This window comes from Malus sylvestris, chromosome 15 (assembly GCF_916048215.2).
Source record: "Malus sylvestris chromosome 15, drMalSylv7.2, whole genome shotgun sequence".
Lineage (NCBI taxonomy): Eukaryota > Viridiplantae > Streptophyta > Magnoliopsida > Rosales > Rosaceae > Malus > Malus sylvestris.
In genome coordinates, this window is record NC_062274.1 from 35760641 (window position 1) to 35832729 (window position 72089).

General features: G+C 39.8%; 4 protein-coding genes, 1 long non-coding RNA gene and 1 other non-coding gene across 6 annotated transcripts; 3 read left to right on the plus strand and 3 right to left on the minus strand.

Moving 5' to 3' along the window:
• The first annotated feature begins 22010 nt into the window (after nt 1-22010).
• Nucleotides 22011-23447, plus strand: LOC126603204 (uncharacterized). The gene is made up of 3 exons (XR_007616194.1): nt 22011-22243; nt 22960-23023; nt 23313-23447. It is a non-coding gene; the product is annotated as an uncharacterized LOC126603204 (long non-coding RNA).
• A 1842-nt stretch (nt 23448-25289) lies between these two features.
• Nucleotides 25290-27899, minus strand: LOC126603202 (F-box/kelch-repeat protein SKIP6). The gene is made up of 2 exons (XM_050269966.1): nt 26609-27899; nt 25290-25769 (listed from the first exon to the last, which is right to left on the minus strand). The coding sequence occupies exon 1, from the start codon at nt 27762-27764 to the stop codon at nt 26661-26663; it is 1104 nt and encodes a 367-aa protein (XP_050125923.1). The 5' UTR covers nt 27765-27899; the 3' UTR covers nt 25290-25769; nt 26609-26660.
• Nucleotides 27900-27907: 8 nt separating this feature from the next.
• Nucleotides 27908-27988, plus strand: TRNAL-AAG (transfer RNA leucine (anticodon AAG)). The gene has a single exon. It is a non-coding gene; the product is annotated as a tRNA-Leu (tRNA).
• Nucleotides 27989-28128: 140 nt separating this feature from the next.
• LOC126603203 (uncharacterized) lies at nt 28129-31556 on the plus strand. Its single transcript, XM_050269967.1, has 10 exons — nt 28129-28385; nt 28691-28786; nt 28991-29065; nt 29263-29331; nt 29907-29983; nt 30124-30212; nt 30310-30439; nt 30749-30839; nt 30939-31004; nt 31103-31556. The coding sequence occupies exons 1-10, from the start codon at nt 28209-28211 to the stop codon at nt 31220-31222; spliced, it is 990 nt and encodes a 329-aa protein (XP_050125924.1). The 5' UTR covers nt 28129-28208; the 3' UTR covers nt 31223-31556.
• Nucleotides 31557-31826: 270 nt separating this feature from the next.
• LOC126603201 (4-alpha-glucanotransferase, chloroplastic/amyloplastic-like) lies at nt 31827-36871 on the minus strand. The gene is made up of 15 exons (XM_050269965.1): nt 36242-36871; nt 35888-35976; nt 35748-35808; nt 34946-35024; nt 34308-34444; nt 34035-34193; nt 33869-33945; nt 33633-33772; nt 33509-33540; nt 33345-33419; nt 33148-33220; nt 32941-33029; nt 32804-32848; nt 32528-32680; nt 31827-32153 (listed from the first exon to the last, which is right to left on the minus strand). Exons 1-15 carry the CDS (start codon nt 36701-36703, stop codon nt 32049-32051), a joined length of 1776 nt encoding a protein of 591 aa, XP_050125922.1. The 5' UTR covers nt 36704-36871; the 3' UTR covers nt 31827-32048.
• Nucleotides 36872-40630: 3759 nt separating this feature from the next.
• LOC126605779 (stress enhanced protein 2, chloroplastic) lies at nt 40631-41601 on the minus strand. Its single transcript, XM_050273213.1, has one exon. The coding sequence runs from the start codon at nt 41433-41435 to the stop codon at nt 40878-40880; it is 558 nt and encodes a 185-aa protein (XP_050129170.1). The 5' UTR covers nt 41436-41601; the 3' UTR covers nt 40631-40877.
• Between the last annotated feature and the right edge of the window lie 30488 nt (nt 41602-72089).

Consider the following 72089-nt stretch of genomic DNA (forward strand, 5'->3'; position numbering starts at 1 on the left):
GAACCTCTAAGTCTCTTCACCAAGGAGAGATTGGAGAAGAAATGAGTGACCTTGGAGTAGTGGGATTGCAAGATGCACCCCCCAAGGTGGCCGGCCTCTTTAGAGAGAAATGGAGAGACAAGTTCTCACCAATTTTCTCCAAAAGAAAACCCTAATGAATTTTGGCTATAAAGTCATATTTATACCTTTATTCATTTGAGTGGCAAACTTGTAAATAAGTCCAAGTTCACTACCCTAAACAATATGGCCGGCCATTAGGATATTTTGGACTAATTGGGCCTTTGTGAATCATTATTCATTAAGTTGTCATACAACTTAAGTTAATGGGCTTGACGTTCGAAGCCCATTGGGCCTTAAGGTCCAAAACTATCCCGAGGTCTTTAACGAACTTATTTGTTTGATTAATTAACATATTAATTAATCCTTGTCATAAATAAATGATTAAACCATTTAATCATTCTTACTCATCTCCATGGTTTCTTCAATCTCCTCCTTACACAGTGTGCGATCCATTAGGTTCCTTTTAGCGAGGCAGTGGGCGATTAAAACCATTTTACATCGATTGTGAATTGAAACTTACTTTCAATTCTCCCTTTAGTGATTACACACGTTTAGGGCTTCCACAAACCATGAGTGACACCTTGCAGCATATCATGGTTACCCAAGCTAATCAGAAGAGGTAGAGAAAACCTATTCACTCTGGGATTACAAATGCAATACGGTCTTTCTCTAATCTAATACTCCTGACCACATTGTTTGGTTTGATAGTTTATTTATTCATGTCTACTATCCAATGTGATTCATGTGCTTATATGATTTCCTTGAATGTGATTCGGAACCCATTCCCAAATCTCATTCATACTCTGGCTAGAGATTCTAATCATATCATAGAGTATTCTCCCTCAAACAGTTTGAAGGTTAGAGATCCCTTGTTGCGCATTCACTTGCCTCCATGGCTAAGTGGCTTAACCCCAACGATGCCGTGGACACTCCAATGGAATGACGTTTGACATAATCAAAGATCAAGGACTTAACCACAAGACAACTGTGATGCCTCAGGTCAAAGGACTACTTTGCATTATCCCAACCATGAGTTCTCATGTGACATGAGTATGAGAACTCTTCGTTGATCGCGTTCAGTGAACTCATTCTCTACTGAGCACCTACGTACTTGTCTTGATGTCACACACACCAATGACTCGAGACTAGTCATTCTCCCTGAGAGAAGACATAGCACGTACCGATCTTGACTGACTATCAATGCTCAATTGACAATCCTATGATCAGGAACATTTAGGATGTGTCTACGAAAGAATGGTCTCATGAATCTAACTTCATTAGATTGCATTCTCCCAATCACATATTCCTTGGACTTTATCGTTTAAGCATATAACATTTATATGAGACGGCTCAAACAATAATATTTTCCCTTTATATTTAAACTAGATTAGTTTAACATGTGAAATGTCCGTAAAGTATCATCATATGATTGGCTTTAGGGCACATTTCCAACAATCTCCCACTTGCACTAGAGCCAATCAGCTTGATCATCTGTGATGATACCTCTTCTGTAGTCATTTCATAAATGGCTGAATAGTAGGCCTAGACAATGGATATCTATATGTTATCCATAGAAGCAAGCTTGAGAATAACGACGTCACCATTATACATGATTCTCAATCATGTGGTTCAATCTCTCATATGAGTTCGGACCTTGATGAGACCTTGATTCCTTGGCTTGAGCTATCGCCCCATTAGTGTCATACACTTTCTGGTTGGAACCGAATAGAGAGTTCATAAATGAACTTTCCCATCCAAACAACATTGTTGTAAGCTTCTTTATGGCAATATAATTTTGCATTCATAATGGAACACACTAAAGTCATTACTTTAATGTTTCCATCCAAATATCTCTTTAGTCATAATAAAGAGATATCCGTTTATCTCTTCATTCATAATGAAGAAACATCCAATGATGGATTAGATTCATAATCTAATACATTTACGCTTCCTTTACGTTACTCTAATTCTTCCTCATTCTTTGAGGAATCTATCCTTTAGTATTTCTTAAATACTTAAGGACTCACTTGACAGTTGCCATGGTTCTGATCCTGGGCTTGCACTGATATCGTCTTGTACCGTTCTAGGTACAACTCATATCAATGTTTTTTCATACAATATGAAATACATAAATCACCTTTGTGCGTATGCATGAAGGATTCTATTTACGCATTATTTCTTTGGGAGTCAAAAGGGCACGTTCCCTTTGAGAAGGGCAACTTGCTAGTCACACTAGAGTCATCCTTCTATTTGAAGTTTATCATCATATGAGAAACTTCCTAGCATCTTTTGTCTATTATTAGGAATTGATATAATCCAATTATATCCTAAAAATCTATCATTATAGATTTCTATCCCATGTATATAGACTATGTCTCCCATATACATTCTATCGTCATAGAATGTTTAAAGTCATAACTTTAACGAAGAAGTATTCTTTTCATTTCCAAAATTAATATATCATATATACATTCATATATATCACATATATATTTATATATATATATATATATATATATATATATATATATATACAAATTTAGGAATATGATTAACTCCCACTAATCTTTTGTAAACCTAGTAAACAAAAGATTCATTTACATCTTTATGAGAAATCAAACGATTTGACCTTTCTCTCATAAGACGCTTATAGCTCCCACTAGCTTGCTAAGATCCATGATGGATGGATCTCTACAACTTACATGTCTTGTGATTCATAGTTTTAGACATATATTATTAAGACTATCTTAATAATGGTTTCGGAAACCCATATTATGTCCAAACATTGAATCACCATTTAGTTGTAGCTAGCTATCTTCGAATTAATTGAAACCAAGACTACGTCAAAATGGTTTCTTCAAAGTCAACCATCCTTTTGATTGTAGTTACCTTAAGCTACCAATTAGCTTATGAAGGTTTCATTATTTCGGGTCAAATGGTACTTTACCATTTCCTTGAGTATATATCATATATACACTCAATGTAGTCATAAGGATTTTCATTCTTATTTCTTTCGAATTAAGAGGTGCAACTCTATGACATAGTCATAAAGTTCAAACCATTCAACTGAGACGGTTTATAAATCCTTATCGACTACCTTGAAGCTTTTGGTATAGGAACTAGGTTGTTTATATTTGTTGATTACTTTCTTGTCTCTCAAAGAACCCATTCTTTGAGTTCTATCTCTCGTTTATTTGCTTTTAGGCAAATCACATTGTATGATTACAATGAACTACCCAACAAAACAACATTTGTTAATTGGTTTATAGAAGCGATATCCAAAAGTTAATTTAAGGATATCCCACAAGATTGTTATCAAACAAATATTGCTTATTAGCACACAACCCCAAATCTTAACATGTTTTAAGATTTGTCTTTCTTTCCAACTACATCTTATGGAGTCATGAAAATATTGGAAGATCTTCTAATTTACAATCATATTGTTTTAGAAGTATATATCCTATATATGGGTAATAGATAACATCTAACGAACTAAATCTTATTCGAGTTCGTTCTTCTCCTAAAGGAGAAATTCATTATCTTATGATGCTATTTTCCTTGATATCTTTCAAGGAAACTCATCTAAAGTGTTACTTTTCCTTGGATCAAATCTAAGGGGGTAAATACTTTAGATGTCTTACTCATCAACTTACATTTCTTGAATTCTTTGAAACTTTTTGCAAAGTATTCGGACTTGTGTTTATTCAAAATAAACTATAGTCCAACCGAGAGTGATATTCGGTGAATGTCATCCAACATGAGTAGTATTATGTTGTGGATAAGTGCCACTAACATCTAAGTGAATTAACCTCAACAACTTTGTGATTCTTTCTTCTTTCCAAAAGAATAAAGATTCGAACATTTCGTCTCTATACAATTTTAACAAGAAGGTATTGGATCCGGATCTAACAATCCAAAGCATCCATCTTTCACCAACTCATAACTTATGTTTTTAGAGGAATCACAACTTAGTTGGGATTAGTCACTACCTTGCAACCTTTTTGGGTTTTAAGCATCATTATATTCTAAACAGTTAACACTACCATATTATCTCTACTATAGAGATAATTGATTAGATTACAATAATCTAATCATTCATTAATAAAGAACAATGTTTTGTCAAACAAAACATTTATCCATTTCACATAGTGACGGAATTTAGTTCCTTAAAATTGGAATATAAGGACAATCTATGTTTTTCCAATTTCTTTGGTAGTTCATATGAGGAAGTAAGTACTATCTGCTTTCGCAGAGATCTTTATTTTATTCACGTTCCGAATGTGAAGCACCTTTTTCTCTCTCTCATATATCTTCTACTTCTTATTAGTCACACTTTTACAACGATTTGTAAAACATAGTTACTAATACGGAATCAAGCATTCAAGTAGAAGAACCAACTGTTTTGAACTATTCAAGAACATTTTACAACACCTTCGAAAGGCGTGTTCTTGACACTTGCAAGACATTTCTTGCAAATACCCCTTCCAATGTCCATCCTTTCATAAAGAAAGTTTGTTCCCTTGGAGTTAATTCTTATCTTCTTCATTTGACTTTCACCTTTGACTACATTAGTCATGGTCCCTAAACTCCCACTATCTCTCTTGAAACTTATTTCAATTGTGTTGTACACATCAAACATTTTGGAGAGCATGTGGTTATTGTTCACTACATAGTTTACAATAAACTTAGTGAACCATTAGTGTAGGGAAACAAAGGTGAAGTCCTTGCCTAGTTTCCGTCTCGCTAAGTGGTTTATCACTTCAACACTCAATGATTCAAAATCATCATAAGTCCATGTTAATGGACTATTTTTGTCAACCAACCATTATGTTCTAAACATAATTACAAACTTTCAAGAGTTGTACAAGGCAACTCTCATTTCTTCATACAACAATTTGTAAGTGAAGAATCATGGCACATAAAGTGTCCATGCTTTTGTGCTTTCTTCTCAAGTTCCTTGTTCATGTAACAAAGAAACAAGCACTAAGTGTTTGCATTGACTAAGAGTTGTTCAAAGCAACTCCTATTTCTTCATACAACAATTTGTAATTGAAGAATTATGACATTTAAAATTGTTGTCCTCTTTATGATAGACTTTTCTAACATATTCTTCTAATGATACATTATCAATAGGAAGATTGTGAGGATGAGACTACTTAGGTACATTTACAAGCCATTAAAGACAATCTATGGTTTTGTAGTACTAAGTCCGGAAACTAAACTTTCGGCTTTTATTTGTCAAGTGTTGGATAGCGTTTGCAAATATATTGGTAAACAAATACATAACGAATATAAATTGATTGATTTTAAGCCATTTGATTCGGGTCTTTAAATCAAATAGCACCACCCACTATTTTTGGCAAATTCCATATCCCTCATTGGAATTCGAGAGTTTTGGATGAAACTCCTAGTAGGTTATTGGAGGCTCACTATTACCAAGCCCACCTCACAATGATATGATGTTGGCTAGCATTAATAATAATGAGAGAGTACGCTTACTCATTTGCAACTAATGCAAGTACCCATCTTATTTGGCCTCTAGAGAATGTAACCTCACAATGATATGATGTTGGCTCCATTGCACTTAGTTAAGTCATTCCCACCATGCTTAGTTCGTGAAGGGGTTCAAGAATAGCCTCATGATGATACGATGTTGGCCATCCTCGTTGCCTACACTCACCTCATCATATGTATATGGATTCCTCCTGAGTATAAGCATGCACTTTGTACTCCCCCATGATAGGGTGAAGCCGGTGTACAAGTCATAAACGATTGGATCCCACCACGGTGGAAGGCCTACGAAAGAGTGTTCTAAGCACTCTCACGCTTATCAACTTAATAATGGTTTGGTTGAGGGTTTTAGGTCTCATCACATATAAACATACATTTTAATCTATATTAAAACAATTTTGGTCCTATTACAACTATTGGTCCATTTGATTGTTTTTAGTTGTATATAATACTCCCACTATGCTTATAAAACGGTTTTTAAAGCAAGAGTATATGATACTACTAACATAAACTTTGCATTCATTTGATGGACTATATAGTTGCCTTAGGGCCTTAGGATGACTATGAACCTTTGTTTAGATTCAACACGAGCCTTGTGTTGAATCTTGGTCTAGGGATGGTGATTGATTTTAGTTACGCGTTTAATCACATTAAGGCGTGTTGTCTTAGGGGCGTTGGACCCAACTACTTCATTTTCATGCATATCATATAAAGCAAGAAAGAAGTACTTCAAAGTAAAGGTGAGCTTATGCTCATTACAACATTTGCATAAAACAAATTAGTTTAAAGTAAAGAAGAGCTTAAGCCCTTTTACAACATTTGATCAAATCAAATTACAACCAAAATCTAATCTACACATTCCCATGGTTCAAACAAATTTGAAATGGCCTTTCACATAGCTCAATTATATTAGGCTTAGGTTCATAATCACCCTTTAATTAATTAACATTTTAACTAATTAAATTGAATGCAACATTTTCATTTGGTTTTTGTATCCATAAAATTGATTTAAATGGAGCTAAACAAAATGAAAATCCAATTCTCATTTAAAGAGACAAAACAATTTTGTTCTCTACTTAATTTGGGCCAATATGCAATAACCACAACTTTTGGGCCATAAAGCAATTAACCTCAACTTTTGGGCTATATTGCAAAACTTTTGGGGTCACTTTGTAAAGACACAAAAGTCCACTACTTCATGTAATTACACTAGAACCCAAAATTTAATCAATGCAAAAACTTCATTAAAGGAGCAAAACAATTTGTCCTTTAGCGTTTTTGGACCTAAACGTAAAAACGTAAACTTTTGGGCCAAAGTGCAAATACACAAAAGTATCAAAACTTTATGTAATTGCATAAAAGGCCCCAAAAGTACCCCCACTAGGGGGTGGCCGGTTTTGGAAGAGGATAGAGTGATGTGTGTGTTGATTTGTGAGTTTTAGACATAAAGCAACAAGTGGTGCAAGTGGTGTGTGTGAAATGGAATTAATCCTTACACACCCATCACCATTTCCATCACCATTCAAATAAATATCTTATGCAATAAATCATTTGAAAAACATAAAACATAAACTTTATGAAATAAATCAAAACACAAACCTTTTTGTTCTTGGCTAAAATGTCAAGAACAATGAAGAACACTCATGAAAAACCCAAAATTTTTCCATGAACATTTTTCACCCAAAAACATTCCAAAACCATTCAAACTTTAGGGAAATAACATCTAACCAAACTAGGGTACATAGGGGTTCCAAAAGTCACCTTAAAACACTTTTAACAAGTCAAACAAGAACCCAAAAATCCACCCTTTGGATTTGGCCGAAAATCCCCAAAGTCATGGCACCAAATTTTAGCTCCAATATTCATGCTCATATGAACTACATCTACAACATTTGAGATGGCAAATTTTCTAACAAAATTTACATTCAAAGAAACAAGAATAAAGCTTGTAACATATTACAACTTTTAAATCACAAACTATGAACTACACAACACAAAAGGATTCACCAACTACTAGACCTAGGCTCTGATACCACTTGAAGAACTATTTTGTGAAAACATGTTCATTTAAGCAACATCAATAAGCATGCAATTAACAATTAAAGGCGGAATCATGCTTGCATGCACTTAAAAACAAAACATTAACCATGAAATTCAAAGCCTAGTAGATTGGTGAACCAAAACTCAACTCAAAACATAGTGAGTTGAAATTTATACCTTTGTAGATTCCTCTTTGCATAAGCAAAGGCTAATCACCCAAAGAGAGGGCCTTCATTCCTTGCATCTTAAATCTATGGATTTGGATGGAAGAATAGGTTTCTCCAAGTTCCCAAAATTGAGAACCTCTAAGTCTCTTCACCAAGGAGAGATTGGAGAAGAAATGAGTGACCTTGGAGTAGTGGGATTGCAAGATGCACCCCCCAAGGTGGCCGGCCTCTTTAGAGAGAAATGGAGAGACAAGTTCTCACCAATTTTCTCCAAAAGAAAACCCTAATGAATTTTGGCTATAAAGTCATATTTATACCTTTATTCATTTGAGTGGCAAACTTGTAAATAAGTCCAAGTTCACTACCCTAAACAATATGGCCGGCCATTAGGATATTTTGGACTAATTGGGCCTTTGTGAATCATTATTCATTAAGTTGTCATACAACTTAAGTTAATGGGCTTGACGTTCGAAGCCCATTGGGACTTAAGGTCCAAAACTATCCCGAGGTCTTTAACGAACTTATTTGTTTGATTAATTAACATATTAATTAATCATTGCCATAAATAAATGATTAAACCATTTAATCATTCTTACTCATCTCCATGGTTTCTTCAATCTCCTCCTTACACGGTGTGCGATCCATTAGGTTCCTTTTAGCGAGGCAGTGGGCGATTAAAATCATTTTACATCGATTGTGAATTGAAACTTACTTTCAATTCTCCCTTTAGTGATTACACACGTTTAGGGCTTCCACAAACCATGAGTGACACCTTGCAGCATATCATGGTTACCCAAGCTAATCAGAAGAGGTAGAGAAAAACTATTCACTCTGGGATTACAAATGCAATACGGTATTTCTCTAATCTAATACTTCTGACCACATTGTTTGGTTTGATAGTTTATTTATTCATGTCTACTATCCAATGTGATTCATGTGCTTATATGATTTCCTTGAATGTGATTCGGAACCCATTCCCAAATCTCATTCATACTCTGGCCAGAGATTCTAATCATATCATAGAGTATTCTCCCTCAAACAGTTTGAAGGTTAGAGATCCCTTGTTGCGCATTCACTTGCCTCCATGGCTAAGTGGCTTAACCCCAACGATGTCGTGGACACTCCAATGGAATGACGTTTGACATAATCAAAGATCAAGGACTTAACCACAAGACAACTGTGATGCCTCAGGTCAAAGGACTACTTTGCATTATCCCAACCATGAGTTCTCATGTGACATGAGTATGAGAACTCTTCTTTGATCGCGTTCAGTGAACTCATTCTCTACTGAGCACCTACGTACTTGTCTTGATGTCACACACACCAATGACTCGAGACTAGTCACTCTCCCTGAGAGAAGACATAGCACGTACCGATCTTGACGGACTGTCAATGCCCAATTGACAATCCTATGATCAGGAACATTTAGGATGTGTCTACGAAAGAATGGTCTCATGAATCTAACTTCATTAGATTGCATTCTCCCAATCACATATTCCTTGGACTTTATCGTTTAAGCATATAACATTTATATGAGACGGCTCAAACAATAATATTTGCCCTTTATATTTAAACTAGATTAGTTTAACATGTGAAATGTCCGTAAAGTATCATCATATGATTGGCTTTAGGGCACATTTCCAACACGGGAAACCACTCATATTGTATATCGCCGCTCAGGAAAGTTCAATTGGACCACTCTTGGCGCAAGAGAATGAATCCCAGAAAGAAGGAGCGCTCTACTACCTCAGCCGAACTCTCACTAGCGCCAAGTTGAACTACTCCTCAATAGAAAAGATGTGTCTTGCTTTAGTGTTCGCCATCCAAAAGCTCAGGCATTACATGCATGCTTACACTATCCACTTGGTTGCTAAAGCTGACCTGGTCAAATACGTCATGTCCAAACCAGTCTTAACTGGGCGACTCGCTAAATGGGCGTTGCTTCTTAATCAGTATGAGATCATCTACGTCCCAGCTAAAGTTGTCAAGGGGCAAGCGCTAGCAGACTTTCTTACCGATCACCCAATCCCAGTTGATTGGAAAATCTCAGACGACTTGCTTGATGAGGACGTGTTTTACATCGACATCCTCCCGACATGGACAATGTTCTTCGACGGATTTGCACAAGAGGGCAGAGCGGGGGCAAGAGTAATATTCATGTCGCCACAAAGGTAAATACTACCTTATTCCTTCTAACTAAGCGAATTATGCTCCAACAACATAGCTGAGTACGAAGCACTGATCATCGGGCTCCAAATGGCGATCAACATGGAAATCACAACCCTTGAGGTATATGGCAACTCCAAGCTCATAATCAATCAACTCTTAATTGAATATGAGGTGAGGAAAGATGATCTCGTCCCGTACTTCCCACTGGCAACTCAGCTGCTACAAAAGTTCAAAACCGTGACACTAGAACATGTGCCAAGAAAAGAAAATCAAATGGCAAATGCTCTCGCCAACCTAGCCTCGAGTATGACACTAGGAGAAGATGAAGCTACAGAAGTGCCAGTTTGCCAAAGATGGGTGATCCCGCTTGTTTCTGAAATGATACTAGATGATACAAACGTCATCTCAGTACTTCCAGTCGATGCAGAAGAGTGGAGACAGCCATTGATCGACTACTTGGAGCACGGAAAGCTCCCAGATGATCCTAAACATCACTTTGAAATACTTCGACGAGCACCCCGCTTCCTCTACTATAAAGAAACACTCTACCGACGCTCTTTTGAATAAGTACTTTTGAGGTGCCTAGGCGAGGAAGAAGCCAATCAAGCCATGGAAGAAGCACACTCAGGTGTATGCGGGGCGCATCAGTCTAGACCAAAGCTACATTTCCAGCTTAAAAGGATGAGTTACTATTGGCCAAGCATGGTGAAAGATTGCCTGGAACATGCCAAAAGGTGCCAAGCCTGCCAATTCCACGCCAACTTCATACATTAACCGCCTGAACCATTACACCCTACAACTGCTTCATAGCCATTCGATGCATGAGGATTGGATGTTGTAGGACCGATCGCACCAAAGTCATCTGCATGAGAAGCTTACATCTTAGCTGCAATAGATTACTTCTCCAAGTGGGCTGAAGCCGTACCCCTAAGGGAAGTCAAGAAGGAAACTGTTGTCCGTTTCACCAAGGAGCATATCATCCACCGGTATGGTGTGCCACGCTACATTATCACTGACAATGGAAAACAGTTCTCCAACCTACTTGTGGATGAGCTCTATGAGAAATACAAGTTTAAGCAGCACAGGTCTTCCATGTATCATGCCCCGGCCAACGGTTTTGCAGAAGCATTCAACAAAACATTGTGCAACCTCCTGAAGAAGGTGATTAGGCGAACAAAGAGAGACTGACACGAAAGAATAAGCGAAGCACTTTGGGCATATAGGACGACACACAGGACTCCTACCCAAGCTACACTCTATTCTCTTGTATATGGCGTAAAAGTTGTTCTACCATTCGAAAGTCAAATCCCTTCACTAAAAATGGCTATACAAGAAGGCTTGACTGATGAAGAGAATGCAAAGTTGCACCTTCAAAAGTTGGAAGCACTCGACAAAAGAAGGCTCGAAGCTCAACAACACTTGGAATGCTACCAAGCACGACTATCCAAGACATTCAACAAGAAGGTTCGCCCAAGGTTTTTCCAAATTAGATCTCGTCCTCACATTGCGTAGGTCTATCATCACAACTCACAAGACAAAAAGAAAGTTCACATCAAAGTGGGATGGACCATACGTAATACAAGAGGTTTACACCAACGGCGCCTACTTAATCATGGTAGAAGACGGCTTGAAGATCGGCCCCATCAATGGCAGATTCTTGAAGCGCTACTACCCCTAAAAGGCGATAACCAATGCTCCTGGCCCGCAAGAGCATAAAATGTGTACGGCAAAATCATCATCAAAATCACCATTGCATTAAAAAAAATCCATCATTCATTTAAACTACGTTATGACTTGATCCCTCCTTAACAGAGGGTACATAGGCAACTTGAAACGTCAAAACTTCAAGTACAGTTACACCATCTAAAAAAAAAAAAAAGAAAAAAAAAACCCCTTTGAAGAATGAAGAGCAAATTCAAGAATGTAAATACTTTATTTCTTTGAAAGAATGAGTCGGCTCCAAAGCCTTATTACAAGAAAAAAACAGAAGATACTACTGGAAAACTATGTCCCTAAAACTACAAAGGCGATCTTCGAGCAAGCCTTCCAAAGTCTTCAAAGTCTCTACCTCGGTGGGAGACAAGATGGGCAACTCCATAGTCATGTCTTTCTCTCGTTCTAGGCGCGAAATCTCATCTTGGTACTGAGAAAGTGTAGTTCCCTGCTCCGTGAGAACACTTTCAAGTTGCGATGCTTCGATTACCAACTGTTCTTGCTCTCGCACCAATGCATCTAAATGTACATGGACAGAAGTTAAATAAGTCTCTGTGACTTGATAATCTCCCGAAGCAGCTTGCTGAGAAGACCGGACTTGAGCCAGGGACAAGTTTATTGTTACTAGCTGATGAGCTCTAACATCTGGACTCAACTTCTCCAGGGAAATAGGTCGCAAGGAAGAATACTTAGTCAAAGCGACCATAAGTTCGACAATCTTGATCTTTAAGGATAAAGAATCAACGTTAAGGTTGTCAATCACAGAAACAAGCTTCGATAAATCCTCCTTAAGCAACGTAAGGTCTTTCAATGGACACTTAGAAATCATCTCCTCAATATGGCTCTTGATCTCCATTGCCGCACCAAGACTAATGCGATGGATGAGTCGCTCAGTACCGCTAAGGTTCGGCCCTCTCAAAGAGATCTCAGAGCTAGCTGGCTAAGGTGTTGGACGCTTGACAGGTTCTTGCATACCTCCACCTACACATGGCAAACTCGGGAAGTTCGACGGATTTGAAACAAGCTCTGCACCAGGCGGATCCCCGATCTCCCTGTCTGTAGGTAGGTCGCCTGCAAATAGCATCTCCGTATAGGAATAAACATTTGCAGTTGCCAAATCAAAAGGACAAGAAGACCCAACCTAAAAAAGACAAAGAAAGATGTTAGAAACGAAAGCCAAAATGATGAGAGCAGAAGAAATCAAGAGAGAAAATGAAGTATATACATCTCTCTCAAATGCCACACGACCATTAAATTGAGGAGGTCTAAACACTTCTTTCTTCTTATGACGAAAATTGACATCGCTGTCAACCTGAGCATCCTCAAGTGGTCGCTTGTTTGAAACTTGTTGACGCTGCTGCAAAATAAATCCATCTTCGTGCGAATTAACTTTATCTCCCGCCTCTTCAGAAGCGTCCGGATGTTGAGGAGACAAGCATGGGCGTTGAGGGGCTAAAGCTACAAGTTTATCTTGCAAGGGAACCGCACTGGTGCAATTAAGAGCTACCACTTACATAGGAACCACAGGACAACCCTCTCTCAACATATCATTGCCTGAGTAAGAAGAATTGGTACCACTTGCCATCCTCAAGTTTTTATAATATACCTTTGACCACCAACGAGCATAAACACGGGTCACTGGATTACTCTTGAACTCGTCCTTGGCTGGCAGCGTGATAACAACATTTGTACATGCACGGGTACAAGACTCCCAATGCATATACACGGCTTGCAAGGATACTGATTGGTTCTTTTCCTTCAGCTTGCTTGGCACGTTTTGGACAAAACCAAATTGCCTGCTGAAACAGTGGGGACTATATGGCTGAGCAATGCATCGATCTTCTTGCCGCAAAGAAACAAACCCCGAGCGAAGACTTATAAGATAAGACAAGTCTGAGCAGCGGATATGCGAATTGTCTACGATGCCTGGCCGCACCGAGCCAACTCTCGCTAAGGGGTACATTCTCAAATCTTCACAACTTTCAAATAGCGCTCGTGCCTGCAAATCATCAAGGCTCTTCGCGGAAAGCACGCCAGAATACTTCGTCATCAAAGGCGCTAGCTTGGCTGCAGTTGATGAAGAAGACCTTGACTTGTCTAGAGTGGACAAAGAAAAATGAGTGCCAAAATATTCACCAAACCAACCATACACATAATGGTAAGGAAGCACCACAGCACGATCTTCAGTGCTTGCCGAGTTCGAAACAATGTTCAAGCCATCGTAAATGTTGGCTAAGACTGGAATAACAAGGCTAAAAGACTCACCTGCAGCCATCTTGCTAGCAACTTTGAAAACTCCAGGACGAACTAAGTTGACGTCGCCTGTCGGGAAAACAAACTTACAAAGCCAGCAAGTTAAGTAAGCAGCTAGGTAAGACTCATCCACATGCTCTGATACTATGCCAAGATCCTCAAACGCTCTTAACTCGTCAGAAGAACGGCGCCTGATTGAGCCAATAACACCGGACAGGTCTGAGTCTCCCTTTGGCCTAGTGGTTTTGTTACGACCACTTTTCTTCAAAAACTTTTTATACCTCATGGCCTCCTAGTACCAAAATCAGATCCATGAGGAAATCCTCACGCCTGATTTGCCTTGAGCATCCTGGAAAAGCTTGTGATACGCCCAAAACAAACAGTGGCAACTCGCATGCAATCCTCGGCTATTGCAAAGAGAAAGTTCTTCCGCGCTAGGAACAACCTCGTCATAAAATACCATGGATCGGCAAGCCTCCTATCCTGTGAAGATCCCAAAGTGAAATTGACATCTCCCCTTGCGCTGTATTAAGTGTATTGGTCGCTGAACACCAATGCTCAAAGAACGAGCGAAAGATGGAAGGATGACGATCGTAACTAAACAAAGATGCGTACACAGCGTGGTAAAGACCCACGTTAGTAAGAACATCTTTAGATCGGCTTAGGACATCTTCAACCCAATCCGAATAAAACTCATCAAAGACGGCTTCCCCAATAGTCGATAGGGTACCATTCCAAGCCATGGCTCCGCTGCGGATGTGATCACCAAGAAGTTTAAACGAGGCCGGATGATGGTCAAGAGCATGGTGCGAAGGATTCAAAATAAGAACCCTCGATGTGCACGCCTTTTTCTTCGTATTTGGTTTAACAAAGTCTACAACCTCCCAAGATACTTCAGAAGACCACGACTTAATATGCATGGAGTTGTCTTTCGCAAGAAGAGCAAACGCCTTAAGACCAGTCAGTGGCGCGTAAAGCTTCAACGTTGTTCCCTCATCTTACGAATCGCCTTCCTTCACAAGAATGGTGATGGTGTTATTCTTAAAACATTTGAAAAATACCATAACTTCAAAAAAAAAAAAATCAGCCACAAAACTTGAGCAGCACGACAAAAAGGGCAGTTATAGAGTAGTCCTTCAAGGCACGCTACAGTGACAAAGGAAACCAAAATGCTACGCAATCGCACTACGCAAGCAATTTCTTGCACTGCAAGGCGACGTCACCACCAAGGGGAGAATTGTGACCAAAAGGCATTACGCAACGGTGCCTTGCTGAAGGCTCTTGCACAGCACCACACGGCAGCGCACCACCAAAGAAAAACTGTGATCAAAAGGCACTACACAGCAAAACCCCATTGCAGTCTCTGGCACAAGCACTAGGCAGCTTGCTCACTCTGCCACCAACTACCACATCTCTGGAAGCTTCGTGAGGTCCTAGCACCATGCTCTGTCTTCTTAAAATTAAAGATTCCTGGCATTACAGCAAAGAAATCCATCAGCAGGGAGCACATAAATTGTGCATAAAAATAGACGCATCATATTTTATATGTAATACATGCACACGGTATTGGGATGGTTCAATCAATGTCCTTATATATACATATATATATATATATATATATATATATGTGTGTGTGTGTACATGTCAGAACATTCAATCAATTCCACACACACACACACACATATATATGAATACACACAACCCCAGGATATCAAAGTCAACAGACGGGACAAATATATATATATATATACACATATATGCATGGCTCAAAAAGATGGAAATGGTATGCATGGCGTCCTCAAGCTTGAAACAGACAGGACAGTTACTTTCCACACACACACACATATATATATATGTATGTATGGCTCAAAAGATGGAAATCGTGCTGAGAACAGATAGGCTCACAAAGACTGCAAACTTCAGCATCTCCTACGCGCACCACAAGCCACGAGCCAACTCGCTGAATTGGACATGTCTTTAAGAGTTCTGTTAGAAATATTGAGACTGCAAAAGGCAATGGAGGCGAATGAGGCCTTGCTTCTGGCGAGGAAAATCCACGACAAACAAGACGGGTTAGATAAAAAGATGTCGAATTTGCTCAAAGTGCAACAAGAGGCAGGTTTGACAGCGCAACATGAAACGACTATGGGGGAGCTTCCAGCGAGTAACACACGGACGATTGTGTAGTGACGGTGCAAGGCAGCGGCTGTGCGATGGTTATACGGTGGCTGTCTAATGAGTGTACAAGCAACGGTGCAATCCCATATATATATAACGGTCCCCGGAGAAACAAATGAAATGTGGTGACTATTCAAATGCAGGTCCGTAATTGTGCAAATGACAATGACTGTGCAAACGACCACCCGTGCCTAGGAAAGAAAACCAAAATGAGAGGTGATGGGATGGTGCACTGAAAAAATATAATTATGTACACATACAAAAAGAAAATGCAAGATACTGTTAGCAAGTCAAGAAAGAAAAAAGGAAAATGGTGGTAGAGACATAATGATTGAAATGAAGAAAGTAAGGGAAGGATGACGAATTTCCGTCTAAAAATAAATAAAAGGAAGTAACACATCTTAGTGAGATACACGTTTTGTTTGTATTTAACACAACATACTCAATAAAATAAAGCATGTCCATTGATATCTCTAAGAAATTACAAGTGCGTAAAAAAAAAAAGCAAAAGAAAAAAGGGGGAAGATTCACAAATGTCACTTATGTGAAGCCTCAGTACTTGAAGCCTTAGTACTCGGCGGAACCTTAAAAGAGGGAGGCACTGAAGATAGATTATTCAGAGCCTCAATACTTGGTCGAACTTCAGATGACGAAGGCAGAAAATGCCTCTGGAATACATCCACAAACTTCCGATGGTCACTTTGAATCCGACCTTCGGAGTCCAGTAGCTGATCAAGCTTCCTCTTCATGCCCATCGAATAACTATTTGCAAGCACATGCAACTCTCTATTCTCGCACCTGAGCTGTTTGATCTCTTGACTAAGAGCTGCCACCTCGGTTGTCAATGATTCAACTTGGCGAGCCCGAGTAAGTAAGTGATGGCCCATGTTGGAAACAGAGTTCGCACACTGGACACTGAGAGCCTGGGAATCTTGAACAGCTAGCTCATCGGACCGTCATGAAAGTATCACATTATCTCTAGGAGTGATGAGGTTCCTAGCTACAACCGTAGCCGTTGTTGCATCCCTCATCATAGAGTCTTCAACTGTAAGAGGGCCATTAGAAGAAAAAAAGGACAGGCGCCATATATAACCCTGACGCGGCGCACTTGTATCACTCCCGATACTCAAATCTAAGCAAATGTTAGACAGGTTAGCCATTTTCAAGAATATTAAAAGAAAAAAAAGGTTGGATAGAGTAAAAGCTCAGAAATACGCCGGAGATGATTTTCACGAGCAGGCAATCTTCAAAATGTGCATGTTGACACCTCTTTAAAAGAAGAGGTAACACAACCACTTGTTCAAAAAATCGAAGAGACACCACTCTTCGAATTTCAAAACTCGGATTTTCCTGCGTAAAGTTCGTCAACACTTTTCAGACGTAATATCAGCTTTCGGCTATCACGAGCAACTTTGTCAAAGATCACTGACAAAGTTGAAAACGTGCGAAGTCCATTATTCCAACCACCACACTTTTGTCGACAAGCATGGGGGACAAGGCCATATCCACACTACTATTTGCTATTGGGAAATCACTATATAGTTTAACCTCCATCCTCTATGGCAATACACACATCTAAAACGTTCTCCTTCCTCTTCAAATGCATCTGCAACTAAACCCTTCAACATACTCAGTTTTCTTCATCCCTAGAAACACCTCTTCAACCAATTCACACCAGAGCAAAGGTATCTCATATCACTAGGGTTGAGAGTAAGAGTATCTCATAGCATACTTTCTCCCTATCTTTTTCTTTGTCATCCCTCTTCACTACAGGGCAAGGAGAAAGAGAGCAATCAACCAGCACTTGGAATCAACCTTTCAATTTGGAACCGACGGCCTGGAACCCCTTCCCTGATTGCTCACCTAGCACTGCTCTTAAAGTACCCATTATTTCAACATCTTATGCTTCCAGAGAAGATACCACACCTGCCTGGAAAGCAGAAGAGGCAAGTGAAAATGATGCATCGAAGCATGTGGAGACAAGCACAACAAATACATGTGTTGATCATCCACTACTTCTTCAAAATCAAAAGTATCTCATATCATCAGGGTCGAAAGAAAAGGTATCTCATATCATGCTTTTCCCCTATCATTTCCTTTGCCCTTGCTCTTGCCTGCAAAACAAGGAGAAAGGAAGCAATCAGTCGGAACCTGAAATTAAATGTCCGATCAGAAACTGATTGCCTGGAACCTTTGCCTGGTTGCTTACCTAGTATTGCTCTCGAGTGCTCATCTTCAACTGTCGACGGGTCTCGAATTTCCTTAGTGAATACTTCAGGACAGTTGATGTGATGTTGGCTCTTTACACTGAAGCTGCCAAGCATGGATGAGTCGTTGAGAAGTTATGCTCCGAATGACCATTGAAAGGCAAAAGGTTATGCACAATTTCTGCTAGGCGAAAGAAACAAGCAGAGAAGAATGCAGCACGATGAGCTGGAACAAATCATTATAGCAGGACACCTTTCTCGACAGAACTGCATAATCCAGACGAATGAGTCTAAGTCAAATCCAAGCCCGCCATCGTTGTTATAATCAAAGAGCTCGAGAAGCTCCAACAACCTTCCGCTGGCACTGTCGTCGAAGAGCAAAGTCTTAACAACCCTTGAAGATCATACCGTTCACCAAACTGCTCAGGGTTCATATGAAAATGCTGCTAACTTCCTTGATCTTTCAAAGTAATTTTTTTTTGCAGCATTTGACCTTATCCCTTCACCTTCTTCAATATGAATGGGAAAGATTGACAAGCTAATCGAAACAGGCCATCACCTCCGCCTCGTGCTTGCCTGCGAAGTGTTCAAACCCTGAAAACTACTCAAGATCAAGCCCCAACGACCCTTGAAGAAATCACAAGCCCGATTCAAGATCAAGTATCCACCACCCTTGAATCAAATCCAATTCAAGATTGAGTCTGTGGAAAGTCCTTTGGAGGAAACCAAAAAAACCCTCCAACCTAATTCAAGATCAAAACTGTGGAAAGTCAACAAGCGCAACAAAATACTTGCCGATTCATCCATTACCAAAGCCAAAGATCATTTACCATATGAAGCTCCTTGTGGTCCAAATTTCATCCAAGATCAAGCCTCGACGGCCCTTGAAGAAACTTCCACTAATTCAAGAACAAGCCTCAACGGCATTTGAAGAAACTCCTAGTCCAACTCAAGATTAAGCATCAACGGCCCTTGGATCGACATCTACATTAAGGGACTTCAAAACACATCTTCTACACGTGATAAGCACATGTATACGACGCACTTTGAAGTGGGGGCATTTGTAGACATTGAAATTTCGGTGAAATAAGTATTGACAATTGTATTAAAATTACAACCTCCATTTATTTCACCTACAACACACACTCATCCCACCTACAAAATCCACTTACTTCACCAAACAAATGGATGGTGGTGATTCATTCTCAAAGCCTATAAATAGGCTTCTCCATCAAGCAATAAGGAGGAAATGGACATACACTTTCTCTACTCCCAAATTGGAAGAGAATTCACACCACACCAAAGCCTTGAAACTTCAAAACTCTAAAGCTCTCAAGCAAATCCCGAAGAATCAAGAAAGCCCTCTTCGTTCTTCGTCAAAATCCTCCTTCAAGACCAAGCCCCAACGACCCTTGAAGAAACTTCCACTAATTCAAGATCAAGCCCCGACGGCCCTTGAAGAAAGTGTTCATCATTCATCATCTGTTCATCCTAAAGATCAAGCCCCGATGACCCTTTGGATCAACAACATCAACAAATCTACCCATTACAAAGATAGAATCAGACGCTAAATTTGTAGAAGAGATTGTAACCCCTAAATCATTAATACAAATATTATTTTGCACACGTGTTCTTGTCTCGTTCATTGCAGGAAATCTCGTGTTTACAACTACATCCAAAAAATAAAATAAAAAAATGAAAAAAATAAAAAAATAAAAAATTTGGAGCCTTCTACGATCGCACCTCTTGCCTGGCTCATGAATTGACCCTCGGATGTGATATGGTATGGTAGCGAGTATTAGATGGATAATCTACCAAAGTATAAAGACAAAATGAAATAGAAGAAAGCCCCATATTCTTGTCTAGCAACTTAAAACAATAAGCATAATAAATAATAGGGTGAAGTATCGATTTAGTCCCTAAACTATCACCTCAGTGAAAATTAGATCCATTAATTATTTTTTCAGTAAAATAAGTCCCTAAATTCATTAAAAATTTCTAATTTCATCCCTACTATTATATTTAAAGCTAATTTATTCAATTTTTCGTCAACTTAAGTCACGTGACATACTTTAGAGTGTAATACCGTTCTTTTCTTGCCAATAAGCCCTTAACATTTCATATAAGTTGCGAATCTAATGTCTAATTTACCCTCTAATGTTAACTCGATACACTATTTCTTTATGTAAAAGTATCATCTACCCTCCAACGTGTATCACTTGCAAGTAATGTTACAAATTGACGGAAAATTGAATATAGTAACTTCGAATATAATATTAGGGATGTACTTAGTAGATTTTTATAATTTAAGGATTGGTTTTTTTGAAAAAAAAAACAGTTTAGAAACCTAATTTTCACTTAGGTGATAATTCAAGAACTAAATTGGCAGTTTACCCTAAATAAGATAATCAAAAGTAAAGGTTTTGCAAATGCTAAATGCTAGGATGCTATCAAGCTCTTGCCACATCATGTGCCACATCACATCCCACATCATCATTTGTGAAATTGTTTTATTGGTCTATGTGTAATATTTGTTAGGAAGTTAGTTTGATCTTTAGCTTGCAACAGTTTATTTAATGTGCCCTTGTGTCGGGCAAAGTATGTTGAAGATATTGATTGTATTCTGGTTCTTGAGTAATAGTAATTATTCTTGTGTATACGAGTCAAGGTTCGAACGGAGTCTAACAATAAATGATTTAGGACACACATTCACAATGTGGATTTCGATCTGCTTCTTCATTTGGAAGCAAAAAATTCTAGATGCAGGCCTCAAATCGTCATGCCTTCTAGTGCCGGCAGTAAAGCGAGGGCAAGAAATGTGCCGAGTTTTAGATAAATGACACTAATTGAACGATTTCTCAAAGAAAAAACAGCAACCAAAACAAAGACTTGAGAACAGTTCTGCGCAAGTATCAAGAGCATAAGAAATATCATGATGTGAAACCAACTTACGTATGTCCTCGAAAGCTAGCTCGTACAACTTCAAATTCATTGCTTCCTTCCATACAAGAATCGCCGTCTAACATATGCATTCGCACAAACAATCGAAAAAGTGAAGTCCACCGACATGACATAGCACTAAGAAGTTGACTAAGTAACCATCATTGACCAATGAGTTTGCTGATGCATATTGTGTATTAGAAAGCAGCACATATGCTGAAGAATTATGTGGATCTAACTCAATGAGTTTCTCAGCCGCGCGTTGTCCCCTTTACGTATCTCCATGTAATCTACAAGTAGCAAGTATTGTGGCCCAAATTATAACATTTCGTTCAACTGCCTTCCTTGCAGTAAGGATGCTACACGCAGTGAGGATGCCAAGGAATGTGACATCGTCAGGCATAACATGAGATTGCCTCCTGTCATTAAAGATCTTTTGTGAAACCCCATCCTTGATTTATTGTATTTTGTACTATCGAATTTATGAAATCACCATTGTACCCTTGAGTTGAATTTCATTGACAGTCTCGTCGAAACGCGTAGTCTTAAGTTAATTAATTTATTTGTATTGTACTCGTCATCACAAACGGGTAAGGCGCGAATGGATTCGAAATCGGATGTATAACGAAGATTCTACGTTCAAACTGTTGAACATTTTCGGATATTTGTGTTTCGTTTTATAAATTCTTAAAGTGCGAACCAAGGGGGGGACCCACTTGGGATTCTTGTCCCCTTCCTTCAACCCAATCCAGATTCCCCCTTCCTTTTTGAGATATTTTCTTATCTCTCTCTCTCCCTTCCCTTTTAACTCTCCCCGTGCCCTTTCTCTGCGATCTCCCTCTCCTTTCTCTTTGAGTTCACTTTCACAACAACAACAATGCCAAGACTTAAGGCTTGGACGTTGGATCTCGAAACCCCATGCCAAACTCGATACTTCAACTGTGACAGTCATGATGCACCCTTCCCTGACGAACTCCAACGACTTTCATGACTTTTCTGACGTGGGTAAGTTCCTAGAAACCTTTGGGATGTGTTTTAAGGTTAGATCGAGGCTTGTTGTAAGTTGTTTAAGCTTGTTAAACATAGAAATAGCTCGGAGTGAGTTTTCCCCAGTTTTCTGACGAGCACCACCACTTTAGAGGTGTTTTTTCGGCCAATCCACAGTGAGTTAGCCATCGTGCAAGGTACCATTATGTTCATCTCGTTGAGAACTACAACTTTTGTTTTTGTATCACTTGATTTGGTTGAGTATTGAAGAAGTTATAAGCGTTTGAAGGTTTGCCCAGAAACCAGCCATTCCATGGCTTAAAACCGGGTCGACCTGACCTGATAACCCTAAAACCCAAATCCAAACCCAACTGCTACCCAGCCCAACACAGAGACCTAGCCCACTAAGCCAAGCCCAAACCAAAACCCTTGGCCCAAGCCCAGAAACCAAGCCTAACCCAGATTCCAGTCAGCGTGTAAGCCTGTGCGTGGGCTCTTGTCTTGGCCAACACGTGGAGCACACGCGCCTCCACCGGAGGTACTATGCTCTGCCGTCGTCCATGGCGGCACCGACAACTTTTCCGGCCAACTTTCTGGCGACTTAACTCCGCATGTGGGGGTACCCGAGGTTCCCCCTTAGGTTTTTCGACATCATGAATCTGTTTATGACGTCTGTTTCCCAAAATTCAATCGTTTTAGTATAGTTTTATTAATTGGTCCCTTTATGTGCCTAGGTACGTTTGGTAGTGGCGTTTTCGTCATCCCTAGCTCGCACAACTCTTGAATTATGGAGTATCTGTGAGTGGACCCCTTCTAAAATGCACAATTTTACTATTAGAAATGCATACATGAAAATCATGATTTTATGGATACGTTTTATGAAATGATTATGAGAAAATTGAATTCATGCTTTATGAAATATCATGCTTCACTGGATTTATGCTTATTGAGATATTCACGAATAATGATTTAAGATATGATGTTTGAGCTATTGAGTTCCGTTGAGATATTTACATATATTTTAGAAATATTATGTTCATGTTTTTATTGTGCTTATTCAATGGTTTCTCATACTATGTGCCTACAGGTGAATGATATATATATGGCTTCGGTCGGGTGCAATAGGGGCCTACGGACGAATGAAGATATGTATATAGATATAGATAGATAGATAGATAGATAGATATATATATATATATATATATATGGCTTTGATCGGGTGATGTAGGGGCCTACGGGCTAATGAAGGCCTTCGAGCGATTCTGATACCACTATTAAGCACACTATATATGATATATGTTTTATGAAGTTTTATGGCATGTTAGGGTTTTCGGAAAAAACCTATTACCCATTATACTATTGAGTTTTCATTAACTTTGGGGGTTAGTACATTGATGAATAATTGTTTTAATATTACTTATATATCAACTTAGTTCACTCATGTTTTGTTTTGCACCCCCTCATGACCTAGGAACCAGGCATATGATCTGAGCTACGAGGCATTCCCATACTAGTGACTTTGTGTCCCTTCCGCTTGGACATTCTTGTAATAGCACTTTCTGTTACACCTTCCGCTTGTATTCTAAATTAGTAGTTTGCTCTGAACATGTCATGTACTATCTCTATTATTTTGTTGGTAGTTGAACTTATTATATTATTTTGTTAAGGTTGTATTTGAATATTACATTGCGTAGTTATGCACGAAATTTATATGCATGTTTCACATATTCTCGGCATATGCATTCATAAAATGGCTTGCGTCACCTCGGGTGTCGGCTAGCACGTGGCCATCTCGTTGTCCTTCGGACATCGGGATCAGGACGTGTCATCTTCAAAGTTGAGATTAACTGGTACAAATACAGTAAGAATTAACTAGTAAAACTAACCAAATGCATCTGAAATTTGGAATAAGACACGAGCATATATTAACTAGTAAAAATTACAACTTTAAAGATGTCTAGAAATCATGATATCATCATCCAAGTTGAGCTTGCAGCCTTTGAAAGCACTGAGAAAGTGAAAAAAAATCTATGCCACATTGATGGAAAAAATAGGTGTAAGACAGTTTCCAAAAAAAAAAAAAAAAAAGGTGTAAGACCTTACAGGGACAAGTGAGTAGAAAATTTCACAAGTTGAGGCTAGACTAATTAGTAAAATTTTAAGGTGATACATTTTTCTCTCTCGCATTTGTAGGCATCATCCACTATGTATTGATTTGTGTCATCCGAACAAAGAATGCGAGTATGAAAGAAGAAAATAAATCAGGAAGAAGATGAGTAGTAAGTGGCAAGTGCAGGTAGTAAGGGAGTAAAACTAGCAATATCTGTCTGGTTCTTTTCACCCAGTGGCGTAACACTCTTCCAGGAGCAGAAATCCTCGAGGACCTCGACGCATTGTCTTCAAATGCTCGTCTTTTATCTAAACTTTCCAAATACCACCAGTGTAATTTGCATTCCACACTTGCCTCTGATACCTCTCTAGTCTTACTTTAAGCTCTGTGCTAAACAAACAAACCTTTTGCAAGTTTCCTGGCATAGCCGCAGAGCAATAGCATTATGCATGCACTCTCCACCACCTTTTATGTGCAAACATCACTGGCAAAGTCCTGCATATATAAAATCTACGTGCATTCCAGTCGCAGTCATAGTCACAGAAGCAAAGCCATACCCAGATAATGGTACATAGAGGATCGAGGCGAATTTCAACACTTTTATCACATACTCACTCATTGCCTTGCCAGAAATGTTTTAAGTTCATGTGTTTTGGAATCCTGTGCCACCGTGTAATGCCCTGGGTGACATGTGAGGCAAATACTAATTTCGATATGAGGTCTATGTTGTGCACCTAGTGCCTATGTATTGCTTACTTATTGCCTATGTAATGCCTTTTTCAGGAGTTCATCCTCAATGTTGAGGAGCGAAGCTCTGTCCTCAGTAAAGTACACAACAGTTGAAAGATCGATTACGACACACAAGTCATCGAGATGTCGTCTCTATACAATAGAGAAGTCATCGAGATTTTTTAAATTTTCCTTGCAATGCATCAACCAAACTACTATTATGGCTTTGTATAAAATAAAAAGAAATTAGATGATTTATGAACTGAACAATTGATTACATATGACATAAAAGGTACTTGAGTCTCTAAAAAGCTACAAAGAAATCATAACTTAACATCAATTGCATGGTTGTCTAGCAATTCAACATCATCTTCTCAACGGGTAAAAATGCTTTTCTTGTCCTTAAGTAGAACCACTTGAGTAGAACCACTTGCCTATGTATTGCTTATTTATTCAACATAATGCCATATACAAACCAAAATGAATTACACGGGTAGCGCATACAAGGAGATATATTAAAACTTAATCATTACCAATCACTGAAGCAGTTGAGTGTGTCACCTGACCTAAATCAAAGGTTCTTTTATTAGGACCTTTGCAGTTTGCAGTAGTCATCCCCAATACATAAAAGCTGTCTGCGAGAAGAATGGGTATCAATTTGAAGTTTCCTTTGGTGCTCCCTTGCTGATAAAGAACTTTGGCAACCTACATGTGAGGAGGAGGGGAAACAGACCTGCATTATGTAGCTACAAAACATCGCAGTATGGCAACCAATTATAGGAAAAGTACAACAATAAACTTGAACAGAGGGCCTCTACCACAACAACCTATTGGTTTTCTTCTCCACTTGTAAGTAGAGGTTCCAGGTTTGACTCTCATGGACGGCGAGTTCAAAACTTACTTATGACTAGCTTATTGTGTGATATAACCCGAATCCCCTCCCCAAAATCATTGCTTGATTTTTTTTGGGAACTGTTATTAGCACTCCAAAAATCTCATTCTACACTCCTCACAAGTGTATTTTTCTTTCTAATTATAGAAAGTTTGGAGTGCCAATTGTGATTTTTGGAGTGCTAATAACAATTCTCTTTTTTCTTATTTATAAAAATAATGAAATTGAGGGCGGGAACAAACAAGGACAGAAATCAGTAGAGTTGGGGGAGGCTGTCAAAATCCTATGCTGGATTTCTTGGGGAAGATTGTGAGATAATACCCCAAGCAGTAAAACCGTTGGTTCTAAGTTCTATTTCTGTGTCCAACACCAGTTCACTTATTTCTAGCTGCAATGAACCTAGCATGTGCATAATATGCTTCTCTGCTCAGTGAACTATGAAATTGCAATATAGGAATAGCACTCCGCTCGCATAAATATACAAGGCATTTAGATATATTATACACCCCTATATCAAATTTTCCAGTTGGCTTAAAGTTCGATGAGTTGACATTCATAATCTCATTGTCATTTACAAATGCAAACTTAAATGATCAACTTTTCTGGCATAAAATAAAAAATCATTGATCATAATATGCAGAAGAAAGCTTACCAGTAAAGCTTACAATCATATTATACAATGCAATGGAACGAACGAGCAAACATCACAAGGAAACTGCCAAGCAGTTGACGATGGAAGAGCCTTTCGGAACTGAAAGAAGCTTATGGGACCAATCAATGTTTCCCCACAGCTCCCCATCATCTCCCTTTTCCTCCACCTCAATTTCAGCACACCAAATCTCAATTTCTTTGCCATTTCCCTTCCCTTCCCACAACACAACCAATTTCTCTCCCACATTCGCCATCGTAGCACCGCACAAGAACTTGGGCAGCCCCTTCTCCACACCCTTGAGCTCTTTCCAAGCCCTCTTCTTCACATCAAACCCTCTGATTTTCCCCAAATAGTCATAGCAGTACAGAATCCCATGGACCACACAAGCCCTCCCTCTCCACCCCAAATCAAGCCTTTTCTCAACTCCTTCCCAAACCCCAGTTTTTGGATCGAAAACTACCCCGCCCCGGTCCGCCATGGCATACACGCGGCCGCCGATCATGGCGCTAGCGTGCATCCACTTTCCACGTACCTCAAGTGCAGAACTCGGCACCGCCTCCCAGCGGCCCTTCTCTGGGTCTAGAACCTCCGCCCAGTGCTCGGTCCGGGCCCACGAGTCCACAAGGCAGCCGCCGATGACGTAGACCCTTCCGTCCACAACACCCGCGGCGGCGAACTCGCGCGCCACCCGCATTGGGGGACCCGGTTGCCAGGTGTGAAAGCGGCAGTCGAGGAGCCACACGTGGGATGAGGGGACGTCGTTGACTGAGCCGCCGAGGACGTAGATAGTGGAGCCCAGCACGGCGTAGGCGGCGCCGAGTGATGGGGCGGGGATGGGTGGAACGGGGATGAGAAGGGGAGGGAGGTCGGTGGGGGTGGGGTTGGGGTTGGGGTTTTGGTAGAGTGTGAACCAGGCGGAGGGGTTATGGTGTGAGCGGAGGGTGAGGTAGAGGAAATGTTGGGTCGAATTGAGGAGGGAGCGGGTGGTGAAGAAGAGTGGGGATGAGAGGAGGGAGCGGATGGGTCTCGACACTATCGACAGAGTCGGGTGGTACCAGCGGGGGACTCGGGCTATGCAGTTCAAAGCGACGTCGTCTGGGAGGGATGGGATCAGTTGTGCCGTTGCGGCGGTGGCGGTGGAGGTGGAGGTGGACATGGCTGTGCTTTGTCTCAGCTGATGGTTTATTTGATTAGATTTGGACTTTGGATGATGATATCAGACCATCCCCAACCCAAAATTCTCTACTATTTTTCTTCTCCGATACGCAAGTTTCACCTTCTGATAAAATTAAGTGTTAGGTTGATATGGCCGAGTTGGTCTAAGGCGCCAGATTAAGGTTCTGGTCCGAAAGGGCGTGGGTTCAAATCCCACTGTCAACAAAAATCCTTTTTATTTTTTTCTCTATTTTCCATGTAATACGTAAGCTGACGTGGAGCTTCGCCACGGGCTGTTGCAGAGAAAATAAGGGAACCGTGTCCGCAGCAGATTGCAACTGAAAGGCACTGCTGCTAACTCAACTCCTGGCGCCAAACCTTATCCGCTCAAAGTAAACAAGAGAGAGAGAGAGAGAGAGAGAGAGAGAGAGAGCGAGAGGGAGGCATGGCGAGGTGCCGCTTGGACATGGCTGCAAAGGCTGCTTCTGCTTCCAGTTTATTGGTAGCCTGCTCCTCTTCCTCCTCCGACTTTCATCGTCCCCGCCAATTGCGAATCGGAGCTTCTTCCTCTGCTGTTCCTTCTGGTGTCGACCTCAACACCCTCCAATCCGCCATTGCAAAGGTTCTCCTTCTTATTCTTCTTCCATTTCGTTTTTCATTTTGCAATGCTGTTAGTAATTTCTCTTAAAAATTGCACCATTAGACGCGGTTAACCATTGCTAAAATCACTCATTGAATTTGTGTAGGCTTAAGTAATTAATTAATGTGCATGGAAGGTATATCGTCAATTGGTTTAAAGTTGGATGCTTATTTTTCTCGAAGAAAAATCAACGAGTTGAATATATGCCCCGTATAATTAGTATTCGAATTAAAGTAGGAAGAATATGATTGACAAGCATGTAATGTATCTGCATTTTCTTGCTGCAGAAAGATAGCAGTGCGGTTAAACAGGCACTTGATCAGCTAAGTGACATTGGTTGGGCCAAGAAATGGAGTTCTCAGCCATATGTCTCGCGGCGTACGGTCAGTCTCCATCACAAGTGTCAAGTTCAAGTCCTCTACAAACCCATGCATACATGTACCATACTTGAATTGATGACGATCATCTTTTCAAAGTGTATTCAATCATGAATCTTAATTACTACACTATTTATTTACCTAATTGTTTCGAGTTCGATTCCTAATTTCAAGTGGATTCAACGTTTATGAATGCGTTGGACCGTGCAGACATCGCTTAGGGAGCTGACAACTCTTGGCATTAAAAATGCAGAAACTCTTGCAGTTCCCAGTGTCAGAAATGATGTAAGTATTACTTGTTTGGGTTGCGATACTTGCATCCTTCATCATAGCTTCTTATCCTTATGGTCTTTTGTGCAAACATTGTCTTCTTCTCTGTCACTGTCTCTCTCTGAATCTAAAATTTATGAATTGTATGAAATATGGGATTTGTATCAGACTAGTTTTCTGTGGGTTGTCAATATTGTTCATGATACGTACAGGCGGCCTTTCTATTCACCGTGGTAGGGACAACAGGATTCTTAGGTCTTCTTGCTGGCCAACTTCCTGGGGTAAATTTGATTCTATCTCCTTTTCTCTGTAAGTCCACATATAAATTATACATCAACTATCTAAACAATAGGAATAATTAGGAGACGTTTTCGTATTCCTACATACATACTTATGCAATGATTCTTTTAGGGAATTCTGTAGCATTCTATATTTGAGATGAAAGCATGGATTTTGCTACTTGAACATTAATAGAGGAAAGTTGTCTTTGCAAACCTCCCTCTTTGATCTCGTGATGGTTTTTGAACTTAACGGTCGCATTGTAATGCCCCTTGCATCAGAATATTACTTGTCTCTATAGTGTAGCTTGTTCTGTAAAAGTGGAAGGCAAAATCTCAGTTCCTTTGGTTGTGAATTGATCACGTATTATGCATGTATTGAATAGATGATCAGGTTATATAGCTGCTCGACATTTTCGCTAAACAAAGAAATTAACTTCCGTATGCACACAACTTAAATTTTAATAGAAGATTCAGACTGAATACATGGATTTTGTTTCACCATTGCCGTGTATTTATCAACTGCTTTTTACTGGCATCCATCTTTGTTTCTCTTGCACAATCTGTTGTTGTTGTAGGATTGGGGGTTTTTCGTACCATACTTGCTCGGGAGCATCTCTTTAATAGTTTTGGGTGTGGGAAGCACTGCCCCTGGGTAAGAGCAAGACTAAGATTTTTTGTGTGGAAATGAATTTTAATGCGTCGATGACTTAGTTATGTTTGGCAGTATTTATGAGTTATTACCAAGATTGAATTTTCTTCCATAAAAATTTATCTGTATCTACTGCACTTTAGGCTTCTTCAAGCTGCGATATCTGGCTTTTCATCATTTTTCCCAGACTATCAGGAGAGAATTGCTAGGCATGAAGCTGCTCATTTCTTAGGTACTTCATTAACACCAGATATTATAAACTTCATAAGTTTTTGTTAGTTGCTTTCTTGGCAATTTTCTTACTGATTACGAAATCTCTCTCTGAATAGTTGCATATTTGCTGGGCCTTCCTATTCTGGGATACTCTCTAGATATTGGGAAAGAGCATGTCAACCTTATTGATGAAAGGCTCGAGAAGCTGATATACAGCGGGCAGCTCGATGCAAAGGAACTAGACAGGTAGGGGCATAGCTACTGGAAGTCTGGAACTTAGCATTTTCCTTGAGTAATATTCCACTTGTGAAACTGCAACAAATGCGCTCCTGGTTCGTTTGAGAATAGTACAGCTTTCCTCTGTAAATCCGTTAAACGAATCGTTCCCTATAAACTGATTCGTTTTCATGCACAAACAGTCCATTTGCATTAAGGTTTACCTGTTACAATGTCTTCACTTCACATAAACTTTATCAAAACAAATCCAATACAGAATTGCAGTCCAATTCTGTCAAAGATGTCATGTGAAATCCATAAATTTTGATGGTACTTTAGGTTGGCGGTGGTAGCAATGGCTGGACTTGCAGCAGAAGGTCTGAAATATGACAAAGTGATCGGTCAATCTGCTGATCTTTTCACTCTACAGGTTAACCACCATTTCCCCAAGACTAATTGTTTTCTTTCAAGATAATATGTTTATGTGACCTTAGTTTCCGAGACTTGCCTGTTTATGTCTTGTGTTCAGAGATTTATCAACAGAAGCAAGCCGCAGCTCAGCAAAGATCAGCAGCAAAATCTTACTAGATGGGCTGTAAGTTCATAATTATAAAACCTCCTGCATACAATAAATTACGCTTTGCTAGTAGTAAATAGTAGTGATGATGCTGGTAACTGTATTATGTATTGCAGGTTTTGTTTGCCGGATCGCTCTTAAAAAATGATAAGGTGATTCATGAAGCCTTAATAACAGCAATGTCAAACAAGGCAACTATCCTGGAATGCATTGAAGCAATTGAGAAAGCTGCTTGATTCATTCTGCTCTGCTGCTGCTGTCGCGAAATCCAACATGTGTCTACTGCTTGATCTTTTTCATACTCTCGTCGTTCTAATTTTGCAGCTATGAAATTTGTGAGTTATCTTTTCGTGCTGGATCACAAGATATATTCATTCAATCCGTATCAAGTAAACCCTAAGGCTACAAAGATTATTATTGTATCCTTTGTATTCCTGCATCTCCATTTACCCGGGACTTATTTGTCTAAGGCCCGGGTGATCAGAAAATATTGTGTATAATGTGGTAATTTGAAATTGCTCGGGCCTTGTAACTCAGTTGATTTAGATTTAGAGAAATGCGTCTTCTCTTTCCTGCTGTGATACAGCTTGTTAATGTTTAAATTGCTGATTCTTTTCTAATAAAGTCGAATCTTCCGAAAAAGAAAGACCCAAAAAAGAGAGGTCCCAAGCACGGATTTCCCTCCTTCGTTTTGAGTATAAGTGGTATTCTACACTAATTTACACTAAGAAAGTTTGAGCCTGGGATGTAGTGGTTTGAAGAGGAAGTTCTAACTATCAGGGCAATCCACCACTTGCATGATCTTCCTCCTCAATGACCTAAAAGACAAGAACAAGGAAATAAACAAAAATCGAGATGGCACTTTATTTTGGTGGAAAAAACACCTACTATGCCATTTTATTCAACTGCAATTTATACGACTCGAACGTTTTTATTCAAGTTACATAATTTGTTTCATGATTAACATCTGTATATAGATTATTCTGATATAACAAAGTCGACTCATTCATCTGACTTTAGTTCATAACCGAGTGAATGAGAGATAAAATGAGCATCCATAATCTACAGCCGCCCATACATCGACAACATATTCCTCAGTTGCAAAGCTTCTGACTCCAAGTTATCAAAGCTCGTGGAACTAGGTATCCTCCAACCCCAGTTTCCAAACTGCGCATAGAAAGAAAGACCATTGACATGCTTAAACTTTCTGCTCGAAAGAAAAGATTCGTAATATTCTAACTGTTATGTGTGGTAAAAATTAAAATGGTGAAAATTAAAATGGTGGGGGGAAAGTGTATAGATAGAAGTAAATGAAAAGCCTAAGTGTTTTCATCTTGTCTCCGACCCCCTGAGTCCCAGTAACACAAATTGGGCTTCCGACAATAAAACAGCAAAGGCTAGGATGGGAGCACTCCAAGCATGACGATAATCTGATTTGGTCTGCACTCACCTGCACTGATCTCTATCCCCTAACCATTCTACCAACCAGGCACCCGTTACAAATTTATGTGCATCTATGTCTAAACTTTTACTTTATTTACCTGAGTAGCAGGAATGTTCATCCTCGCAGAATTTCCCAACCTAAGAATATCTTGCATAGGTATGATTGCTGTTCGTGCCACAGAAGATAATGCAGCCTTTATGAGTTCCCATGTGATATCATCTTCTTCAGTGATTGAAAGATACTTCAGGACCTGTGATAACAAATAAAACTTTATAGGCACAAGAAAAAGAAGCTAAATCTTGTTCAACATGTAATGCATAGTTCCGTATGCCAGGGAGAAGTTTCAACAACAAAAAGGAAAAGAAAACCCCACATTGGACTTCTCTCCTTGCTTCAAAACATCCCACCAACCTCGAATCTGTAATACAATAACATAAACTATTAGAAGGGGAAAAGAATAATCAGATGTCAGAATCATATGGGATCGGAAAAACCACTACAGTATTTTACCGTGTCATTGTCATGAGTTCCGGTGTAAACAACTTGATTGGGCTCATGATTATGCGGTAAATGAGGGTTAGCAGCATCACTTCCAAAACCTACATAGGTCATTTGCAGAGGAGGAGGTTATGACAACAAATCATCTAAGCTTAAAGTTGTTTCTCAAAGCTAATTATAAAATACAATAGTGTAATCAACTGGAAAAGAATTCATTACCAAACTGGAGGACGGCCATTCCAGGCGCCCCGATGGATTTCCTTAGCTGAATTACATCCTCAGTGATAACTCCCTGTCATGCATTTTGGATATGACATCACAACTTCGCAGAATCCAAGTTTTTGCATTGATAGTTCTACGTTTTCTTTTTTTTTTGCATTTTGGATGACTTTTGTATACAATCAGCTAAAACATACCAAGTCTTCAGCTATTATGTTAACCTTCCCAACTGCTCTGGATATGGCGTCAAAAAAGGATTTTCCAGGTCCTGCCTACAGTCATTCAAATAATAAAGGTTTCAGATTGAACGTGATAATAAATAACAGAGTTTTAACTAGATAAAAATATATGGGAACCTGACCTTCCATCGTCCAACTGTTGCAACTTTTGCTTCTGTGCACGCATCATACATTAGTGTTATAAAAACATCGATATGTCACAGGAGACGAGCACAAAAATCAGAAATATGTTTGGTAATTTCTCACCAGAAGGAACAGCCCAAAAACCAGCAAGTCCTCTAAAATGGTCTATCCTGAATTCATCATATATATTTTGTGCTCTTCGTATGCGGCGTATCCACCATGAAAATCCTTCTTTCTCCATTGATTTCCAATCATATAGAGGGCTTTGATTCAAACATTAAGATTACAGTATGCTCAATGATATAGAATAGCACACTGACCAAAACAAAATTGAAGGATTATGTATGAGTAGTATAAACCTGTCCCATAGCTGACCAGTTTCACTGAAAGCATCAGGGGGAACGCCGCTAACTTGAAGAGGAAAACCATTTCTGTTCTGCAAGACTAATATATGATCAGTAAATGACACCTGGAACAGCATGTTGTGGCATGAACGTGTTGCTTTACCCATTAAAAATTACTCACCAGCAAAAAATGTTTTTTATTGGCCCAAACATCTGCACTGTGATAACCTACGTAAATAGGCATGTCTCCCATGATACTAATTCCCTTCATCTGTGCATATTTGCGAACTTTCTGCCATTGCCTTTGGAACAAAAATTGTTCGGCAATGAAGACATTTATCTGCACAAACAAAAGCGTGAGGGGAAATGGGCAATGATGGAGTTCCTGACAGTAAGTATACATGAGATAGCAAACTATTAATCAATAAGTAATAGTCAGTCACCCAGATCTCACAAAATGCTGTTTGCTCTGGTAAATTTCTTCCAGTGCTGCAAGATGGCGATTTTTTAAAGGTTCAGGCCACTCGTACCAACTGAAAGCATTGAAACTGCTGTCAATTGCTGCAAAATAAGCCGCATCCTCGAGCCAACCTACAAAATTGTAAAACAAGAATCACAACTGAAAGAGGGACAAATCTACACACAAGCACAGAATAGCACCCTAGTTCTGCATTCATAATTTCTTAGTGCATGTAAATTGCACCAAGGACCACAAGATACCAAGTTCAAGAAAATGAAAGACAGGATAGCTTTTCACCAAGTTAGTAACCAAAATTTTAATACTTTCTTGAAGTAATATAAAGAGGCTAGTTGCAACCCAACTCCATCAGTGGTATTTCTGTGTGTACTTTTGCGTGTGTTTATATATGTTTACATGTATTAAGCATGTCCCTGTATTCAAACTGACAGAACCCAGAACAATTAGAATTATGCCAATCTGAAGATTATCGAACAAGAACTAAATTTAATGTAATTTTACCACGACTATTGATAATGATACGAATATTAGTGCACAAAATGAAAGAAGATCCAACTTGATATATCAGGTTAATTGTAGGAGAGAATTATTAGTGCAAAACAAGGAAATCTCACTTGATATATCAGGGTCATTACGGAAATCTTCAAGCTGACTTTTAAGTTCACCTTCACTCCTAATAAGCCTCTCTGCAGCCTGAGAAAGCACTCAACTAAGTAATTTTCTTTCGGTATCCAATCAGAATCAAACTACATTTTCGCCCCCAAGGTTTGGGGGTGTTTTCTAAAATTGGTCACGAGATTTCAACTTTAGCAATTTACACCCTGAGGTTTTAAATTACATCACCAATTTAAACATTTCGTCTGATAAACAGTTAAGCATGCTGTAAATTTGTTGATGTGGGAACTGCAAGGACCCGCACTACTAACGCTGACTTGTCGATAGAGAGGAGGATGTACAACTGGTTGCATGGTAGAATTCGCCCAGTGGTGGTGGCATGCTGGAATGAGTAAGGGCTGGGGATGAATTTCTTCCACACATCAGCACAACAATGGGTTCCGCAGTTGCCACATCATCAATTTAAAAACAAAACTGATGGTCAATCAGAGAGAAGGTTTAAACTGATGCAATGTTAAAATTGAGAAAATTGAAACCTCTTGGCAATCAAAGCCTCGTGGAAAAGGCATCCAACTGGCTCAATGCCCATCATAGAACCCGAACATGAAAAAAAGAAGAATCAAGAAAGGTAACCCGAGAAACTCCATAAGAATTATGTTGGTGATAATCTTGACAAACAACACTCGGTAGTTGCACCAAATGGCAAAGACACGATCAAGAGTACTAGTTCTTAATTTTAGCAGAAGAGTCTAAGTCATGTATCGGAATCGCAGAAACTCCAGCAGTAGCAACATTGTTTACCTTAGTTATTAGAGGATCCTTAATGTCAGCAACAGTTGAGTAGTTCACACGCTCAGAATCACTGCATTGAATTGAATCAGTGTCACACTACCATCCTAGAGAGAGAGAGAGAGAGACAGAGAGAGAGAGGGCAAGCTTACATTGGTTTTGGAAGCTCTTCCTTTGTCAACAAACCATCCTTAACAAGCTCCTCAAGAGATATCAACAGAGTGTTACCACAATTTGCATCCTGAAAAAGTCATCACCCATCCATCGAGCTCACTTAATTTAAGGGGCCGTTTGATAATAATTTTGTTTTCACTTTTTTTAAAAACTGAAAACTACGAAATGAAATGGTTAACAAACGGCCCCCTTTAGTTACGTAAACTTAGCAATCTCAAATCATCAAATATCGCCTTTTTTTTTCACAATTCAATTTATTCACATATGAGACAAATGAAATGAAATGAAATGAATCCGAGCGAGCAATTGGGTTGTTAGGTTGAACATTTTACCTGACCAGAGTAAGGGGATCCCTCCTCGTTGGCTTTGCGACCAGGAGGGACAAGCGGAAGCACCTGCCAAAGGGAGCAACCCACCTCATGAAGCCAATCTACGAACCGAAACGCCTCATCTCCGAGATCGCCAATGCCGTGGGGTCCACGGAACGACGTCGGGTGGAGCAGCACGCCCGCTCTTCTGCGCTCGCTCGGATCGGCCTTGGGGAACATGTCGCCGTAGTCGAGGGGCAAGTCCTCGCCGACGCCGACTTCGGCGGCAAGAGTAGAAAGGAAAGAGCATTTCATTGGGCAGGGGTTCTGAAGGAATGGAATAATTCTGGTTTTGGGTTGGAAGTGGGTGGGGGAGAAGAGGGAGGAGGTGGGGATTGAGCAGCAGGAGGAAGAGGAGTTGGCGGAGAGCTTGGGAGACAGAGTGGAGGGGAGGAGTGAGAGAGAGCTATTCAGTTTCAAGGCCATTTGTTTCCAGACTTCAAAGAGAATCGAGAGAGAGAGAGAGAGACAGAGAGAGAGAGTGGAACTGTGGAAACGTCGATGGTGATGATGATGAATCACTTGAAGATATTATGTATTATTCTTGTCTCTCTTGCCCAATAAAATGCTTGAATCTCGAGTGTCATGTGTATTGGTTATTGGTTCGCATATCAGATCTATGAATAAGATCTAGTTTGGGAGTGAGGTGCTTAAAAAAAAACACCCATGAAAAAAAGGTGTGAGTGTTTTAGGTGTTTGGTAAACTGAAAAAAAAGAAGGCTTATTTTGGAAGCTGTTGTGAGAATAAGCTGAAATCAAAGGAAAAAGTTGAAGCTGCTATTTGCAGCTTTGGAAAACTGGCTTTTTTTCAAAGCACACGGAGCTACAGTGTTGTGAACACGGAAAATTCCTGAAACGAAAGAGACAAGAACAACGTGCACAAACAAATATTTTGGTTTTGATGATTTTGGGTTACAATCTCTCTCTATTTTGATCCTCTGATTCGATCTCCGTAAGGTGTTGATTTGTGAATGTTTGATTGATCCAAGGGCCGTCGAGGCTTGATCTTGGATGAACTGTTGGAAGTTTCTTCAAGGGGCCGTGGGCTTGATCTTTGAAGATGGATTTGAGCGGATCTTCAAGGAGCTGTTGGGGCTTGATCTTGAGGATGAGTGTTTCTTCAAGGGCCGTTGAGGCTTAATCTTGAAGAACAGTGATGAGCGGATCTTCAAGGGCTTTTGGGCTTGATCTTGAAGAACAGTGATGAACGGATCTTCAAGGGCTTTTGGGCTTGAATCTTGAAGAACGGTGGCTTGTTGATCCAATGGCCGTTGGGGCTTGATCTTGGAAGAACGATGAACGAAGAACACTTTCTTCAAGGGCCGTCGGGGCTTGATCTTGAATTGGTGGATGATTGTTGATCCAAAGGCCGTCGGGGCTTGATCTTGGAAGAACGGTGGATGATTGTTGATCCAAAGGGCCGTTGGGGCTTGATCTTGGAAGAACGATGAATGATTGTTGATCCAAAGGGCCGTTGGGGCTTGATCTTGAAGGAGGATTTGATGAAGAACGAAAAGGGCTTTCTTGATCATTCGGGATTTGCTTGAGAGCTTCGGAGTTTCAGAGCTTCAGAGATTCAAGGTGTAATATGAATTTCCCTCCACAAATGAATGAATTAGCCTTCTATTTATAGAAATTTCCAAGGCCTAATTTTGAATATAATATTCCAGATGAAATAAGTCGTTTCTGTCAGGTGTTGACACGTGTCCTGTTTGATGACTTTTCCAACTTATTTTGATTTTTTGTTTAGACACACGCTACGTGTAAAATTTATGTAATACATGAGCGTTGAAACTTTGATTTATCGGTCAACATTTATTTATCGAAATTTCGATGTCTACAAGTGCTTCTTTAATGAAAAGACTCACTATTAGACTGCTTTTTTTTTTTCCAAAATCACTTTTACAAAAAAGTTTACCAAACACTCTGTTGATTTATTTCACAGCCGCTTATTCTCACAGCACAGCCGCTTATTCTTACAGCAGTTTTTTTTCAAAGTACGGCAATACCAAACCAGCCCTAAGTCGTGCACAACAATTCATATGACACGGCAAACCATCACCGTGGCGTTCTATTTTAATAAAATAAAAATAGAGAATTTTAATTAAAAGGGTTTCTCAATTTTTTTAATTAATAAAAAATTATCTACTAATTTTATTTAATAAAAAATATTTAAACTTAAATAAAAAAAGTTCAAATTTTAATGAAAATGACAAAAGTTTTATATAATAACAAAAAAATAAAAAGCTAACAAATACTAACGCGCGGAACCATGCATCACATCATACACATACACATACACATAGACATACTTTTTCTCACTCAACCGTTCAACATCTCTCTCTCTCCCTCTTTCACATATTCCCATCATTTTTTCTTCTCCTTTCATCGGGAACTTTAACGAAAAGCACCCGGTACTGTTCACTTTAACGAAAAACCACATTTTTACACTAAAAAGTCAATCCTGGTACTATTCACTTTACCCTTTATTTTGTTTTTATCATTAAAACTCAAAGTTTTCAAGTCATTTTCATTAGTTTTCCTCCTTTCACCTTATCTATTCACATCAACTTTTTCTCTCCTTTTTTTTCACCTTTCCCCGCTCTTCTCTCTCATTTCACCTCACCCCATAAACAATTTATTTTTATTTTATTATTTGTTTATTTGATTATTCTTTCAAATTTTTTAGAACAAACTAAGCAATAATATTACAAGATCAAAAATAAAGAAAAATTTCATTATTCATTTTTTATGAACACTAGTACATCATTATTTCTTAAACAGAACAGGGAAACAAATTATTTTAAACTTCTAAACAACCACCACCACAAAAGACTACTTGAACCAAGAATGACATAGCAGACACTATATTAGCCGCCACCACAAGAGACCACCAAATCAGTTTTTTTTTTCTTTTTTTCTGGGAGAACTAGGAATTGCATTCCAGGGCAAAGATGTCAAAGAGATTACATGAAGGCCTACCAAGAGGCAAACAACAAGCTAGAGAGAGCAAAGAAAGCAGTAAAAGAAGATACGACGAAAGAGACGCTTCAACCAAGTGAAAACGTCACCCCCTACACTGTCACCAAATCGGTTAAAGCTGTATAAATTTGATAGACGTGGCAAAATGACATCTATGAGTGCCATTTATCTTGAATAGGACTAGTAAAGGTGGTGATAATGTATTGGTAGTTGTGACGGTGATATTGTTGATATACTTGATTAGTGTGTGTTTATATCAAAATAAATCATTACTAAAAAGACTTCCATGAATGAAGATCTTAGTAGATAATAAAATAAAAGGAACTTTAACGAAAAAATTTCGTTATTGTTCACTTTAACGAAAAATTACATTTTTACATTAAAAAGTCAATCCTGGTACTATTCACTTTACATTTTATTTTGTCCTTATCATTAAAACTCAAAGTTTTTAAAAAAAATTTATTAGTTTTTCTTAAAATAAACCATCGGGATCTACGTACGTGCTTTACTTCAATCTCAAGTTAAAGCCACTGACTGCTTTGCACTTGCTCTCTATGCAAGATTTGCAACATGTGCAGATCTAATTTGGACGACAATCGTTGCATGATAGAAAAACAGAATTTGAAGACATTAGACACATTTACAGCATCTCTAATTAGGACCTTAAGGGAGTACTTACAATCGCATAACCTCTAGGTAAACAGTGGTCTAGTACCCCCAGTTGAAATAGATCATTGAACCTTTTTTTTTTTTTTGATAAATTAACCCTTTGAATTATTTAAAATCGACCAATTTATCCCTTGCCGTAGATTTTGTCCACTGTTCTGTCAAATTCAAGGGCAAATTAGTCTTTTCATTATCAATGCTTACTTGTCAGTTATAATCACCAATAAAATAATGACACGTGGACACAGAGTAATTCAAAATCTTATAGCATAATATGAAACATAAATAAACCAAACGTTTATATAACAAACAATTTCACATTGTCATTACACATTATTATGCATCCCCATGTCATAATTTTATTGATGGTTAAAAGTGACATGTAAGTATTGATAATAAAAAAACTAATTTGCCCTTGAATTTGAGAGGATAGTGGACGGATCTAACGATAAGAGGTTAATTGACTTATTTCAAATAGTTAAGGGGGTTATTTTACCAAAAAAAAAAAAGAGTTTAGGGGGTTAGTTAAAAAAAAAAGAAGAAAGAAGTTCAGGAGAGACGAGGTTGCGTGTTTGTCATTTCCGGGCAAGAAAACATTTCCCAACATGGTTACAACCGTGCAAAGTAGCTTGGTTGAAGGCTTTTAGCTTTAAATTTGAAACCCTATAGGGAGATCAGTCGGCATACTGAAATTGGAAGATATAATTAATACAAAATTCATTTATTAATTTGGATTTATTTGACTACAGATGTCTCCTTGTAAACTGTAATGGTTAATTTTACAGAGGATGATGAACTCATGAGCTTAATTTGATACTATATTTATAGACACACACTCAAACACAACATTCACTCCTATCACATATGTAAGTTGGTAATTAATTATTAATCTAATGCTATTTGCTTTGCTTGTTTGATGACTTTGGAGATGGGAAAATCGATCCACCAATCGCTACGGAAGGTCGGTGGGATCATCGTAAAATAAGCCATCCACAATCTGGTCAATGAGCGAGTCAATTAACGTGTTGCAGCTCAAACTCAAGATCCGACCCACTCGGGTTCGGGCACTGGTGAGCCATGCACAAACCGCCGCACACGTCACCGCAGCCAAACACACCCCCGCCGCCTCCGCAATCCCCTCCACCTCCACTTTCCTAAACAACGAGTTCCCAGTCACCACCTCCACCGACACCGTCGCCGCGAAAACCACCATCGCCAGCCGACCCGACAGAATCTCGAAATCCTGGCTCTTCTTCGAGCTCTCGATGTACTCCGACAGCGTCGCGAAGAACGGCGACGTCGTTTCGTCCTTCGTCTTCATCACCCTGACCAGATCCGAGCCGTACGATCTCAGAGTGCAGAGCCGAGGCTGAAGCACGATCTTCGCGCTCTTCGGATCTGAAGCCGCCGGTTTCGGAACCTGAACCGGAGCAATCGGTTCGACGCCGCGGACCGCGGGGCTTTGGAACTTCCTCAGCTCGCAGCGAATAACGCGCGCAGCCGTCGCCATGGAGGGAAAGTAAACGCGCCAAAACGGTGTGTACAGGTGGAACTGAGGAAGTCCGAGAATCTTGGGGGGTTTTGGATTTTGGAGTGAAGGGTTGGGAATTTGAGACGGTTTGGGATATTAGTGGGTGGCTTGTGAGGTGGAGGAGTTTGGGAACGTGGTAGCTGTTTTGCTCGATAACGTGCCTTTCACTAAATAATTAATTAAAGAAATAGTATTTGGCGGCTATGTGATGTTGTCGTAAGGTTATTGGGTGATGCTTTTCGCACAATTTTCTGTCTTGCGTTCTTTGTTAATTACTCGGTTTTTTATTTTTTATTTTATTTTATTTTTTAAATTTATTAGATTAGCGGTGGAAAATTAAAAAAATGTTAAATTACACAAAATTACCTCAATTATGGGTCGAACTATAATCTCATACCTCATGTTTTAAACATTGCAATGACATACCTCAACTTATGAATTCGTTGTAATGTCAGACTTCCGTTAAGTTTTTTGTTAATTTGACTGTTAAACGATAACATGGCCCACTAATTTCCTAAACTGAAATAAAAATTAATTAATTATTAATTTTTTATTTAACAATTAAGATAAATTAAAAAAAAAAAACTCTCTTCCCCACTCTCTCTACTCTCAGACCATTTCCAACCGAGAACCAGATGGCTCATTTTAGTTCTCTGGTCATCTAAGATATTAATATTTTAATAAACAGTACAGGGTCATATTTGCCTCAATCTCCAACCGAGGGCCAAAGGGCCATAGGGCTCGTTTTAGCCCTATCACAAAAAAAAACCGTCTCCAACCAAGAGCCAAACATAATTTATTATTTAAATTTAAGGGTAAATCTCAATTTACTACTCTCATGTTTCGTAGTTTTCAACATTTAGTACATTAATTTTTTTTTTTGTCCCAGAGTCATATCTAAAGTGTTAGTTTTGATACAGTCTCATATATTCGTTAGTCAAACTGTTAAGTCTGCCGTTAACTAATGATGTGGTGCTTACATGGACAATGACTGGGCGCCACGTGTCATTAAGGGTCCACGTGGATTTTTTTTTCTTTTTTCATAAAGGGTTAAAAAAAAAAGAAAACAAAACCGTCTTCTCCCTCATCCCCCGCACCCTTTCTCTCTCCCTCTCTCTCCCTCCCTCATCCTCGCACCCTCTCCCTCCTTTCTCTCTTCTACAACCTGCACCACCCTCCCTTCTTTCCTCCTTCCTCCCTTATCCCTCCATTCTCTCATCTGCACCAACCCACAATGTTGCGGTTCTCGATCTCACCAAGTTTCCATCTTTCAATTCTCTTCAAGCTAAAGTTTAATCATTTTTTGCACACCACCAAGAAAAAAAATTCACCAACAAATTTATCCCACCAAACAAATCAAACCCAACAAAAAACAAATCCAAAAAACCAAAAAATAATTCAAGAAAAAGTAAAATAAAATGAAAATGCCAAGCTTCTTAGAGCTCCTGAAGCTTAAACTCGAGATGTGAACACGCTCAAAAGCAAACCCATATCGGAGAAACGCGAAGAACAATACATGATTGAGCTTCCTCAACAGTCATATTGGGGCAAGATTCGGAGAGTAAAGTACAACTCTGAGAAAATGGCGCGCTACAAACCCTAGAAACCCTTTGGAGGTGTTGTGATGGTCAGAGAAAGAGAGAGAAGACATCAACAGGAACCACGTCGGGTTGGATCTGGACTCCATGGTGTCAACACGTGTCAGCGATCTGGATGTTATCAACATCGAACTCAAGAGTAGCGATCCGGTGAACTCGTGGATCGAGTACGACAGGTGGAGTCAAGTAATGAATGTCTCGGTTTCATACTCGAATCTGAAACCCAAAGACTCGGGTTGCAGAAGAGAGAAATGAGGGAGAGGGTGTGGGGGGATGATGCAGAAGATAGAAAGGAAGGAGAGGGTGCGAGGATGAGGGAGGGAGAAGACAGTTTTGTTTTGTTTTTGTTTTTAACCCCTTTTGAAAAAAAAGAAAAAAAAATCCATGTTGACCACTTAACGACACGTGACATACAGTCATTGTCCACATAAGCGCCACATCATCAGTTAACGGCAAACTTAACAGTTTAACTAACGGATGTATGAGATTGTCCCAAAATTAACACTTTAGGTATGACTCTGAGACGAAAAAAACTTGATGTACTAAATATTAAAAATCACTAAACATGAGGGTAGTAAATTGAGATTTACCATAAATTTAATGTTATTTAATATTATTTCATATTGTTTAATGTTGTTTCATGTTACTTAATTTAATTTAATATTGTATAATGGCTTAAGAAGTTATAGGAAAAAAATAGAATTTAAAATTTTTTTAAAAATAAATAAAAAATAAAAAAGACCTACCATTCCTGTTGACTGGGAATAAGTACAACGATGTCAGATATAACCGACATAAATAATGAAAATTCTGACCAACCCAAGTCTGGCTACTTGAGTTGGGCCAGCCAGTTGGCTTTGACCCTTTTTTATCCAATGGGACCCGCGAGTACTTTGGCCCAGCCCTCTGGACCCTAAATCCTTCGGGTGGACTCACTTGTGTTCTTTTTTCTTTTTCTTTTTTTCCATCTTTCTGTCCTTGTTCCTGGGCTTCTTCAATTCCCGCAAAACAACAGCAATCAACCACAACCTGCATCTCCGCCTACAACCAACCATCTCCGCCACACCTGCTCCGCCACACTTGCATCTAGCCTGCAACCAACCACAAACCAGCAATCTCACCTGCATCTCGTTGGCACTCCCATATTGTCTTACCTGCACCGCTCGAACCCCTTTTTTGACGTACAATCCTCCCTCCCAGAAAAGCAAAGACTTCAACTTTCTGTAATTTCATGCTTCTATTCAACAATTTACTCATAATTTAAAAATAAAAATAAAAATAAAACTTAATTTGCAAAATTTCCACATTTTCCCATTCAAATTCCAAAAATGCCATCTCAAAAACCATCTGAAATCATACAAACCAAAATCCCAGTCGCCCATTTGCCAACCCACCAAATCCAAAGCATCAGAGTCTCTTGAAATCAACCTTGTTCGTAGGATCGTGTTCAGGGAATCGGGAGCTTGATGGTATTCCCAGACCCTTTATTTACGAAGCCCAGACCCGATCTTTTTTAATCAGCCCAGATCCGACTCTTTGAATCAACCATGTTCAGCAATTTGGAGCTTGATGGTGATGCCCCTTTCTTTCTCCAAGTTTGTTCTTGAGAAATTGGGACCTGATGGGGGGCGACGATGCAGAAGTCTGATGTGGGGCCCGGTGGACGGGCAGAGGACTTGGTGGAGGTTATGGCGGCGGGGGCGGTAGGTTTTGGTGTGGATGAGGGGTTTGGAGTGCGAGTAGAGAAAGGAGGAGGGCAAGAAGGAGGTCATGGTTATGGGGTGGGAACGTTGATGGGTGGTGACTACGACAAGGCCAAGATCTGGAAAGACGAATTCCAGCGAACCGACAGCAAGGCCCCGGAGGTCAAGGTTCTCAAGGATGAGTCGGGAGACTCGGCCGTGGCTGCCATTGTTTCTCTGCAAGTGAGAGCAGAGAGCGTGAGAGAGGACGACAAGTAAGAGCAGAGAGAGACTGAGGAAGAGAGTTTTTTTTAATTAATATTGTGAAATAAAAAATTAATAACTTATTAATAATTAATTAATTTTTTATTTCAGTTTAGGAAATGAATGGGCCCCATTTTTTGTCACGTCATCATTTAACAGTTAAATTGACAAAAAAACTTAACGGATGTCTGACATTGCAACGAATTCATAAGTTGAGATATGATATTGCAATGATTAAAACATGAGATATGAGTTTGTATTTCGACTCATATTTGAGGTAATTTTGTGTAATTTACCCTTAAAAATATATATGAAAAGTAAAAAGACGTATAGAGATAACATAATTCTCTATCCATCTGCAAGTAAGAATTTATAGGCTTGATTTTTATTGAAATTCCGTTTGAACCAAATTATTAGAATTGACTACTATCTTAGCCCAAGTTCTCTATTCTCTTTATGCAATTATATCGTCATAATATATACTAGTAGATGTAGTTGGGTAGTGGAACTACCACTGTGGCCAAGATGTAAACGAGGTCCAACCTCCTACACCTAGATAATAAGGAAAATCTTTGATAAAAAAAATAATAATAAGGAAAATCAAAGCACTTAATGAGCATGCAGAATGATTTGGTTAAAAAAAATGAGCATGCAGAATGCTCTTATATGTACATGGTAAAACTTCAACTCAAGCCAAATAAAACTAGCAAAGAGCACACACTTTGTGTGTGAACAATTTTTCTTATTAAGTGCATTTTTTTTTAATATTACATAATTACTGTTTTATTCTCATTGTGTAAATATTGTGTATCAAAAGTGAGGGTAAAATTGAAAAAATAAGTATATGATCGTCATTTTCTGAAGAAAAAAAAAGATGGTAAAATAGGAAAAATAAGGATATGATTGTCATGTTGTCAAAATGTACAAAATTACTATTTTACCTTTCTCATGTCAATATTATGTATTCAAAATTGAGGGCAAAATTGAAAAAAAATGGAGAAAAAGATGATAAGGCCTCTTTTCTTAATAGAATAGATATGAGCAGAGTTTCTACACAAACCTATTTTTGCTCGATTCACAGAAATGATCGAAACATGTCATATTATAAATTATAGGATAGGATTATATTTACAAAAAAAAAAAAAATCAATTAATAATTAGACCACCATCCTAATCACGGGTCATTTTAAATCATGTTGTTGGTCAGGTTACCTAATACCAGCCCAATGTTTGAATTTAATCTTTCTTTTCTTTTGCTACTTAATATAACTGTCTAATGATATTTTTTTTACTTGTAAGTGAGAGGTTTTAGGTTCGATTCTAGCCAAAGACGAACTTGAACCATATTATTGCTAGCGCATTATGAGACTAAATCCGCCCTCTCCCCTTAGTGTAGATAATATCGTTTGTTAAAAAAAAATTCTTTGTTTTTTGGGACTGTAAGTTTAGAGTGGTGATACCCATACACCTCTTTTTACCTTCTTCACACCCCCTGTTAATTTCTTTTATTTGGCCTGTTTTAATTCATTCGATATGCCTATCAAAAAATAAGAGAAGTGTGTCAATAGCATCACCCTAAGTTTAATAAATAAAAAGAGGCATTTAGATCTAAGTCCGAAATCTTAAGTTGCATTTAGATTTAGTATAGTTCCATTTTCTTAGCAATTTAGTTCAAGTTGATTTTTTTCTTATGCACGTTTTACTCTCTATAGTAAAAGTGAAATATTTGTAAATTTCTTGGTCTATGAATCAATTACTGTTATTTGAATTTTAAATTTTGAATCCTTAATGTAACAACCCGTCCCTAAAAATTATAGTTTTTAAAATTTTAATAAGTGAATTTATGAAAATGTCCTTCTAGGCAAATACGTTGACTTTTGTTGACCACCTATTCGTGACACGTAAAATCTGTTTTCTTGGTGAATACTTTTAGTACTCGTCGCTACGGACGCATGGGCGCAAGCAGAATCGAATTTGGAGCTATAACAAAGAAGTTATTAACGTTTAAAGTCGAGGACAAAATGGTAAATTAATTATTTTGCGGAAGGCTCTAGATTTTTGGAGCAAAAATTTGGTGATGCCACATGTGTGGCCAGGATGGAAAGCAAAGAAGAGAAAGGAGACGAGGGGTAGGTCACGACCCAATCAGAAAGGAGAGCAAGGAGGGGAAAGGAGGGAACCCAAAACCCTCATCTTTCTGGACTCGTGCACCCACACCAACCCGTTCGGCCGGGGTAATTCAAGCCAATTTCACCATTTTTCGGACGAAACACACCCATCCATCACTTGCAACCTCTTCCATAACCTCCCCTCTACCAATTACACCCAAAATTTGAGAGAATTTCGTCTTGAAAATGTGAAAACCTGCACGGTATGTGCGGCTGGTTCGAGTGTAAATTCCTCAAATCCTGAAATGTTTTCCTCTAATTACCACCATCAATAGATTCCCTTTAACCTCAGGAATAAAGCCCAAGCAATGGTTTAGGCGTCGGAGCTTGTTCCGACGGGTTTTAGCGAAATTGGAGCTCTTCCCGGCCTAATTGGCCTTGGTCACATGTATGAAAGTTACTCTACTCATTGAGATTTTCATTCGAGTAAATTTTGGTAATTTTTGGAAATAGTTAGATTTTTTCGGCTAGTCGGGGCGGCCGACCGCCACCCACAGCGTCACGTGGCCAGGGGGCTGTCAATGCTATTCTTAGGCTAAATTAGATGCCTTGAGTTCAGTTTTGGTAATCGTATGACGTAGGTTGATTGTTGGAACCTAAATTCTCTACGATACGTTATTAGGTCAATATATGCATTGATGATCTGAACGTTGGATCGTCACCAAACTTTAATACGTTATAGTACGTAATATTTGAGGAATGTTGGAACCTACAGATCGGGATTCCGGAGTACGGATCTTCCCGAATTGGATTTGTAAGTTCATAAAATAAAACGTTGGCCGCTATTTGGTTTTGGCGTTTGGCGGAGATTCGACCGTTGGATCGTTCTGAAACTTTAGGATGTTGTTCTAGAAGCATAATGTTTAACTTTGGAAGTATTGGATCAGTAATCCGTGATGCAGATCTTTTGGATCAAATTACGTAGGGATGTGTTTTATATAAATTATGTATTCTATCGATAAGATTTCTGAGACATGATTTGATAATTGTTCTAGGCACCGATCGTTCATGATGCCTCGATGTCTGTACTAGGGAGTTGTAGCGCAGAATCCAGGTAAGTGGGCTTTTGTTTTCTATATATATGTATATATGCTTTACGATTCCTAGAAACTATTTTTAAATGAATTTACGATTTAAATGCCATGTCAAGGATGCATTATATTTTAGTATTTGCATTAGAATAGTTTTGCATACTACTGAATGATGATGTGGAGGCCCAGGTAAGTTTCAGGTGAGTATATTATGATAATCGTGGTTGCATTATGTATGGTTATACGTAGATGCATTTAGAGCTCATTATCTGATGTGAAAATTAACTTGACACACAAATTAAACCCTATTGATGACAATTGTAGTATTACGCAAGTAGGGATCGTTCTAGACCGGGGATTAACTAGGGATGCTAATCAACACAAATAAGACTCAAAAACACTAAACTAGACTCTATAGACTCAAAACTAACTTAAAACACTCAAAACAGCAAAACTAGATGAAATTGACTCAATTCTAGACCTAACAAGTGATTTGGACAAAAATAAGACTTAACTTGACTCAAAAGACTAAAAGAAAACATGTTTTGACTCTAAAAACAAGACTTAAGAAAAAGGGATTTTGTTTTGACAAAATTAAAACTTAAAAACAGAAACTTGTAAAACAAACTTAAGAAGACACAAAATTGATGAAATAGAATGGTGAAAGGCTAGTTAGAGGGTTCATTCTCCACACATGACATATGCATACAAATCGATTTCCAATTATTCTTTCGATAAACCATGAATGACAATGCCCCAAATTAATTGTATTGAACTAATTAATTCTCAGATTTCCCTAGATTCATTGAATTGAATGGAAAACGCATCACAACCAAATTATTCTTTATCAAGTTCCCTAACTATGGAATACGCATGATAGAAACACTTAACAAAGATCATTAAGTTCAATGGAAACCATAAGCATTGACGAGGCATTCTTAACTATGAAAAGCATGTTACTCTTGCCTAGGATTTACTTAACACAATCGTGACTAGCGACTTTTACTACTCATGAATATAAGTTCATAACGATTAGGTGAAATTTCCTTATACTTTAGCATCAAATTCATGCATGCAAACTAAGTTGGCCACCTCAATCAACATACAAGAACAAGTTCTTAATAAAACAGATAAGCAAACCACATTCACGATTCATGAAACAATAATTTGAGGAAATCAATTCATATAAAACATATGATCATGGCTTCGAATTCACCTCTAATTATAAAGAAATTAGTTCCTCATGTTCGAAAATAAACAAAGATAACTTGAATTAAACATTGAAAATAAAAGATGAAAAACACCTAGAAATGCTCCAACGATCCCAAAGGCTTGGGCATAGGCACGGCACCAGGTAGCTCCTTATCCTTCCTTCCTTGCAATACTCACGGCACAATGAGGGGTGAATGTGTTTGAGGGATGTATGAGTGTAGAATTATATGGTAGAGGGTGGTGAATGATTTATGGGGCAAGGGTTGGTATTTATAGGGTTAAAAACCCACGGCACAAGGTAGCAAAGGAAAAGGATTTTGAAGGCCTAATTTGTATAGGAAATTAATACACAATCCTTGAAGGAAAATGGTCTTCTAGAAGTCAGAAATCCAAAGGAAATAGGGAGAATAGAATCAGGTTTCTAGAACTTCTAGAAATGTTGTTTTGTGGCTGATTTCCTAGAAAAACAAGGGATAAGGTGCTTCACCTTTGTAGGAGTGGATAAGGGCTTCTAGAAACTAATTTTAATGTGTTTTATTTGTATAATTATCTCTTAGAAATAGCTAGAGTTCAGGCACAAACTAATTTGGAAAGGATAAGATAAGATAAGGCTAGTTTGGATAAGATAAAGTTGGATAAGGTTTTGGATAATGTTCCTTATTTTGAGCTGATTCCTTATCTTCCTTGACTTGGATTTATTTCTTCACTCTTTTCAGCACATTCCTAGCCTCTTAAACTTCAAATTCGTCCATCCCTCTTGCTCCATTCATAAGCTATCCATTTGATGCCCAAAACTGCCTCTAAATGCTCCAAATTGCACTTTCTTGCCAACTTTGTCATATGGACCTACAAACACACGAAAATAGCTTAAAACACTATAATAAGTAGACACTAACTATGAAAATGCAAGAAAACAAGCTAACTAAGTCGCATAAATATGCTTCTATCATTATCCTGCACCTTGGTGTTAGTGCTCCCGCTCATGGCCAGGGAACAGTCATTCACGTGATGTTCACCTTCCGCACTGCACGCTCACCTTGGATCCAAGTTTGGTGCACAACCATATCGTATAGACCACAATAGGTGGTTCTGACTTGTAGGTGACCAACGATTATTCACACAGCCTTTACGTGATTGTAGCACTTGAGCGTACTTATATACACCCAGCCCTGTCGTACAGACCACATTAGGTGGTTCTGACTCATGTGTAGGAAATTGGTTTATGAGCTATAGATTCAGCCATACAAGTCACGTTAGGTGACTCCGGCTGACATATCATTTTACATTGAGTCATTTCACCCGCCTTACATATATATTACTGAGATACTCGACATGGCATATACTTGGTTATCACTGCTCTCGAGCATAATTTCTATATACGTACGTATTGTTATTTTCTGGGAAATTATACGAGTTTTATGGTGAGGGTTTATTATGTTTAGAAAAAGAAATACGTTTTCAAAAGCTTTGTTTTTGCCCACTTACGTTTTCTGTTTTGCGTCCCTCTAGGTTTTAGCTATTGAAAGTTTGTATCAACGAGGATCCTTGACGAATATCAGAATGGGTGGCTACCTCAGCGGGTATGATCTTTACCCACATTACTGTACTTTACTTATGCTCTGACGTTGCGTGTGAAATGGGTTCATTCCCACTCACAGCACACTCTCGTCTTTAGGCACTCTTAAGTTTAAATTTATTCATATTTTCCACATCACTATACTTTATGGTTTCGTCACCTTCCAGGTATCGGCTAGCACAGCTCGATTCGTAATCCTAGCGGACATTTCGGGTCGAGTTGTGTCACTTAATCCATAGGCTACTACTTAAGTTAAATTTTGAATCTTGTTAATTTTTTTTTTTTTTTGAATCATTTACTTAAGTGGTGGATTGCTTTGTCGTTAGGGTCTTCCCTTGCAACTCTCTCCTAGGTTCAAATCTTCCCCACTTCCTCCTTAGTGTAGATTAATGTATAATATTGCTTGTACTAAAAAAACCTAATATACTAACAAATATATACGTTTATCAACAAAATAAACAATGTTATAGATAGATAAATACAATACTTTTTTTGTCAATGAGAATTTTTATTACAAAGTCCAAAAGGACCAAGTACAATGACTCCACTGGTAAAAGCAAGAAATTAAAAAAACAACAATCCCATAAAAGGTATGTACAAACAAAATGCCACATAATGCCACATAGGCTTACAATGCTTATTTCTTACTAGTGACACATGATTTTACCTTCATCTTCACTTGTAAGTGAGAGGTCTTAGATTCGACTTTCGTCAAAGGAGAATTAGAACATTATTGCTAATCCATTGTGAGGTTAAACTCACCCTCTCCTAATTAGTGTAGATAATATTTTTTGTTAAAAAAATTACACTCTTTAAAACCATTGTTTTCTTATGCACATTGGTTGGAGTTTGGCAGGACATGAGTTAACCTTCTTAATTATGGGAATTGTTTTGGGATACCGGTGCCTCAGTTGAGCTGGTGTTCATAGCAATAAAGGCTTCACATATATTTATTTAGTTTTTTTAATTAAAAAAGATACCAACTAGTTTATTTTTTGTCGATTACAATTCCTAAAAGTGAAACATGAATTCAGAAAAATCAGCCTTCCTATGCCAGGAACTCACAACAACCACCATTACGCGCCGCCATGAACTCATGGAAATGACCCACCTCCATCAGCGGTGATAATTTGAACGGCGACTCTCCATCAATTCTCTCGCTCCTACTCTTCACTTTCTCTTCTTCCACTCTTACCTAGTCATAGAAGTCGAGGATGATCGACGACAACTTCAATTTTCAGATATGTGTCTTTTACTTCCGATCAAAGCCCAGGAGTGGTAGACGATAATTTATATTGTCCTTCTCCACGGTAAGGGAAGAATAGAACGAAAATAAGAAGGGAGAAGGAGATAGAAAGAGAAAGGAGGAGGGGAAGGCAGAGATGGGTGATGGCGGAGGTCAGAGACTCCGGGTAGAGAATCTGGGTTCAATTTTTAAATAAACTTTTTTTTGTTTATTTTTTAGGGATTAAATGGGAAAATGATAACTCAAATGGGAACGTGTCAAAAAGATGGTAATACAGATCACGTGTCATGTGTATTTGTAGGGAACAACAACTGTTTAGGGTACCGAGTACCTCCGTAAACACGGTACTACCCTTTTGCTGTCCATTTCTGAGAATTTTTTCGAGATGCAGGGAACTCCAACTCACCATTGTCAGTTGGTGTTTTGAACCAATGGTTATTAGACAACTGGATTTCTTTATTTTTTTATATTTAATTTATTCTCTTAAATGCTGAAACATCACTCCTAAAAAGTAAAAAAATAAATGGAGTTAACGTGTCCGTCAATAATCTTTGCGTTATGTTCTGTTCTTAATAATCTTCTTTATTTGCCGATGAAATATCTTCTTGTCGTTGAAAAAAGAGACAAGGGGAAAAGCTGATTTGCTAGGGTTTCATAATACCATCTTGTATGTTGCTTGGGACATTCGATGGTCTTTCCTTTGTGGTACGGATCTACTCAAATCTCAGTTCCTCTTCTTTTCTAGAAAGATCTGCATGAAGTTTATGATTATTTCAGGTGATGGCTTCTTGCCCGCCCAACTCTGGTTGTTTATCCTCCTCCATCTTGTCTGTATTGTAGGTTTCTTTTGGAGTTGGAAAGCTTTGTGGCTTGATTTGTTGGCTTTTAGTTTTTGGGTTTTACACCAAAACAAAAAAAATAAAGAGGTGTTTTGCCGATTTTAACCATAAATCCTAGGCAAACAAGAACCCTTGAATCATGGATATGAGGGCCATCAGAAGAGGAAGAAGACGATGACAAAATCTTGAAAAACTTTAACTCTATTTAGCTTTTTAGGCCTTGGGACTAACGTTTCAGCATTTAAGATGTGTTTTGTTTGTACCATACTTGACTAATCCCGAAACTACTGAGCACCGGTCAACGTTATACCGTCAAGGACCCAGAAGAGTTTCCCTTCAACCAGAAGGCCAATCACAATGAGACACGTGTCGACATCAGAAGCCAATCACAGCGCGACACGTGTCAACATCAGAAGCCAATCACAACACGACACGTGTCAATATTAGAACAAAACTAGAAACTCTCTTCTATAAATAGGGATCATTCTCCCACAATAATCTCTAATGTCATTTTGTACTAAACTATTCACTAGAACTCACTAAACCAGAGCTTGAACCTATGTATTTGTGTAAACCCTTCACAATTAATGAGAACTCCTCTACTCCGTGGACGTAGCCAATCTGGGTGAACCACGTACATCCTGTGTTTGCTTCTCTGTCTCTATTCATTTACGTACTTATCCTCACTAGTGACCGAAGCAACCAAGCGAAGGTCACAAAACCTGACACTTTCTGTTGTACCAAAGTCCTCGCTGATTTTGTGCATCAACATTTGGCGCCGTCTGTGGGAAACGACACTTATTCCCACTCTCTTCAGCTTTGTCAAGCTGGTTTCCACCGCTCGTACACTCTCTTTTGGCCAAGCATCTCTCTCCGATATGGGGAGCGAAAGAAGCCACAGCACACAGAATGACACCCCCGCTGGACCTAGTATGAAGCAACGAAAGCAGGAAGGAAATAGAGTTACTCTTCAAGCTAAAGTCGATGAGCTAGAGGTTCAGAACAACAAGATAGCGATGAAGAATGAAGTCCTCCAGGAACAATATGAAAAACTTTTCGAGATGCTTCACGAGGCTAGGCAGGCTCAAACACATAAGCTCGTCGCCCCTGTTGAGGTCAACAATCAACTGAATGCCCCCCAACACGGAGGGTCGCCGATATCCGACACGGACATCCCTGATAGGGATCGAGCTACACATCAATGTGATAATCAACATGAGACTTCTCTCAACCCAGCTGCTTCAACCCGAAGCAGGAGAAGTAGAGGAAAACACCTCCTCACAGAGGGCGTGGAAGGATCAAAAGCTGTCTATCGCGATTGTCGAGACTTCCTAAAGCAACGTCGAGAGAATCCTATCCACATAAGCTCGAAGATCAATGACCCAAGGGTTTCTGAAAGACTCGGTCCTCTTCCGCGACCCAGGCCAGCCGCCAATCTAGAGAAGGGGCAACAAGTCCCAGACGAATATGAAGGTACTGGGGACTCGGAAACATTCCGACATACTCACTATAGAAGTCAGTATGGCGAGTCCAGAGAAAGATCACGCTATCTTGATCAAACTTTCCTACTTCCAAGAGGCGATGGGGACTTAAAGAAGAAAACTTCGGTGGTGCACGACTCCGCTCAGGACCCCCTTGTCCTGCAGCTCCTTGAGGAAGTAAACAAGCTGAAGGCTGAACGTCAAGCCGAGATACCTGACTGGAACCAACCCAGGCCTGGCCCTCTCACAAGAAGGATCCTCAACACTCCCCTCCAAGCGAAGACAAAGCAGAAGCTTGACTTACAACTCTATACTGGAAGGGAAGACCCGATTGAACACCTTAACCTCTTTGAGTCCACCATGGTATACCGAGGACACACCGACGAAGAACGGTGCCTTCTCTTCCCCTCCACCCTCTCTGGCGGAGCTTTAAACTGGTATTGCCGTCTTCCACCTGAGACAGTAGACTCATTTGAAGAGTTGAGAAAGCTGTTTGTCTCTCAACACATTTTCCAGACCGATCGCTTGCATTCCGCAGATGACTTGTACACTATTCGCCAGAAGCCGGACGAGTTATTACGAAAGTACGCTGGCCGCTTCAGCCATGAGTATTCTCGCTGCGCTGAGGCAGATGACAAGACCGCCCTCAAGGCTTTCACTGCAGGCTTACGTGACTGGTTCTTCAAGTACATGATCAATGCCAACACTTGGAAGACTTACTCTGAGGTGATGACACAAGCTTACAACCATGCCTCCGCCGAGGCAAGGACATATCAAGGGAAACCCCCTACAGTCACCCCTTATCAGCAAGTAGGGAGTGGAGGCCAGATCCAACCGAATGAAAAGACCTCAACCTTCCAAATGGTAGCAGCACACCCCCCTGCCTCATTTAATGCTTCGCCAAGTCAGCAGACATATCAATCCCAGGGAAAAAGGAAAGATTTCCATCCTCACCAATCTCATTTTAATAAAAAGAATAAGGGGCACTATCGCGATAACTCAGGATATCGTCACAATAACGCCCGTCCCTAAGCAGTCAATGCAGTGGGCCAATCACGTGTCAAGACAGGCCCTGCCCCGAGGTATGAGACATACACCTCTTTGAATGCTACATGTGCTGCCATCTACCCCAGTATAGCTCACCTGATACCAAAGCCAAAGCCAAGACAGCCAGATTACAAGTCCACGAAGAACACGGGCATGTTTTGCTGCTACCACGAGTATAATGGCCATGATAGTGAGAAGTGCATTATCCTCCGTGACCATATTGAAGCTTTGGCACGTGAAGGAAAAATTGATCAGTTCCTCCTTCACCCTCCAAGGGATAACCGTAACCAACGCCAGGTGAATGTGATATATTCCATAAGCGGCGGCACACCCATGTCTGAATCTTCCAATAGGGCCATGAAAAGCAGTGAACGAACTTTGAGACCTGGCCATCAAGTGTTTCACGTGGAAGACATCAGAGGAGGCAAGTATCAAAAGCCTAACTGGGATCCAATATGTTTCTACCCTGAGGAAGAAAGAGGTATCATCTACCCTCACAATGACCCGCTGATCATGGAAGCTCACATAGCAAATTTTGATGTGAAACGAATCCTGATAGACACAGGTGCTTCAGTCAATATCATGTTTGCTGAAGCTTTCAAGGCACTTAATGTAGCTGAACACTTGCTCGATCGCTCGATTTCTCATCTGATAAGCTTCTCTGGCGATATCGTGCAACCTTTAGGGAGTATACACTTACCCTTCACCATTGGTACAGGCCCCTACACAGCTACTATTACCACTAACTTCCTAGTGGTCAACTGCCCGACGGCATACAATGTCATCTTTGGGCGCACAGGCATCAATGATCTCAAGGCCATGGTATCCACACATATGTTGTTGATGAAGTTTCCAACCCCTTTCGGCAATGGGTACATCAGGGGAGATCAACTTAGTGCTCGATCATGTTACAACACTTCAGTCAAACAACAACACCTGCCTGTCCCCAATGAGACTCTCTTTATACATAACCAAGTCATAAAGACCAGTCCAGATGAATCCAACTCGGGTCTTCAGGATGGCAACAGTCAACCCGACGACCCTCGAGATGACTCATTCACCCAGCAAGCACAACCCGCTGAAGAGTTAGAGAAGGTCTCTATCTCCAAAGACCATCCAGACCGCATGGTGAAGATTGGCACCACTTTGTCACCACCCCTTCGTTTGTCGCTGATCTCCTTTTTGCAAGAGAACGCCGAGGTCTTCACTTGGTCATATAAAGATATGCCGGGCATCTCTCCCGATATCATCTGTCACCACTTGAGTATTGATCCCAAGACCAAACCAGTAAAACAGAAGCGAAGATCTTATGATGTTGAGCGATACGAGGCGATGAAAGCAGAAGTTGAAAAACTCAAGGACATAGGCTTCGTCCGTGAAGTCAATTACCCAACATGGGTAGCAAATGTTGTCCTTGTTAAGAAAAATCCGACCAAGGAAAGTCTCATGCTTCAAAAGGTCTTGTGGAGAATGTGTGTCGACTACACCGACCTAAACAAAGGATGCCCGAAGGATAGTTTCCCTCTTCCTCTCATTGATAGACTTATAGACTCTACGGCAGGGTGTGAGCTCTTGAGCTTCATGGACGCTTATTCGGGATACAACCAAATCCTCATGAACCCCTCAGACCAAGAACACACAGCCTTCACTACTGACAGGGGACTATATTGCTACAAAGTCATGCCCTTCGGTCTAAAGAATGCAGGAGCAACTTATCAGAGACTGGTCAATTCAATGTTCGCCGAACAGATTGGGAAGAGCATGGAAGTTTACGTTGATGATATGTTAGTCAAGAGCAAACATGCTGACCAACACATCACCAACCTATCTGAAACTTTCACCATTCTAAAGAGGTATCGAATGAGGTTGAACCCCAACAAATGTGCCTTCGGCGTGGGCTCTGGCAATTTCTTAGGCTTCATGATTAGCCAACGAGGCATTGAAGCTAACCCCGAAAAGATCAAAGCAATCCTCGACATGAAAGAGCCAGTAACTTCAAAAGACATCCAAAGCCTTACTGGCAAGGTGGCAGCCTTAACCAGATTCATCTCTAAGGCCACAGACAGATGTGCTCCTTTCTTCAAAGCACTCAAGGGAAATAAGAAATACATTACATGGACAGAGGAATGTGCCAAGGCATTCAGGAACCTCAAAGAGTACATGAGTAAAGCCCCTCTGCTCTCCAAACCAGAAGTTGGTGACACTCTCATTATCTATCTATCAGTTTCGGCTTCAGCAGTCAGTTATGTTCTTATTCGAAAGGACAGTGGTGTCGAACGGCCCGTCTACTATGCTAGCAAGGCCTTACAAGATGCGGAGACACGATACTCCAACATTGAGAAATTAACTCTAGCATTGGTCATGTCTGCTCGAAAACTTCGCCCTTATTTCCAAGCACACGCCATCATCGTGCTTACCAATCACCCTCTTCGACAGATACTCCAGAGTCCTGACACGTCTGGGCAAATGATTAAATAGGCGATAGCATTGGGTGGGTTTGACATCTCCTACCAACCACAACCAGCCGAAAATGGGCAAGCAGTAGCAGATTTCATTGCCGACTTCACATATCCTGTTGACATTGCTTCTACACCTGAAACAGTAGCTTCATTACCATCGGAAGCTCAGAAAGTAGAATCAACGACCCCAGCATGGAGTCTGTATGTTGATGGCTCATCCAACCAACAGGGCTGCGAAGCAGGATTAGTCCTCACTACCCCCGACAAAGTGGCGATGGAATACGTTATTCGTTTCAAATTCAAGGCATCGAACAACGAGGCCGAATACGAAGCCTTTCTAGCAGGCTTACGTTTGGCCAAACACCTTGGGGTTAAACGAATTGATATCTTCAGTGACTCCCAATTAGTGGTCAACCAAGTCACAAACAACTTTGATGCTAAGGATAGCTCCATGGCAGCATATCTTGCGCAAACGCGACTTTTGCTCAAGCACTTCCACTACCAGATCACCCAAGTTCCTCGAGCGGCAAACAGTCATGCAGACGCTTTGGCTTGCCTCGCCTCGGCAGTGGAAGACAAGATTGGGAGAAAAATTCATGTCGAATTGTTGGCAGAACCAAGCACCATGGTCGCGGAGGTGTACAATTTACAACAAGAAGATAGTTGGATCACCCCAATTTATAAATTCCTTGCTCATGGCACCCTCCCAATTGACAAAGTCCAAGCTAAGCAGATTCGATACAAGTCTGCCCGCTACCTGATCATTAATGACCAACTCTACAAGCGCGGTTTCACCCTGCCATACCTAAGATGCCTTACACCTGCGGAGGCGGAAATTGTCCTTCGGGAAATACATGAAGGAGTCTGCGGAGATCATGCTGGGTCTCGATCCCTAGCACACAAGACTTTTCGCCAAGGATACTATTGGCCAACACTCCACTAAGATGCCATCAGAATATCTCGCTCATGTGATAAGTGTCAACGCTACGCAACTATCCCTCACTCCCCTCTTGAGCCGCTCACTCCTATGATCAGCCCTTGGCCCTTCGCCCAATGGGGACTTGATTTGATCGGCCCAATGCCTGCAGGGAAAGGCAAGGTCCGCTATGCAATCGTTGCAGTTGACTACTTCACAAAGTGGGCTGAAGTAAAACCCTTGGCAACCATTACTGAGGGAAAAATAGAAGACTTCGTATGGAAGAACATCCTCTGCAGATTCGGCATTCCCAATGCGATAGTCACGGACAATGGGCGGCAGTTCGACAACAAGAAGTTCAAGATGTTCTGCTCTAAGTTCAACATCCACTTATGTTTTCCCTCTCCAGCCCATCCCCAGTCTAACGGACAAGTCGAGGTCGTTAACAAAATAATCAAGCGCACTCTGAAAACTAGCTTGGACAAAGCTAAAGGTTGTTGGCCAGAATTCGTACCCCAAGTCCTTTGGTCATACCGCACTTCATATCGGACTTCCACAGGAGAAACTCCATTCTCACTTGCTTTTGGTACAGAAGCAGTTGTCCCAGTTGAGCTTGAGCAAGCAACATACCGAATCCAGAACTACATACAAAGTGAGAACGACAAGCAACTCACCCTCAACCTGGATCTAGTCGAGGAACACAGAAATCAGGCTCACCTGAGGAATGTCGCCTACAAGCAGCGCATCTCCAACTACTACGACTCAAGGGTCAAACCTCGCTCTTTCAAAGTGGGAGACTGGGTACTGAAGAAAAGATTACTCTGTGATAGAGTCCCGAGTGAAGGAACACTCAGTCCTAACTGGGACGGACCGTTCGAGGTCGTCGGCATCAGCCGCCCTGGCTCCTACAAGCTCAGAAACTCCGACGGCAAGACCCTTGGCCATCCATGGAATGCTGACCATTTGAAGTACTATTACAAATAGACTCACATTGTACAAGTGTTAAGCTACAGCCGTTCGGCATCCTATGTAACAAAGACCATTTGGTATGAATTCAATAAAGAGGTGATTTAGCCAACTCGGCCATAAACTCTTTTCCATTCTAAGCAATGAAACACTCAAGTGTTGAAGCTTCAACGCAAATGTTTCCAATACAAAACAAAATCTAAGTATGTGTCAACAAGACTATACAAAGGATCTACATCATACATTCCAACACATTCATACATAAACATCATACATTCCAACACATTCATACATAAACATCATACATTCCAACACATTCATACATAAACATCATACATTCCAATACATTCATACATAAACATCATAAATTCCAACACATTCATGCATAAACATCATACATTCCAACACATCCATACATAAGCCAACTGTGCTTCGAAAGGGTTCAACACACTTTGTGTCATTCGACATTTGCCACAATGTGCCTCGACACCTTGCCCTTATTCTCACCAACTAGGTGATGAAGGAACTCACCTTCGTACCACCAACTAGGTGATGAAATGTACAACCCGTACTCTAATATTATTTGGAAACTTGCCACCCTTATCACCAATCAGGTGAAGAAGGAACTCATCTTCATGCCACCAACCAGGTGATGAAATGTACAACACGTACTTTCCTTCATGCCACCAACCAGGTGATGAAATGTACAACGCGTACTCTCCTTCATGTCACCAACCAGGTGATGAAATGTGATGAAAGGTGATTAAAGAATTCACATTCGTACCACCAACCAAGTGATGAAAACAACCTACCATTCATTCCATTAACCAGAAGATGAGTGGTACAACTTGTACATGTGAACTCCTAGCATTCACAAATAATCAAAAACCATCAAGCTTTACAACTTAACTAGGGGAGCACTTATGCTTAACAAGAGCTATAGTCACCAACAAAGTCTTATTGCAAGCCAACAATGGCTTCAATGCATGGTATACGAAGATCAAGCTCTTCAGCCCTCTTGCATCTGCTTCAGACATTTCTTCTCTGTAACAATGCAAACACTACAACTCATAGAAAGCTTCAAACGCTCTTGATCAAGACTATTCGAAGCAAATTCAATTTATATGGTTCATCCAAACCTTCGACTATTACAAGATGTGGCTTGCATCACAATCTCTCGCTTAACAGTATGGAAGCAAAATTTGTATACGTTGTCTCTCCCACATTTTCAAATTTCTAGTTTTCTGAAAAAAAAAAAAAAAAAAAAAAAAAAAAAAAAAAAAAAAGGGAAGGGGAACACAGCAGCTTCATCAATGGGATTCAACTCCTAATCTCAAAAGCTTCGCACTATGTTCATCAAGATAGTGCGAAGCACAATCAATTTATGGTGCCCACAAAAGCTTCATCAATGGAGGACAAATATCAATCTCAAAAGCTTCGCACTATGTTCATCAAGATAGTGCGAAACACAATCAATTTATGGTGCCAACAAAAAGCTTCATCAATGGAGGACAAATATCAATCTCAAAAGCTTCGCACTATGTTCATCAAGATAGTGCGAATCACAATCAATTTATGGTGCCAACAAAAGCTTCATCAATGGAGGACAAGTATCAATCTCAAAAGCTTCGCACTATGTTCATCAAGATAGTGCGAAGCACAATCAATTTATGGTGCCAACAAAAGCTTCACCTATAAAGCTTCAACACTAAAGCTTCACCTATAAAGCTTCAACCCCAAAGCTTCACCTATAAAGCTTCAACACAAAGCTTCACCTATAAAGTTTCAACCCCAAAGCTTCACCTATAAAGCTTCAACACAAAGCTTCACCTATAAAGCTTCAACACCAAAGCTTCACCTATAAAGCTTCAAACACAAAGCTTCACCTATCAAGCTTCAACCCCAAAGCTTCATTCACCTATCAAGCTTCAACCCCAAAGCTTCACCTATAAAGCTTCAAACACAAAGCTTCACCTATAAAGCTTCAACACCAAAGCTTCACCTATAAAGCTTCACCTATCAAGCTTCAACCCCAATGCTTCACCTACAATACAAAATTTCAACTCCAAAACATATAAAAGGTTCGCACACTCTTCATCAAGATAGTGCGAAACTAATTCAAGTTTTATATCCTAAACATAGCTTCAACTAGTCACGCTATATACCCAAGCAAAAATCTATAGTCAATAAACCTTACCTATTAAACTATTTCCCAAACACAAAACCTTGTGACAAATAAACAAATTTTGTTCACAAAACCAAGATTCCCTTGAACCTGTACAAAAACATGGGTCAACACAAACATTTGTTTTGTTCTACACCCACAACATCCCTGTCATAACCAAACAAGCAATTATGTATATGTTTCCACACATATTATAATAAATCAAACAACAAGCCAAAATCCCAAGTTTAACTACAAAACCAACCCAAGCAACCTCTTTCCCTCTTTTCCTCTTCCGCCTCCTTTCATCTATCAAATTTCTGCAACCTTTGCTCTTCTCCAGTGGAGCTGAATTTTGGACACCCTATAGTTCTTGAGCAGATGAACAACTTTCAAGAAGGAATCGTTTCTGTTTGAGCGACGGAAATTAAAGTGTTGAGGCTCCAAACACGACAGTCGGATTCCCGCAAATTTAAAGACTGCTGTGATGTTTCGAAGATCTGGAAATATTTAACCGTTAGTTCATTCTGAATTTTTGATATGTCATGAAAGAGATGATAAGGAACAACTTTGATGAATCAAGTATGTTGATCTGAACAAGAGAAAATGGAGTTTCGAAGCTCACAACAAGTCTGACAGGTTGACAGAAAATTGATGAACAGTTACTCATCATACCTGAATTTCTGGATTTGTACTACTCCGATGGATCTCAAATTTGGATATGTTGTCGCTGACAAGGTGAGGAACAACGTTGATGAAGAAAGTATGTTGATCTGAACAAGAGAAAATGGAGTTTCGAAGCTCACAACAAGTCTGACAGGTTGACAGAAAATTGATGAACAGTTACTCATCATACCTGAATTTCTGGATTTGTACTGCTTCGATGGATCTCAAATTTGGATATGTTGTAGCTGACAAGGTGAGGAACAACTTCGATGAAGAAAGTATGTTGATCTGAACAAGAGAAAATGGAGTTTCGAAGCTCACAACAAGTCTGACAGGTTGACAGAAAAATGATGAACAGTCACTCATCATACCTGAATTTCGGGATTTGTACAGCTCCGATGGATCTCAAATTTGGATATGTTGTAGCTGACAAGGTGAGGAAAAACTTCGATGAAGAAAGTATGTTGATCTGAACAAGAGAAAATGGAGTTTTGAAGCTCACAACAAGTCTGACAGGTTGACAGAAAAATGATGAACAGTCACTCATCATACCTGAATTTCGGGATTTGTACTGCTCTGATGGATCTCAAATTTGGATATGTTGTAGCTGACAAGGTGAGGAACAACTTCTATGAAGAAAGTATGTTGAGCTGAACAAGACAAAATGGAGTTTAGAAGCTCACAACAAGTCTGACGGGTTAACAGAAAATTGATGAACAGTTACTCATCATACCTGAATTTCTGAAGTTGTACTACTCCGATGGATCTCAAATTTGGATATGTTGTAGTTCACAAGATAAGGAACAACTTTCATGAAGAAGACTTTGCGATCTGAGCTATAGAGAATGGTGTTATCTTGCTTCCACTCAGGCTGATTAGTGGAAATGAAAAGCAATTCCACCAAAGAAAAGATGAAAAAGAGAGAAAAGCTACTAATTGCACTTGATCTTGTCTAATCAATAGCATGCAGCATCAAACACACAAAAGTTGGAAATATTTTTAGATAAGGCATATATGAAGGTGTGACATCAAAACACGGCTTCGTTACTTTGACAAATTAGTAGCAAGCAAGACACCTCATTCGGCAACTCTCCTCGCCTGAAGACTTGAGGGACTCCCACCATATGCTACTGCACCTTGATACTCGGCAGTCTCACAACCACTCAGTGACTTGGATTTTTCAAGTCTCCAACCGAGAAGTTTTCCTCACTCGGGAAATTAAGGGAACACTACCTCAAACTACACGCTTCACTCACAAAGCTTCAACAATACAGGTTTCAACAAAAGAAAAAATTCAAAGAACTTTCTGAAGAAGGCTTTGGTGTATTTAACACAATATGTTGAAATGAAGCAAAGCTTATTTATTAATATTTTCGATAAGCCACAAATATGTACATATACATGAGTCAAAATAAACAAACAAAAGGGAGCCTTCACAAAGGTTGCTTAGGGGAAGTCTCAGCAGTCGGTAGAGCCCCAGAAAGAGAAAGCACCGGAGGGTGGTTATCCGGAGCCTCAGTACTTGACAAAACCCCAGAAGGATGAGGCATTGGAGGTTCATCATTTGAAGCTTCATTACCAGGTACAGCCCCAGAGGACGAAGGCAATAAATGCCTTTGGAACAAACCCACAAACCGCTGATGATCAAGTAAAACCTTACCATCAGATTCCTTCATCTGGTCAAGCTTCCTCTTCATGTTTGTAGCATAGTCATGGGCGAGCCGGTGCAACTGTTTATTCTCATGCTTGAGCCCTCTAATCTCCTGTTTGAGACTCATCACTTCAGCAGCCAATGATTCAACTTGGCGGGTTCTAGCAAATAGGCGTTGGGCCATATTAGACACAGAACCTGCACACTGAACACTAAGAGCCAGAGAGTCCTTAACAGCCAACTCATCAGACCGTTTGGAAAGTAGTCTGTTATCTTTAGGAGTGAGAAGGTTCCTGGCCACCACTGCAGCGGTCATATCATTCTTCATCACAGAATCCCCAACGGTAAGAGGACCAGTAGGGGATATGAAGGATGGGCGCCATATGTTGTCTGGAGAAGGCGTGGCTGTCTCTTCTCCAAGGTTCAAGTCAAAACGACGGTCGGAGGGTCCAGACATTTTCAAATGTGTTGAAGAGGGAAGAGGTCAGACAAATCAAGATCTTAGAAGTGCAAGAAGGGAGCTTCTACTGGTAGAGATTCAAGTGTGCTATGGAACTTAATGCCAGCCTCTATAAAAATCTGCACTCGACGGAGCTTCAGAAATCGAAGAGGCGTTTGCTTTCTCAAAAGCTGGGCTGCTCAGAGACCACGAGGGCCGATCTCAGAAATCGAAGAAGCACCTGCTTTTTCAGCTTCGTCAGCACCTGTCACATGCACACTCAGCTTTGCGGAAATTACGGGCAATCTGTCGAAGATTTCTGGTGAAGTAGAAAGCACGTGAATCTTACTGTTCAATCACCGCTCTCCATATGCACCATCAACTCCTCGGGTACCACATATAACTTTGTCAAAGATCTCTGACAAAGTTTAGGCACGAGAATTTCGAAGTTCCAGCTACCCTACTATTACCCACAAGGGTAAAGGAACAGCACCACTGCTTGACAACTAGAAAGTCCCTATGTGTGTCGACCTCCGTGTTTTGCGGCAAGACAGGTTGGCAAGAACGTCCAACCTTTACTCACATTCGAGAAAAGACTCCCAACATAATTACTTTCTCAAAAACCGAAGTAGCACCGCTTTCCGAATCTCGAGAGTCAGATCCTCGACGGGATTGCTTGTTCGAAAACCGAAAAGGCACAACTCTCAGAACTTCGAGAGCCAGATTTCCTTAGATAAAGCTTGTCTGTAATCTTCACACGTAACATCAGCTTTCCAGATACCACATACCACTTTTTCAAAGTGCTCTGACAAAATTAAAACACGTGAAGCTGGCAGCTCCCACTACATTGCTGTGACCAAGAAGGGTAAAGGAATAGCATTACTACTTGTTATTGGGAAATCCCTATATACATCGACCTCCCTCCTTAACGGACAGGCAAACCTGCAAAAATGCTCAACCCTTTCTCGCATTCGAGAAGACACCCTCAACATAACCTCTCGAAATACTCAGCTTTATTTCCCCCCGATAATACCTCAGCAAATAAGCCACACCAAGAACAAGAGTATTCATATCATCAGGGTCGAAAGCAAGAGTATCCCATATCATGCTTTCTCCCTGTCTTTGTCTTTGTCCTTGTCCACACCTGAAGGACAAGGAGAAAGAGAGCAGTCAGTCGGAACCTGAAATCAAACCTCCAATCTGGAACTGACTGCCTGGAACCTTTGCCTGGTTGCTTACTTAGCATTGCTCTCGAGTACTCATCCTCAACTGCTGTCAAGGTCACGAATTCCACCGGCAAATACCTCATGACAGTTGATCAGATATTGGCTCTTTACACTGAAGCTGCCAAGCGTGGATGAGTCACTGTGAAGGAATGTTTTGAAGGACCATTTAAATGCAAAGGTTGCACACCACTTCTGCCATGCAAAAGATTGAAGCAGAAGGTTCAACGGTGAGCTGAAACAGATCACTACAGCACGACACCTTTCCATACCACATTCATTATTCCGTTAACAGCAAAAGTATCCTATATCATCAAGGTCGAACGTACTCTAGATTTGATGGACTTGTTTTGACCCTCAAATTCTTGAGTCGGCCTTATACTCTGAAGGGAACTAGAAAACCCTCCAGCACAGTTCAGGAATAAGCCTGTGGAAAGTTACTTCTTCAAAAGCAAAAGTATCTCATATCATCTCTTATCCATTTGCTTCTCCTTATCCTGGCAGTTGAATGAGAGACAAGGAGAAGGAGAACAATTAACCGGAAGCCGAAGTCAAACCTCTGATCCTGGGTTGCTTGCTTAGAAGTTTGACTGCTTACCTTGTCTGTCACCTCTTTCGGCAGATCTCCTAGCTCGGCGACTTGGGGGACTCCTACTATAGGGTTTGTATCGCACTTGACCAAGCCCGAAACTACAAGTAAGCTTCAAGTGAAATTGATACATTACCTTGTGCATCTTCATCGGTTAAAGATACCACCCCTGGATGGAGGAAGCGTACTTCCAGAGAAGATGCCACATCTACCTATGAGAAAGATAAGGCAAGTGAAGACGATACCACACCTCGGTACTTAGAAGTTTCGTGATTACTCAGCGGCTTGGATCTTGCAAGTCCCCAACCGAGGAGCTTCCCTCACTCGGGAACTTAGGGGAGCACTGTTTGTACCATACTTGACTAATCCCGAAACTACCGAGCACCGGTCAACGTTATACCGTCAAGGACCCAGAAGAGTTTCCCTTCAACCAGAAGGCCAATCACAATGCGACACGTGTCGACATCAGAAGCCAATCACAGCGCGACACGTGTCAACATCAGAAGCCAATCACAACACGACACGTGTCAATATTAGAACAAAACTAGAAACTCTCTTCTATAAGTAGGGATCATTCTCCCACAATAATCTCTAATGTCATTTTGTACTAAACTATTCACTAGAACTCACTAAACCAGAGCTTGAACCTGACACTTTCTGTTGTACCAAAGTCCTCGCTGATTTTGTGCATCAACATGTTTCAATAAGATTAAAAGAAAATCCTGATGTCAAATAACCATTGGCTGGAACACCAACTGGCGTGGAGTTCCTGGAACCTCGAAAAATTTCTCGTCCATTTCTTTACTCATATTCTCTCTCTAGCAAAAGAAACCAATTTCTCACATTTATCATTTTTATTTCTGCAAGAAAAACCCATTCTGATTTGCTCTGCAAGACTGCAACCTCTCTCTCTCTCACCCTTCCTCTCTTTCTCTGTTTGTAACACATCTTGCTCTTGTGCAGTTTGTACTGTTATACTTCCAGCGGGTCAAATATTTGAATATGTACAATTTTGGGGATGAATTTGCAATAGAAAGCTACAAAATCCCATGGCTGGTATGGATCCAGGTGATGGTGATGCTCCTCCTCTTCTTGCTTCTCTACTACTTCATCTCATTAGTCGGAGCGAATTGAATAACGAATTGAAATGAAACAGAGAGAGATGGGGGGAAAACTACATAATCCCATGGTGGGAAAACAAAATATTGAAATGAAACAGGTGATGGTGATCCTCGTCGATACGAATTGAATTGAAATGAATTTGCAATAGAAAGCTACAGAATCCCATGGTGAGAAAACAAAATATTGTCTTGGCCTGCAGATTAAGCATTGTGCTAATGGAATTTTGATCCATCAATCAGCTTACATTGAAAAAGTCCTAAAGTGATTTGGCATGGACAAGGCTTATCCACTCAACATGCCAATGGTCGTTTGGTCTCTTGACATTAAGAAAGATCTGTTTCGCCTAAAAGAAGATGATGAGACCATATATGAGTGTAATAGGTGCTTTATTGTATTTCACACAACGTAATAGACCAAATATAGCTTTTTCAGTCAACTTGTAAGCAAGGTATAACTCTGCTCCAACAATGCAACATTGGAAGGGAGTCAAAGATGTTTTACGATACATTCGTGGGACAACATACACATGCCTCCTCTACTCCGAGAAATCCACAAATGACCAGAATCTTGTTGGATATGCAGATGCTGGTTTTCTCTCTGATCTACATAAAGCCCACTCACAAACTGGATATGTGTTCACTAATGGAGATACAGTGATCTGATTATGCTCAATAAAGCAAACATTTGTTGCTACATCTTCCAATCACTTAGAAATACTTTTTCTACATGAAGCAAGTTGTGAATGTTCTTGGTTAAGATCAATGATTCATCATATCTGAAATTCATGTGGTTTACCTTCAAAGACAAACACTTTAACTATCATTCATGAAGATAATGTAGCGTGTTGCCCAAATGAAGAAAGGATTCATCAAGGGTGACAAGACTAAACACATATCTCTAAAGTTGTTTAGTGCATATGAGCTTCAAAAGGCTAAGGTTATTGAAGTAAAACAAATTCGTTCCAATGAAAATCTAGCAGACATATTTTCCAAATCTCTACCAAAGTGCACATTTCAAAAGTGTCACAACCCGTCTCGAATTATTTTTATCGATGGCGTGAAATGACTAAATTGCCCTTAGACGTTAGTTGGTGTTGTGGGTGATATGTTTTGGTTGTGGTCCAATTCATGTTAAGTCCTAATTGTTTGGACCCAATTAGAACTAAATTTTTCCTAGTTTGTGGTTGGTTGTTTTGTTGCCAACTAGGACCACACACACACTTACACACACCCATACCCTTACCCGTTGACCTATCTATCTCCTCCCTCTCTCGGTTTTCATCCATTATCCGTACAATTGTACGGTCAACTCGTGAACCAATTTATTCAGGCACGAATTGAGGTTTTGGAAGCCATCTTCGTGTTCCTTGTGAGCTCAGGAACACATCTATACCATTTTTAGAACGTGAATCCTTCAAAAACCCGAGAACCCAGAAATCCCAGATTTTGAGCACTGTTCATGTGATCGTGATCGTGGAATTTTCAATGAGTTTAAGGTCCTAGGAAGCTTTAAGACGTCTTCACGAAGCTCGGGGAGTAATTTTGAAGTGTTTTAGATGTTGGGAAGCTCGAGTTCATCGAGTTGCAGAGGTTGCCAGAGCATTCAAGGTTTCTTCGGTGAGATTCCGTGGATTTCAAGGCTTGAAAGTGGTAAGAATGTGTTCTACTCACTCTAAGCTTCATTTGGAGACAAATGTCATGAATTTTAGTAAAGAAATGAAGAAGATATGAAGTTTTAAAGTTTTTCTAGAAACCGGCGAAAATTCAAGTTGCAGACGGCGGCGGACGGTGGCGACCGGCGAGGCTAGCTGGAGAAGGAGAAGAATATTCTGTCAAAGTTGATGAAATATTCTAACGGCGACAGGTAACGCCATTAAATTCTGTTAGGGTTTTAACGGAATATTCCACGAAATATTCCAAACGGCAGTTAAGTTTCCGTCAGGGTTGGCCGCACATGAAGGCGTGTCTGGCTGTGCCCTTGCCGGTGCATGGGTGGTCCAAAAATTATTTTAAAAATATAGGATGTTCATGAGGTTGAGTAGATCACGTTGGTATATTCAAACACCCCATTTGAGCATTGTATGAGAAGTTATTTCCTAGTTTTATGTATGTGCTTTAATTAATGTTTATTTAGTTATTTCGCATATAGGTGAGACCTATCCAGAGGACGAGCGCCATCAATCGAGGCTCGGGGGCTACGACCCTTCGACATATCAGTGAGTGGGATTTTGGTTTTTTCGTATATACCTATATACTTGAGATTTTTCCTAAAAAATGAATTTGAATGATTATACGTTTTGAAATGTCATGCAAAGTATCTGCCTATTTTATTTATGCATTAGTAGTTGCATATATTTATGATTGGTGTTGCGGACGCACATGTAAGTTCATAAATTAAAGATATGAGATTGTTTTAGTTATGCGAGATATGATGTGATGCATTGAGAGCTCATAAACCTGCACCCCAGTGTTAGTGCTCCCGCCCAGAGTTAGGGCACAGTCCTTCACATGATGTTCACCTCCCGCACCATATCTTACCTTGGATCCAAGTTAGGTGCACAGGCTTGTCGTACAGACCATTGTAGGTGGTTTCGACTCGTAGGTGACCCGCAATCATTCGCATAGTCTTCCCGTGATCGTAGCACCATAGCATATTTATTTTACACCTAGTCTTGTTGTACAAACCACTTTAGGTGGTTCCGACTCGTGTGCAGGATTTGATATGATTGCAATTGGTTATGAGCTATAGACTTAGCCGTATAGGTCACGTTAGGTGGAGCCGGCTGATATGATATCCGGCATTGATATATTTTAACTGAATTACTTATGACATTTCATTGAGATACTTGGGCATGGTATATTTCTATGGATTTTCATCCTGAGCATGATTTTTGATATAACATATATTATATTTTCTGGGAAATTATACAGTTTTTACGGCGAGGGGTTAGAACTTTTGAGAAATGAAATGATTTTGAAAAGCTTTGTTTTTGCCCACTCACACTTTCCGTTTTGCGTCCCTCTAGGTTTTAGGTTGAAGTGCTTTAGTGGCTCACGGGGATTTCGACGGTGGTTCTGACAGAACATCACAAATGTAGGATCACCTTTGGGTGTTGTATAATTAGTACTTGTCTAGTCGGACTGCACTTAGGCTATTTATGCTCTGATTGTGTATTTCACACTTAATCTTGCACTAGCACCTTATCTTAGCTAGTACTTTTAGTAGTTTGGTTTTTATTCACTTGTATTTCTCTATATCAATTTTGCTTCCGCACTGTGCACATGGTTACGTCACTCTCACGTGACGGCTAGCACGCTCTGACTTAGGTCGGGGTGTGTCAAAAAGCTAGTGCATGGTATCAGATTAAGTAGGCTTATCAATCAGTCAATTTGAAGAATGCAGAAGTATGGGGAGATATACATTAGGGGGAGCATCCAAGACACATGCATGTTGTATTCTTTTTCCTTCGATTAGGATTTTTTCCACTAGGTTTTTCGTATCAAGCTTTTAATGAGGCAACATAACCATACTTAACACTACATCAATAATCCAAGCAAAGTTGTATTCTTTTTCCCTTGCTACGATTTTTTTTTTCCACTGGGTTTTTCCTAGCAATGTTTTAATGAGGCTACTGATGTTGATATGTGGGCATCCAAGGGTTAGTGTTATGAAGCTTAGTGTGAATTTCACATAGGTAATTCTGTAAGGTAGCAAGCCATGGTAGACTTTTGGTGGCAACCTTTAAAAGTCTCAGGTAAAAGTTCTAGCATGGTAAGTTTTTTCTCCATGCATGTAAGGATGTGTTGGTTGAAAATTCCTATAAATAGAGGTATGTTTATAACCTCATCACAACACACCAAAGAGTGAAAAATAATAATACCTATATCCCTCCCCTCTCTTTACCTACATCCTTTGTGTGATACAATTTAAAAAAAAACAGTGATATATTACACCCGTTCCACATCTATCCCTAGCAAAGGTTATCTCTCTCGCACTTTTGTCTATTTATAACAAAAATAGATTTTTACTTTCAGCTTTTCTTCATTTTTTGTGTATTAATAAATGATACAAGTACACCTCCATGTATAGTGATTTTTCACCCAACTGAAAATTTATATATCAAATGGTAAAAACCAAATTCACTATTTAAGCCATGTGGCTTTGACTTCTCTTTCTTGGCCAAACTTGGCTGTTCACCCTTCTAATGGGGCATTCACACCATACACAACATAACAAAAAAAAAAAAAAAAAACCAACTTTTGTTTGGAGTTTTCAGTTTTAGATATCAAATTCC

Excerpts from the sequence above, each read along its gene's own strand:
- LOC126603202 (XM_050269966.1), bottom strand. The coding sequence starts at position 27,764 with ATGTCCACCTCCACCTCCACCGCCACCGCCGCAACGGCACAACTGATC.
- LOC126603203 (XM_050269967.1), top strand. The coding sequence starts at position 28,209 with ATGGCGAGGTGCCGCTTGGACATGGCTGCAAAGGCTGCTTCTGCTTCC. Across the intron at positions 28,386-28,690 it reads TCCAATCCGCCATTGCAAAG|AAAGATAGCAGTGCGGTTAA; the intron begins GTTCTCCTTCTT and ends TTCTTGCTGCAG. Across the intron at positions 29,066-29,262 it reads TTCCCAGTGTCAGAAATGAT|GCGGCCTTTCTATTCACCGT; the intron begins GTAAGTATTACT and ends TGATACGTACAG.
- LOC126603201 (XM_050269965.1), bottom strand. The coding sequence starts at position 36,703 with ATGGCCTTGAAACTGAATAGCTCTCTCTCACTCCTCCCCTCCACTCTG. Across the intron at positions 35,025-35,747 it reads AGGATCCTCTAATAACTAAG|GCTGCAGAGAGGCTTATTAG; the intron begins GTAAACAATGTT and ends GTGCTTTCTCAG. Across the intron at positions 33,030-33,147 it reads AATGGCCGTCCTCCAGTTTG|GTTTTGGAAGTGATGCTGCT; the intron begins GTAATGAATTCT and ends TGACCTATGTAG.
- LOC126605779 (XM_050273213.1), bottom strand. The coding sequence starts at position 41,435 with ATGGCGACGGCTGCGCGCGTTATTCGCTGCGAGCTGAGGAAGTTCCAA.